Source organism: Lacerta agilis, chromosome 14, assembly GCF_009819535.1.
Source record: "Lacerta agilis isolate rLacAgi1 chromosome 14, rLacAgi1.pri, whole genome shotgun sequence".
Taxonomy (NCBI): domain Eukaryota; kingdom Metazoa; phylum Chordata; class Lepidosauria; order Squamata; family Lacertidae; genus Lacerta; species Lacerta agilis.
Genome location: NC_046325.1, coordinates 23,585,456 through 23,653,840, shown reverse-complemented (window position 1 = coordinate 23,653,840; position 68,385 = coordinate 23,585,456). Strand labels below are relative to the sequence as shown.

The following is a 68,385-nucleotide window of genomic DNA, read 5'->3' as shown; positions in this document are numbered from 1 at the left end:
ATATCTGGTCCTGTAATACCCAATAAAAAAGATTCTCATGGGGGGGGGGGAGGATGCATTTAACATTATTTGAAGCTGAGTATGTATGTCATTCCAGAGGGTTTTGATCTTTTTACAAACCCACCACATATGGAGCATGGTTCCATCTGGTTCTCTGCATCTCCAACATATATTAGGGACACCTTTGTACATGTTGGAGAGTTTAGAAGGGGTTAGATACCAGCAGTATAACATCTTTTGAAGGTTCTCCCTTAACATATAGCATGCCGTAAAGTTCCAATTTACTTTCCGTAGGTGTTCCCATTGGCTCATTGTAACCAAAGTCTTGGGCCCATGTGATCATTGAGGACTTAACGTCCTCTGCCTTGACTTCCCATTCAAGGAGGAGTCGGTATGTTTGGGAGAGGGTTTTAATTTTAGAATTTACTAGATCTGATTCAAATCATATTTATCACAATTGAAGGTTTCCAATAATTGATAATATTGGAACCAGTCCTTGGCTAATTTTGATAGACTTCTTACAAACTATAGAATCCAATATGGTCACAGTGCTGTTTATCCAACACCTGACACCACACATTTATCAAATTATCAGTTTAGCCCTCCAAATAATCAAAGTTTTGAGGAGGAATTATTCCTATCTCACTGCCACACTTTCACAGCACCCACTAACACATTCTGTTAAGTATAATTGGTTTAATTGACATTAAAAAAGGAAAATTCCTGTGTATTAATGAAGCTTTTAAATTAAAAAAGAGGCTAGATGTGTATTGGTAACACAGGGTTTTACCACTGTAGTTTTTTTAAGCTCCTAAATGGGTTAATGATTGCCTGTACATTGTTTTCTGTTACTCTAAACTAAAGTAACCTTTGATCATGTGATGAGGCTATTGAGTTTCAAATTCACCATCTGGAAAGGGTGATGGCTTATAGTCTTTCTCTGAACACTACAGAGAACAAAGGCATGTAAACTGGCTCTCCAAGAGCTGCATAGTTGGAATAATATTTTTTTTAATGGTCTGGACAATGATTTCATCCAAAATGAGTGAAATATTTAGGAATATGGTTAACAGCAAGGAATATAAATATTTATAAATATAATTATGAAGAAATGTGGAAAGAAATAAAAAAGAAATGTAGAAATATAGGGAAGGATGAACTTAGAATCATAGAATCATAGAGTTGGAAGAGACCACAAGGGCCATCCAGTCCAACCCCCTGCCAAGCAGGAAACACCATCAAAGCATTCCTGACAGATGGCTGTCAAGCCTCTGCTTAAAGACCTCCAAAGAAGTAGACTCCACCACATTCCTTGGCAGCAAATTCCACTGTCAAACCGTTGGCAAGCGCTGATTGCCGCCTCTAAGCTTGCAGCTCTCGTGGTTTTTGGAATTTAATCAACAAAAGATCGAGGAAATACCCATTGACGGTTATACCAGCCCCGACATGGGAACAATTTCTAAGAAAATATTTCTCCCAGACAGATAGCTCTAACATTCATTCTAATACTCTTTCAAGTCACTTGCCCATCTGGCCAGATACTGACCCGGAGGAAATAGTTGATTTAATTGCTAAACTGAAAACTGATAAAGCCCCAGGAACTGATCTGATCCCGGCGGAAGCTATTAAACAACATCCAGCATGGTGGGCCAAAATTCTTGCAAAAATCTTTGATGCAATCAATGCCACGGGCCAGATACCTAGATCATGGAAGGAGTCCATCATAATTCCTATATATAAAAAAGGACCACCAGAGGACCCAGGAAACTATCGTAATATTAGTTTATTATCGATCATCGGGAAAATCTATACACGCTTCCTGCTAACCAGACTAACCCAATGGGCCGAAGATTCCAATCTGATAGGCCATGAACAGGCCGGGTTTAGACCAAATCGCACTTCTATTGACCATGCAATAATTCTATATCATTTGGCGCGGAAGTATTCTTCCCCCACTCATGGTCTTCTATGTGCCGCTTTTATAGACCTGAAGGCAGCCTTTGACAGTATCTCTAGAGAGCTGTTATGGGAAAAACTGGCTCAGTGGGGCATAGATAAAAGGCTGTTGTGGCTTCTGACTAAATTACATGAAGGGACAGCCGCTAGGGTGAGATTAACACCTGAGGGCGATCTCACTAACTCTGTACCAATAAATAAGGGGGTACGACAAGGGTGCATTCTTGCCCCCTATCTCTTTAATCTCTATATCAGTGACATGAGAACTCCCCTAGCTGAGGCCCAAACCACCATTCATGCACCCAGGCTTGCAGACTATCGCTGCCCCTTATTACTGTACGCTGACGATGCTGTGATCCTTTCATATTCAAGGATCGGTTTGAGAAGGGCTCTTAAGATTTTTGTGTCATATTGCCAAACAAATTTACTTACTATTAACCATTCCAAATCTAAAGTCTTAATTTTTTCCAGGAGTCGAAAACTGTATAGGTGGGAACTCAAGGGGAAGTCAATTGAACAAGTCTACAAATTTCAATATCTAGGAATTTACTTTCAGTATAATATGGGATGGAAAGCGCATATCACATATCTACAAAATAAGGTTAAAGCCCTTATCTATGCTCTATTACGCTTCTTCTTTACTGAGGGGGCTATGCATGTTCCTTCTGTCTTAAAAGTTTATAGTGCAAAAGTGGTTGCAACTATGACCTATGCGGTCCCTTTATGGGGCGCCTTTGTAAACTTCACGCCTCTGGTGACATTGCAAAATCTTTTTCTCAGACGCCTTTTGAAATTACCCTCCTGTGTAAGCAACTCTGCCATTCGCTTGGAACTTAAGATCCCCTCCTTAGAGATTCTGATGTGGAGACATGCCTTTAATTATTGGCTGTCCCTTTGGCATAAATTGCCAAATTACCATCTTATTCAGTGCCTGTGGAGAGATGAATTCACCAGCCCATGGGCAACAAAAATCCATTCCAAACTGTTGTCCTATGGAATCTCTCCTTCCGATATACTAAATTTAGATCTAATTACAGCTAAAAAGGTCATCAAACAAAGATTGGAGGAGGTTGATTTGCAACAAAATCTTACTACAGGTGGAGGTACATGTTCTCCGATAAATATGGGCATTACACCTATGTCCCAGATACCTCGATATCTGTCTACCTTATCGGTTGCGTCGCACAGATTTGCATTTGTTAGAGCCAGATTTAATGTGTTCCCCTCAAATGTTCTGAGCAATAGATTTTCTAACGGTAAAACCTCTGTTTTATGCGCATGTGATAACAAATCAATAGAATCCCTATACCATATCTTGTTTAATTGCCCACTATACAGTGTTCCCCGATCAAGGATTCTGAGTTCAATCATTCTGGAAATTGTTGCTAAACCACCTGAATTACATCTAGCTTATCTACTCCAGGACATAGACTCTTATAGAACATTACAAGTTGCCAGATTCCTGGTTTCAGTTCTTTCATATAAAAGACTTCATGGAATGCTGCATGACTATTAAAAATCTAGTAAACTCTATGCACCATCTTTATCTTCAAGGCCATAATATGGTACATCTAGAGATTGTAAGTAATGCGAAGGAGATTATGCGTTGAAATATTTTAGTTGATATTTTAGAATGTAAAATGCTGTTTTATTTATTGATTTGTTTTACTTTGTGGGCTTATAGCCGAATAAAGAATATCTATCTATCCACTGTCAAACAGCTCTTACTGTCAGGAAGTTCTTCCTAATGTTTAGGTGGAATCTTCTTTCTTGTAGTTTGAATCCATTGCCCCGTGTCCGCTTCTCTGGAGCAGCAGAAAACAACCTTTCTCCCTCCTCTATATGACATCCTTTTATATATTTGAACATGGCTATCATATCACCCCTTAACCTTCTCTTCTCCAAGTTAAACACACCCAGCTCCCTAAGCCGTTCCTCATAAGGCATCGTTTCCAGGCCTTTGACCATTTTGGTTGCCCTCCACTGGACATGTTCCAGCTTGTCAGTATCCTTCTTGAACTGTGGTGCCCAGAACTGGACACAGTATTCCAGGTGAGGTCTGACCAGTGCGGAATACAGTGGTACTATTACTTCCCTTGATCTAGATGCTATACTCCTATTGATGCAGCCCAGAATTGCATTGGCTTTTTTAGCTGCTGCATCACACTGTTGACTCATGTCAAGTTTATGGTCTACCAAGACTCCTAGATCCTTTTCACATGTACTGCTCTCAAGCCAGGTGTCACCCATCCTGTATTTGTGCCTTTCATTTTTTTTTTTTATTTTTTTTTGCCCAAGTGTAGTACTTTACATTTCTCCCTGTTAAAATTCATCTTGTTTGCTTGGGCCCAGTTCTCTAATCTGTTAAGGTCATTTTGAAGTGTGATCCTGTCCTCTGGGGTATTAGCCACCCCTCCCAATTTGGTGTCATCTGCAAACTTGATCAGGATGCCCTCAAGCCCATCATCCAAGTCATTGATAAAGATGTTGAATAAGACTGGGCCCAAGACAGAACCCTGTGGCACCCCACTAGTCACTTCTCTCCAGGATGAAGAGGAGCCATTGCTGAGCACCCTTTGGGTTCGGTCAGTCAGCCAGTTACAAATCCACTGAATGGTAGCATTGTCTAGCCCACATTTTACCAGCTTCTTTACAATAATATCATGGGGCACCTTGTCAAAGGCCTTGCTGAAATCAAGATAGGCTACATCCACAGCATTCCCTTCAACTACCAGGCTTGTAATTCTATCAAAAAATGAGATCAGATTGGTCTGACATGACTTATTTTTCAGAAACAAGAAAACTTATCACTTTTAGGAAGATTTTCAGTAATCAAAAATCGGTTATGCAGAAAATGTATATGTTCAATGAACCGGAAAAGGATATTGAGGGAAGTCAGGAGGTTAAAGAGAACCTCCAAAAAAGGAAAGAGATGATGTTTATATATTGAAAAAAGTGTTGATGTCTTATGTTTATGTTATATATTTTTGTTGTTTCTGTTTTTGTTGTTTCTCTTTTGTGTTTTTGCTTTTGTTTTCTTTTTTTACAAAGAATAATTATTGAAGTTAAAACTGTAAAATCAATAAAAAAATTATTTACAGAAAAACACACACAAAAAGGAATGCGTTATTATGTTTCCAGTCACTTCAAACTGCACAATATTGATATCTACAATACATTCTTCATTAAAGTAGCACCATCATTTTGCAAAGGGAAGAGCAATTTAAGTGCAGCTCGTCTTGGAAAACTCAAGAGGTTGTTCTTCATACTGATCCCTTGTGACCATTTCCAACTTCTTATATAATCCCTCTTCTTGCAAAACATGCTAGCATGAGATGTTGTCATGTGAAGTGGCTGGACAAGTTGTGATCGTCACAGCTGAGGAAATGAATCACTAAGCTGTTCTGCCTTGGTTCCATCTGATGCTCAAGAGGAATGGTAACATTATTATTATTCTCCTCACACCCAATCACTTATTTTCACTAGATGTCTGCCTATTTTAAAATTTCACATTGCGCAGACAGGTGGAGACTCCCTCTCCAACCCCGGACAACACCCAGGTGGAGTAATGACTCAAGACAATGTGTTATGGGATTAAAATTTTGGCCACAGCTTTATTAATACTTCAGATGTAGGGAGACCTTGGCTTAGGCATTGGGCATTTATCCCACCTAGTCCTTGGCCGGAGATCTGGGGAGCATCGGGGTTATCCAGAATGTGTGGGGATTGGGCTGGCTCTGGAGAATGTCTATTCAAGCAGAGAGCCTGCCCCCCCATTTCGCCGCCATCGCAGGGGAGAGCAATGACGCCTATTGGCATATGGCCAATGCCTCCCCTCCAAACAGCCCCTTTAAAGGGGAACCCTGGGATCGCAGCCACAGGGGGGTGTGGGTCACCACTTCATGGCCCCCTCCCCATTTAGGGAAGATAGACTAAAGGATTCTGCCCAAGGCCTGAAACTGCCAAAGTTGTGACATTTTGCTATGGGGAAGGCAAAACCTGCCAATGCAGGAAATTGTCTGCCTATTTTAAAAGTTCATATTCCTTACAGATCATTGCTGGCAAAGCAAATGACATAAAGAGAAAGTTCTCTCTCTCTCTCTCTCTCTCTCTCTCTCTCTCTCTCTGTGTGTGTGTGTGTGTGTGCTCTAATTGTCTTTACATGCATAGACAGAACTAAGTCTCATCAAGTTGAATGGCACTTTCAGGAAAGTTGGTGCATAGTTTCAATCTTTGGCAAGACACAACTGGTCATTAATTTCAATTAGTTTAGCATGACTGTGTTGAGTTGTAGCCCATGGAACATGAGTACAACAGATATATTTTCTGAATGGCATTCTTGTGGATCTCAAATGACACTCCCTAAAGATTTTGTTAACCTTTTTTGATTTCCACTTGAAATTCATCATACCTTTTTGTTTGGGAAAAACACCCAAATTGGCCTCAAGTATCACAGTGCATACCATTTTCATGAAAATTGTATTGGACACTGATGAATGAAATACAAATGCATTCAAGAAGCCGCGATTATCCAGGAATCCATCCCAGAAGGAATATTTATTTAATAATAATAATAATAATAATAATAATAATAATAATAATAATATGCTGTTATTTGATACTTCTTACATTTGTTCTCCTTTCAATTACTGTACTTATCTAGCATTTATCTTGCTTAGCTTCAAACATCTGCAGGAACTGATGTTCTTCTGCTTCCTTAGATCTTACTCTTTGGTGTGTGTCCCTCTTTACAATCTGTTATTCAATTGAGAGAGAGGGTGCCAGTAAAGAGGAAAGAACCTCTGTGGCAATGTTTAGTCATATTTTCTCCCTACACAAAGCGTGGCCAGAATCATAATCTACTTAAAACAAGAACTAAAGAATATACCAACCACAGTTAGTTTTAAATGTGTACAGATATAATGAAGGAACAAGTCTAAGCTGTTTTCATTACCAGAAATTAAATGAGTTTGCGGTCCATTCATATAAAAGTATACTTCAGGTTATCTCAAGTTTTCTCTCTCTCAGCAGGTGAATTTAATGTTGATGCCACTGCTAAACAATTGGGAATCAAAAGCCATTACCTTCAACTCACCCCTGCTTTGCTGTGTAGCAGCACATCACTGGGAAGTTATTCCATGTTGTGGAAAGTGAATATGAATGAAGCCTCAGGGGGTACCTTTGAGATGGATTCAGGCTAAGTTAGTTGAATTTAGTCCCAGTGAAATCAATGAGACATGCTAGTCATGACTGAAATCTCTCATTTATTTCCAAGGGAGCTAAAGGTAGCTATCATAGTCTGTATCCAACCTTTTGAGTAAAATGGGCAGTGCACTGAAAACTGTTCCTTTCATTGTAGTGAATGAAGATGTATTAGAAGCACCGCAGTTCATATTTTGCATAGTCTTGCTTGATTGGAGTCAGAGAACCAGACACACCACCAACAGTTTGTTGCACTATATTTTTACTGTACGGTTTAAACTGTAAAGGTTTTTTATAGTATATATAGCGCGCCATCAATAAACATTCTTTGGTCTGCAGAATACTGATAATGAGATGTCAACTGTGACACAAGGACCCGCACAACTGAGTTGTAATTTTAAGCTGATCTCCAGTCCAAACTATATCCATGATTCATCAATTATATAGATGTATCACTTCATGATAACTAACTACAGGGAAAATTCTTCCAAATTTCATTTGAATGATTGCAATCATTGAAATCTGGAATATTAAAATTCTGGGGAAACAACAATTTTAGCAATTAACCTCCAGTGGACCTATGGAGAATTTTGAAATAAGCAATGGAACAGCAATGACCACATTTATCCTTCTGGGATTTGGGGATGACCCCAAATTACAAATTCCATTCTTCATGATGTTCCTAATCATCTACACTGTGACCATGACTGGAAACATCACCATCATTGCACTGGTAATCTCTGATCGTCACCTTCATACTCCTATGTACTACTTCCTTGGAAACTTGTCCTGCTTGGAGACCTGCTACACCTCAACTCTCCTTCCCCGGATGCTAGCCAGCTTCCTGACAGGGGATAGAACTATATCTGTTAGTGGCTGCTTCACTCAGCTTTATTGTTTTGGATTCCTAGTTGTTGCTGAATGCTACCTGTTGGCTGCTATGTCCTATGACCGCTATTTAGCCATATGTAAGCCCCTCCACTATGCCACTCTTATGGATGGGAAACTCTGCTTTCTCTTGTCGGCTGGGTCCTGGCTATGTGGGATTACAGTTCTGACAATAGTAATGAGTTTAATGTCTCAACTACATTACTGTGGCCCCAGAGAAATTGATCATTTCTTTTGTGAATTCACACCGGTGATTAATCTGTCTTGCAGTGACACCACTTTGGTGACATTGGTGGGTCTGATAGTCTCAGCCATAGACACTATTCCTTCTTGTCTCTTGACACTGATGTCTTATGTGTATATAATAGCCACCATCTTACAGATCCCATCTTCAACAGGGAGGAAAAAGGCCTTTTCTACCTGTTCTTCCCACCTTATTGTGGTTTCTATATTTTATGGATCCTTAATATTTGTATATGCTCTTCCAAAAAGGAAAGCTCTGCAGGAAGTGGACAAAATGTTATCAGTCTTCTACACAGTCTTAACCCCTCTAATCAATCCTCTTATCTACAACCTGAGGAACAAAGAGGTGAAGGAATCTTTGCGGAGGGTCATAAGCAAGTGCAGAGTTTTAGAATAATTTGCAGAGGTTTTGTCCACACATCCGTGGAAGCCAAAATATTCTTTACCATGACATTGTGAATATGCAGGTTTTCGGGTTGAAGTTCACATCTTCTCTGTTCCTTCTGAGTATTTTAACCACAGCAAAGCATGACAGATGTGCTAAGGCATGTCTTAGTGATTCATCTATGCTAGGGATCATGGTTAATGTTACTAATCATAGCCTATTGGGTATACATCATGGTTAAGGAGAGACTTTAACTACAGTTCCCAGTTTGGATGATAAACTGAAGCACAATCCTTAGGTTAACTGCCATGCCAAACTGTTGTTAAACAGCAGGTATGAATTCCTCTCTGGGAGCCAGCTTGGGCTTGGGTATGGGCTTCTCTGTTGCCATGGCCGCTGCCAGCCTGAGCCGGGGAAAGAGGTGCATGGACATGGCAGTGGTGGCCCCACACACCTGCACACCTCTTTCCCCTACTCCTCCTGGTAGCAGCATGGGCTGTCCTCTTTTTTGCTCTTCAATATATGGCAAACCTACCTCTTCAATATATGGCAACCTACCAAATGTTTTTCATTAAAGGCATGCTTAGGTAATTGCTGCTGCTATAGCAACAGCTGCTTAAGGGGACTTTTTATTGATGGAGTGGCATGCTAATATTTGCTGGTCCTTTATTTCTGTGATGACTGGGATGGCACCAAACAGATTAAATAAGAACATCAAATAATTGCTGGAAGTACAAAATTCCTGTGATTGACATATTTCAGATCAAGTGGTCATGGAAGAAAATTCAGATATATCTGAGTTTACTTCTGAGTGAAACAAAGGATATTTTGGGTTATGATCTTCCCAATGACCCACTAGTGATATTGTTTCAATATCTTAAGGATAGAGTTTAGAAGGATAATATTGGAAATTGTTAACTGCAGGAAGAAGGATTGAATGCCAAAATCTCATTAGACTGTTGGTTAACTAATATATACAGGATGCAGGTGGCGCTGTGGGTTAAACCACAGACCCTAGGGCTTGCCGATCAGAAGGTCAGCGGTTTGAATCCCTGCGACAGGGTGAGCACCCATTGCTTGCTCCCTGCTCCTGCTAACCTAGCAGTTCAAAAGCACAAAGTGCAAGTAGATAAATAGGTACCACTCTGGCGGGAAGGTAAACAGCATTTCCGTGTGCTGCTCTGGTTCCCCAGCAGTGGCTTAGTCATGCTGGCCACATGACCCAGATGCTGTACGCCAGCTCCCATGGCCAGTAAAGTGAAATGAGCGCCACAACCCCAGAGTCGTCTGTGACTGGACCTAATGGTCAGGGGTCCCTTTACCTTTACCTTTAACTAATATATATGGTTAATCTATTGAATTTAATCAGAACCAGAGATGGACAACAATGTGAAGACAAATATGTGGAGAAACAGATTGGAGAAATAATAAAAAGCAGGATTTAGTGAATCCGCATTTGGGATATATTAAAGTATATAAAATAAAAAGGATGGAGGCAATCTTATGGCAAGATCCACTGGGATGAGTGAATTAGGATGTGGTGGATCTTCAGCTCAGCCAGTTGATTCTGAACTCAGCTGCGCTGAGACCAGTGTAATTCCCACCAAAAGGGGCATTCTGGGGGCACGGCGGTGACAGAGCTGGGCAGTAGCATGACATGGAAAGTTGGGTAATGCAAATCAAGTTATTTTTAAAGTCTTGTTTTCCTTCTGACAGGCTTGGGTTGGCAGCTGCCATGCCCCTGAACAGAGTATGGCTCTGACATAACTTTACACTGGGTTAACTTATGTTGGCTTGCTTTATACCACCTTCTTGTGTATAATATTGCTCTCACAGTGGATATGAGTACTTTATTATCTGTTGTTTATCATTTTATTGTAAAATGCAATATATAGTCAATGCAGTGTACAATTCAAAAGGCAATGGATGTAACAGAAGGCTTTGTAGCAGGAATTTTATAAGGTGATTTGTATTGTGATATTATGAGTATATTATGCATATCATGCAGGAATCTGGCATTCCTGTTCCATATTCCCTTTTACTACAGTCATCCACTATGTACTTTGCCTTCTTCCTACAATTATGCTATCTCCGAGCTTTCTTCTTTTAATTTTCCCACCATTGAGGACCATGTCTAACAAAATATCCTTGTTTATTTTTTTCTCATTTCCTCCCCCCCCATCCTGTCCAATCTATCTCTGTATATATCATTTATTGTTCCTTGCTTTTGTCTTATCAGCTTATACTATTTGTGATGCTTTCATGAAAAGGAAATTATTTTCTTTTCCTGGCTTGTAATGAAATCTAAAAAGATTGTTATGGTAGTAAAATAAATAGAAGATACCTATCATTCTTTTTTGTTATTATTTTATAAACTGATTTTATTTTTCCCCAAGGAAGGACTAGGAGAGTCCAAAATGCTTATTAAATAATTTGCTGTTCACTCCACCGCTTTTGCATCCAGTTCCTCTTATTTTGGAGTGGGGTCACATTTTTGTGCGACATTATCTCCTAAAAGGCAGGTTGACCATCATCATTTGTCTTATTCCAATGGTAGATAACAATTCAGTGACACTTATATGAAACACATAGAGAAGCTTCTAAATTCATGCAACAGATTAAGCAAAAATATTTTCTTCACATTGGTTAAACTTCAGCTGGGTCAGAAGGAAATAATGAAGTTAGCTGGATACCATTTGAGATGGCCAGAAATATTTATTCACTCACTCAACACAGAGGGGTGATTCCAAGAAGTCTGATGGAGGAATGTCTTCTATTCAAAACAAGGTGTTTTTGTCAGAAGTGCCTTACTCTGTCAAACAATTCATTGGATCTAACCCAAACATTATCCTATATCACTTCATAATCAGTAATTCTTTTTTTCATTCTACCCAAAGCTGCTGTGGAAAGATGTCCTTCTCCTTACAAAATTAAACAACTGACAGATAAGATTACTCATAGCGTCCTTTATCTCTCTGTTTCTCAGGCAATATACAATGGGATTGACAATGGGGGTTAGAACTGTATAAAAGATGGAGAAGACTTTGTTCAGGTCTTTCAATGTGTTTGTTTTGGGAAACATGTAGACAATGACAAGGGTTCCGTAGAAAACTATAACCACCATAAGATGGGATGAACAAGTGGAAAAGGCCTTTCGTCTCCCTGTGTTTGATGGAATTCTTAGGATAGTGGAGATGATCAAACCATAGGACACCAAAATCAAAAGAAATGGGGCTAGAGCTATTAGGGAAGAGAGGAAGAAAGCCATTAATTCCATCTGTTGGGTATCACCACAGGCAAGCTTTATAACTGGGGTGAAATCACAGAAGAAATGATCAAGAATAAGAGGACTACAAAATGATAGCTGAGACATCAAATATGTTGTTATAGTGTTAAGTAGAAAACAGCTTGCACATGATCCCATCATAAACTGTATGCACAATGTATGATTCATTAAGGCTGAATAGTGAAGAGGTTTGCAAATTGCTAAATACCGATCGTAAGACATAGCAGCCAGCAGATAACATTCTGAACCCACAAGAGAGCCGAAGAAATAATATTGTAAAAAACAGCCCCACATGGGAATTGTCCTCTCTCCAGTCAAGAAGCTTGCTAGCATCCTTGGTACTATGGTTGAGCTGTAGAAGGTCTCCAGGCATGAAAGGTTTCCCAGAAAGAAGTACATGGGGGTATGAAGATGCTGGTCACACATGATAAGAACAACAATCAGAAGGTTTCCAGTCATGGTCACAGTGTAGATCAGAAGAAACATCAAAAAGAAAATTAACTGCAGTTCAGGAACATCACTAAATCCCAAGAGAATGAATTCTGCAAAGTCTGTTTGGTTCCTCCAGTTCTGGGTTCCCATTGCATTTACTGTGCACAAATAACAGAAACAGAAGTACACTCATGAAGATAACCATATACACAGTTCTTTAAAAAATGAATCTGTTCATGGATCTTTTAATAGTTCAAAGGTGGATGAAATCTCTAAGAAACATGGCAAATTAAAAGGTTAGATGAAACAATTCCACAGGTGTTGCAAAACTAACTTTTGAATAAATGAGTGACCCACCAAAATGTTCTATTTGACATGGGTCTGTAATTTTGCCTCTACCTTTGTAGGAGAATGAGGTATGAAGCAGAGCATGGGCTATGTGTGCAACGTAAAGTCAGCCAGACATTGCAAAGTTCAAGAGCGAGAATGTCTTCTCAAAGACAGGATATACACCCATAAAATAAACATCATCAGTCTCATATAAAGGTTAATATTTCACATTTATATATATAGAATTTGGGCAAAATAATCAGTTGATCTGAGAAAGCAGACCTTTGCATGTTCATTTCTCGATGAACATGTTGAGATTGCCTTGGAAGTGTCTTCTAATGAAGGGTGGTTTTATCAATTAATCTTGTTTGCAAACTTAATTGATTGTGGGACCTTATTGGGTTCCTGCTACTTTGGTAACTCTGTATGAATAAAAAATAAATGCATTTTGCAGAATTTCCAAACCTATGAAGCTGCCTCATACTGACTGAGACCACTGATCCATCTAGATCAGTATGGTCCATTATAGCAGGTAGCAGCTCTCTGGGGTCTCAAAGATCTTTCACAACACATGTTGCTTATTCATAAAGTAATCACAGAATGGGTGGTATGCCAGGGGTTGAAACCAGGACTTTCTGCATGCTCTGCCACTGAGCTACGTCCATTTTTTGTGACAATGGTAGCCAATGTTTCTGTTGCATTCAGCCTGAAAATAACATCCACAGAGATTGTTATGTGGATTCCATCGGTGTACACAGGACTCAGCCCACATCATATTTATTCTGCTTTTCAACAAAGGTTGATCTCAAAGTGGCTCACAGTAACAAGAGTGTTAAAAAATGATCACTATGATCAAAAACAATAATTTAAACAAAACAATGCATCAAAACAATGTAATTCAATGCAATCTCATAGTGATTCAAAATATCAGGAACAGCTGCTGAACGCCAGCCCTGTACCGGTTGGCATGCTCTCTCTTAGAAAAGGCTTCCTCATTCATAGTTTTTCACCCTCAAAGAAAGAAACTGATTACTTCTATGTTGTGTTTGGAGTGCGGTGCAATAGGTTTCATAGAAGACCCACACTGTCTATTGTGTCTTCTACCATGTGGGATATTTAAAACAACTCCTTTCCACAGTCCCTTTGCAAGAGTGCCCTGGACTTTCTCTCTCCTCATAAGGGGGAACAAGCCTCACACAAAACGTGATAGGACAAAATCCCTTCAGTTCTTGCCCTTTGGCTCACATCACAAAAGCTTCTAGCAAACCTTTAGGATCACCCAGCAAGTCCTGCTTACAGTTAACCCTGCTAAAAGTCAATACTCATCAAGCTCTGTATGCGCCATGAGCCGCTACATGAATGACCCATTTACCCCATTGAGGGGTAAAAACAAGTGGCTGATTTTTCAACTTTAAGCATTTATTTCAATCTAGACATACAGAAGTTCTTCAGAACTAAGTGCTGAACCAGTTCTAGTGGCTTAGTAAGCAGAACAAACTCAACATGTGATGTAAAATACTCTCGAATCGTGATCTCTAGTGAGCTAGATATCACTCTGTTATTGAACCCATGGTTGCTGTTATGGTGAAGACCAAAATTCTAAATGTATTAAATATACAGGTTATTTAATAAGTTCCTCATTTCTGCATTAACATACCTTACTGGAAATAATGCTCCCTTCATGTCTAAGTGAGGACACAATTAGAGCTTCTATTGCATTTTTCATAATTTTGCCAAAGGATCAAAATTCATACTGCTTCTGAGGTGTTATTGGTGCATTTGAATGTTTTGACTGCAGCATCCTACTAGTCTTAGAAGAATGTGCAGTGTATCCCACAGAGCATGTGGCCTTATAGATTTCAAAAAATAAGGAAAAAAAAACACTCCCAGTTCATTGCTATATACTCAATTTAATTGGCGCCAGTTGTGCAGGCAACTTTAACTTGAGGTGCCTAAGGAATTCTTTACCTGCATTTTCACTAATGAAAGCTGCAGTAGTGAAAAATGGGTAGTCATGGGGGGGGGGGTGGAAATACAGTGGTACATCGGGTTACAGACGCTTCAGGTTACAGACTCCGGTAACCCAGAAATAGTACCTTGGGTTAAGAACTTTGCTTCAGGATGAGAACATTGCTTTTGCTTCAGGATGAGAACATTGCACTGCAGTGGCACAGTGGCAGCAGGAGGCCCCATTAGCTAAAGTGGTACCTCAGGTTAAGACATTTTCAGATTAAGAACAGAGCTCCGGAACAAATTAAGTTCTTAACCAGAGGTACCACTGTAACTATTTTTTGGTCAGTTGACAAAACTGAATTATATTGTATGGATTCATAAGAGACTCTAAATGTGTAGTTAAGTTGCAATCCTCTACACACACTTATTTTGAAGTAAGACCCACTGAGGTTAGTAGGGCTGACTTCTAAGTAAAAATATCTAAGATGTATATCATATCAATTAATTCCTTTATGACATAAAACCATTGTCTTGTTTGAAAGCAGAGATGGGGGAGAAATTTAATTCAGTTCACATTTCAAGGCAAACCTATCTAATTCACACATTCTGAAAAATATGTGAATCCAAACATTGGCATCCCTGGAAATTTGTATTTCTTCAAATTTTGCAATGAAGCTCCCGGCCAAGTAGTGTGCATAAAAATGCATATACTGGGGTAAAGTGTCCATAGAAATGCACACGTGAGTGAAAGTAACATACATCAGGCCTTTCTTTCCCTCCAGGTTCTCCTCCTTCCAGCACATGTGGAATTGGATCATTCTGCTTAATATCAGTTAAGTCAGAGGTTCTGATCCTGCATGGTGCTGTTTCTTCATGAGTGACTCATTCATGAACGAGCTACTCACAGGAAAGAAGCTACTACCGTGTTTCCCCTATTTTAAGACACCATCTTATATTTTTTCCACTCAAAAAAACACAGGGTGGCTTATTTTCAGGGGATGTCTTATTTTTATTACTGGCAATAAATATTGATTAAAAAGGAACAGGTGGGGCAGGACTCAGGCTGAGAGGCTCCCCCCCCCGGTGCCTCTCGCACCATGCCAGGAACAGGTAGGAGGGGCTGAGGAGGCGACGGGGACAATGGCGGCACTACGGCTTATTTTCGGGGTACGGCTTATTTTTCACAACTGTGAAAAACCCCCTGCTATGGCTTACTTTATGACTACATCTTAAAAAGGGGGAAACACGGTAGGTGGGAGAATCAGATCTGGCAACCATCCTGTCTAGGTTTTTTGTTTTTTTGTTTGTTTGTTTTTCATTTTAGCACTCCTCCATGAATTGCTTCAGGGATGAATCCAGGGTATGGTAGGTAGCACCGGGGTAGCATGAGGGATACAGATCAAGGCCACACAGGGCAGATTGTGGGGCCTATAAACAGGCCTACTTAGTAGTAAGTAGACATGTATAGGATTGCACAGTAAATGGTCTGAGAGCCTACTCTGGAATGACCCTCTGAATGTTTGAATTCTGTTTCGGTTTTATTCAAGTGAAGTAATTGTGTTGAACAAGTGGGTGGATATGATGGCTCATTGTAAGATAATTCACAGCATAAGACATATGCACTGCCTGCCCCCACCCCAGAATAAAGACTTGCACACAGGAACGTTGGATGAAAGGGTCAAACTTTATTAACAGAACAAAAGCATTTGCAGTGGGGTTCTAAACACGTGTGGGATGAATTTTGGCATACAGCAAGGAAATGCCAAAAGCCTTTGGACAACAGCATTCCAGTAAAAGCCAAACCCTAGCTTTAGAACTTGAAGAGGTTCCTATTGCCACCTCGCAAGTTGTGAGCTGACAGGAAACGTGTTTCCTCACCTTACACTGTCCAGCATTCAGCTGGGTGGACCTCCAAGTTCCAGGATCATCAGACCAAGCGGCAAGTCACTAACCAGCTGGCAATGTGAGGTGGTTGGTGCCTCAGGGAGCTTACATTATGGGCATGATCTATAACCATAGAACCACAGAATCATAGAATTGTAGAGTTGGAAGGGACCCTGAGGATCATCTAGTCCAACTCCCTGCAGTGCAGGAATCCTGCCCACAGCCATTCTTGGCTAGCTCAAACCACAGATGCACTGACCCATTGTGTCACATGACCTGCATCAGCTTCCTCGGAAGACCCAGGCATCCAAAGGAAAATATAGGAAACAGTGTTGTGGTCTCTTATGTAGTAAGGAATACATTTTTTTGCTGCTAGTCAGCAGTGTTTCAAATGTCAGGGGGCTACTAAATGTCAGGGGGTTACTAAATATTTCTGAATCGATTTGCGTTTAAAGCTGCTTGTGATAGGAAAAAACATCTTCCCCATTCACAAGTCTAGAGCATATGCATGAGGTTGCAAATAGGTGTGATTGCAATTTTGTCATAAGAACATACATATTAACTGAATGGATCAGACCAGGCTGTATATGCAATTTAGCATTCTAATTCAAACAAGGTATGACCATGGTAGCCATCTCATTGTAATAGTAGTGGCAGCTTTTTCATTTTTATTTAAATAAAAAAGGCCCTCCCGTTGTTGCTGAACTGCTTCTCCTATCAACGCTGACCATTATCTGGTAGCTGGAACTCATGGAAGTTGAAGTCCAACAAGTTCCCCATTCCTGGAGTATACAGAGGAAAGCCTGATGATGCTTATGATCTATCGTCAAAATATCTCACAGCTTTCCTTAATGCTTGTTTAATGTCTTTATTTCTCAGGCTGTAAACGAAAGGATTCACCAAGGGTGTTAAGACAGTGTAGAAGACAGAGCAGGCCTTGTTAAGGTCTCTAAGTGTTCTGGTTTTTGGCAACACATATACAATGACTATAGTGCCATAAAAGAGTGTAACCACAATGAGGTGTGATGAACAGGTGGAAAATGCTTTCTTCCTTCCTAAAGTGGATGGGATCCTCAGAATGGTTTTTATGATGCAGCTGTAGGAAGTAAGTGTTAAAAGAAATGGCACCAATCTAAACAGAGCTGACAGAACAAAAATCAGCAGCTGTATTTTCAGGGTATCGTTACAAGACAGTTGAAGTAATGGTGCAAAATCACAGAAGAAGTGGTCGATTTCGTTAGGTCCACAGAATGTTAAGTGCATCATTGAAGAGGTCGTTAAACTATTAACGAGGAATCCAATGACCCAAGAACCACTTGAAAGTCGCAAGGAGAACCTGGCATTCATAATGGTCACATAATGCAATGGTTTGCAGATTGCCAGGTACCGATCATAAGACATAGCAGCAAGCAGATAGCATTCTGCAGTAGCCAAGGCCCCAAAGAAATACAGTTGCATGAAACAAGAATTCACAGATATAGACTGGTTCCCAGTTATGAAACTGTTAAGCATTCTGGGCAAAATAGTTGAGATGTAACACGACTCTAAAGAAGACAAATTTGCTAGGAAGAAGTACATGGGAGTGTGTAGGTGTTGATCAGCTGCAACTAAGATAACAATCAAAAGGTTTCCCAACATGGTCACGAGGTAAATCACTAGAAACACCAGGAAAAGGAGCTGAAATGAATGGATATTCCCAAATCCAAGGAGGATGAATTCTTTGACTGCTGTTTGATTGTTCCATTGTTTATTATCCATGAAATGGTCCTCAGGGTATTTCAAGGAACTGCAAAATGCAATAGGTAGAAAGAGAGGTTTCATCATTCAAATCTGATACGTAACGTTTAATATATAGTCCAAGTATGACTACACTCTGTGTTTTTATGTGCATGTGCACATGTCAGGTTTAGCACTTCTCTCACACACTGGGAGTTTCACTAGTTGAGGTTTATTTAGCAATAACAGGCTTTCAGCAGTCTGAGCTTCCACAACTCATTCCTCACTGTCAGAGTCAGTTGACTCAACTAGCTTCCGGCCCCTCCCAAGGCCAGATATATGCCACGTCCTCTCCTGCTTCCTTCTGGTCTTCCTTTGTTCAAATCACTTGCTCCTCCTCCTACTTCTTGGAGACTCAGGTGCAGCCAATTCCTCCTCCTATGTAGCTGAATCCAACCCCCTCCTACCACCTGCCTGCTGCTCCTGCATCTCTGTGCTGCTCCAAAAACTTACAGGCAGCATTCCAGAGTGAGAAGGGCTTATCATCTCCCTTTCATCATGTGAAAGAATCAAGTTCCTGTTTTCCTCTGCCTCTTCCTTCCCCCTCTGCAGGGTCCTCTCTGCCGGCCATGTCTCTGATAGCACAAGTGTGTGAATGTGGAGATCATTCTTTTAATAAGCAAGTTTCTTGGTTCAGCAGTTGAAAGGAACAGATTATTTCTTGTTTTCTGATGAAGTTTGGTTTTTTTTCCCTATAAAACATTAATCTCTTCAGTTTTCTGGTATTCTTTGGATACTATGTACACACTAAATGTAGCCATATACATGACTCCTGAAAAGTCCTAAAGAGTCCAGAAAATATTTATAGAGCAGTATAATACCACACAGCTTCTAGAAAAGGAAACATACTTTTCTCTAATTATTTATAGATGAGACACGGATGACATCTTTCATTTTTCAAAATCAGTGTAGATTTTAAACAAATATTACTTTGAAACTTGCTTACAAAAAAGAAAAAAAAAACATTTTTATGAAATAAGCAAATATTTACTCAGAGGATATCCATTGAAATGAATAGACTTATTCATGTTCATTAATTTCAGCAGGACTATTCTGAGCAAAACTTAGTTTAATAAAACTCATTGTTCATGACTTCCATCTGCTGTTCCTTATTTGTCTCTATCAGAAGCAATTTGAACAATCCAGTTGCCTATGGAAATTGACGGTACTGCACTCAGATACTAACACAAGTGCAATAAGAATAAGTATAGCTTATTGGATCTTAAGTGCTACTGATTTTAAGTGCTACATGTAACCACATTTCTCTTCTATTTATGTTTTTCTCATATTACGCGAGTATGGTCTCTCAGGTCAAACCCATGTCAAATTGCAAAGACAAATGAGCAGTATCATATCATTATTTAAACATCTTCTATTTCAATTTGCTAAGTACGTTGCATTTGCACAATCATTTAAAATTGGCAAGTTCATTCGAGTTTAGCAACATATTTAAAAGGTAATGGTGATTTCATGATTATAATGAGATGGCATGTTTTGCTTTTAGGCCAAATTATCACAAGTATCTTATCTGAAGATGCTGTATCTTATCCCCCTTTCATGCCACATTAAGCCTTTTACTTTACATCCTCACAACCTACACTACAGTCTAACGAGCAGAGTCTACAACCTCTTAGAGTGAAATCAGCTGTCTTGAGATTCAAGTAGAATCCAATTGTTGGGCACCATCAAGCAGCCAGCTCTGCTCCTTGTAGATACTGCATGGGTAGCTAATCAAATGTGAACTTCAAATAAAACCACCTTATTTTTCCCCCTTCTGAATTTAGTCACAATGATCCAGATTACATTGTAACAATAGTACCCCAACAACCATGGTTACACTTCTTTCTTTCTAGAAACAAAAAAATGAATGATTTTACTGGACGAAAAATGAGCTGCACTCAACAGGCAACATCATATCCTTATGAAACTGTAATGCATGGAGGTTTGTGGACTACTCTACTGTGATGACAACCACAAATCTGTTTACATTCAACATTCTAGGGAATTAATTAAGGTAAGTGTATGAAGAGAGGGAATTATTAAGGTCTAGTTGCAGATATCTAGAAATCCCAAAGTGGAAGACCCAGAATTCCCAAAGCTAGCATCAGTATTTTTGTTTAAACATAGTAAATAAATTTACATCAGGCATAAGAGAGTCCCCATTGATTCTTTTAATAAGCAAGCAGGCTCTTATTGGATACATATGAGAACCAGTGTGGTGTGGTGGTTAAAGTATTGGACTAGGTCCTGGAAGACAGGGTTCAAATCCCAGCTCAGCAATGAAGTGGGTGACCTTGAGCCAGACACTTTCTGTTGACCTAACCTAGCTCAGGGTTGGTTTGACAGTAAAATGGGAAGAGGGAGTTCTATGTTTGCCACCTTGAACTTCTTAGAGGAAATGCGAAATTTAAATGTAATTAAAATAAAATAAAAATAAAAATATGAGTGAAGGTGGTCTTTCATGTATGCCTATCCTAAATATATATGGCTTTAAATGTCATAGCCAGTTCTTTTGTCCTGGAAGCCATTAAGAAGCAAGTTGAAATCTTTCTTCTTCTTCTCATAAGATTTTATTAAAGCTTTTTCATAATACAGTAAAATAAAAGAAACTAATCTAAATAAAACAAAGGAAGAGAGAGAGAAAACACAGAGACCTCTGCCAAAGGCAGCACTTAACCCTTGTCTTGCACAGAAGGTGGTGGACACTCCCAGCTCTCATCTGGGAACTCTTCTTCTCCTCCCAGTTTCTCACTCTGGGATATCTTCCCTTCCCCACCTCTCACTCAGGGTCCTTCCACCAAGCATCCACTGCTTTCATGTGTGTGCCATCATTGGACACTATGTTTTGGGGTATTGCCATCTGGATTTGGCATTACTAATATGGCCACCTTCCCAAAGAATTCAGTCTGAATTTGAAATCAGTCTGAAAACACTAATGAGGTAAAAAAATACTGTGGTGCAGAAGCTTTAGCCATCTGGGGCATGGCTGCAACTTCTAGGGTTCATGTAGTGGAGTATATTTCGAAACACATCTCACTAGGATTAACCATTTCAGTTAATTCTACAGTATATGTGCTAAACTAAGACCAATTTGCTACACAGAATGGTACCCAAAGTGTAAGATAGCTTCTACTACTCTGTTGTGTACTTATTCTTACTAACTTACTACATGCTGCCTCCTTTTGCATGTAGTTAAAAGTGTTGTTCTTTCAGGGCTAGCCCTATGTTAGGCAGACTGAGGCAGCTGCATCTTGTGGCAGATACTGAGAGACAGGAAGTGGTGTTCAAGGACAGAGTTGTGTGTGCTACTGAGCCCAAACTCTCCTGCTGCCTCTTAGAAGCTGCTAGCTTATCTCCATTATTAAATATTCAACTGTCTATGCAGTTTACTTCTTTACATGGAATGGTGTGTGTGGGTGTGGGTGTGCACATGCACAACTTGTTCTCTGCTGCAGGTAACTGAAAGAGTGGGACTGGAAAGACCACATTTCCGACAGCATCTTGGCATCAGTTTCCATCAGAGGAGAGAACACCGGAGACTTTTAGTTTATCTGTTAGGACCTCTTTATTTACACTCTTTATTTACACTTGTTGAGAAGGCTCTAGAATACAGAAGCAAATATTTAGGCACACATGTTGTAGCATGGCTGAGGAAACCCAGCCAGATGGGTGGGGTATAAATAAATAAATTATTATTATTATTATTATTATTATTATTATTATTATTATTATTATCATATTGACCTTTCTGGTTGCCGTACCAGGAACTACCTGTATCATCTCTCAGGCACTGTGTGCTTGTGTCAGTTGTTTCTCACTTCATAACAATTCGTATTAAAGTTGTTTTTATTATGCATCCTCTCTATGGACTTATCTTCATGATAGTTTTCACCAGAAATATTAGTCCGGCTTTTCATTTTGGCAAAGCACATTTCTGAGAAGCACACCTTTGTCATTAGATTAAGTGGTTTTTCATATTTTTCCCTTTGCTCAAAATTAAGAAGAAGCATTTGGGTGGTATGGGGCTGCACTCTACCACACTTCCGGATAGAAATGACTATTGGAGTGATGGCACATGTGGTGTCCCCCCCCTCCTTTGGGCATTCTAGGAAATGTAGGTGGAAGGCTATAGAGAGCTTCACCAATCATGATGCCTTTTAAACTATAAAGAGGCCTCCCACCCACATTTCCTGGGAAAGAATATCCATGGGAATTCTGGAACTGGAAACATGGTGGGGAGGGCGTGGAAGCCTCATACTAACTCAGAGTCACTACATGTGTAAAAACAAACAAACAAACAAAAAACCCTAAATATTCTCCCACCCTTGGACACTTTGTCTAATCCCCCACATTATTTTCCTCAAAAATGTCTCCCCTTTCTCAAAATTCTCCTACACATTTGCAGAGAAAATTGCCCCATGGAAGGGGATGGGTTTTTTTGGACCTGTTTTCCAAGAGCCCTTCCTTTCTTTGCTAGGAATTTAAGAGCAAAAGAGCCACTGTGGTGTAGTGCTTAAGAACGGCAGACTCGTTATCTGGGGAACCGGGTTCGCGTCTCCACTCCTCCACATGCAGCTGCTGGGTGACCTTGGGCTAGTCACACTTCTCTGAAGTCTCTCAGCCCCACTCACCTCACAGAGTGTTTGTTGTGGGGGAGGAAGGGAAAGGAGAATGTTAGCCGCTTTGAGACTCCTTCGGGTAGTGAAAAGCGGGATATCAAATCCAAACTCTTCTTCTTCTTCTTCTTCTTTTATTCTTATAACTCATTTGTTCCAGCATTTGATTTCTTTAGTAACTTCCTTTTGGTGTTCTGGTCAGGCCTCATGACAATAATGAAGACTTTGGGGAAGAAGATGCACCCCAGCAAGCCTGCACTGGAGGTTAAAATGGAGAAGACCTCTACAGCCACCATAAACTTCCCTTTAGTGCTGAAATATGTGGGAATAAATGAGATCCAGATGCTACAAAAAATCAGCATGCTGAAGGTGATGAACTTGGCTTCATTGAAAATGTCTGGTAGCTTCCTGGCTAGAAAAGCTACAGAGAAGCTTACAATAGCAAGAAAGGCCATGTAACCAAGGACAGTGTAGAACAGAGGGGCAGCTCCTTCATTACACTGGATTACTATGTGATTAGCCTCAGATTCAAAGTCAAAATCAGGGAATGGAGGAGAGGATTTAAGCCAGGCAATGCAGATGATAACTTGAGTAAGGGTACAGAAAAGAGTGATGGAGTTTGTCAATTTTGTTCCATTCCATTTCCTAATCTTATTTCCAGGCTTAGTGGCCATGAAAGCCAGAACCACAGTGACAGTCTTTGCCAGGACACAAGAAATAGAGGCAGAAAATATAATCCCAAAAGTAGTTTGTCGGAGAAGGCAAGTCACTTTTCCAGGCTGACCAATAAACAGCAAGGAACAAAGAAAGCAGAGCATCAGGGTAACGAGAAGGGTGTAGGTAAGATTCTGATTGTTGGCTTTTACAATGGGAGTATCCTGGTTCTTAATAAAAACCCCTAGCACCAAAATCGTGATAAGAAAAAGGGAACCAGCTATCCCAGCCAAACCAATCCCCAAAGGCTCATGAAATGACAAAAATGTGACTGACTTTGGAATGCAGTTTGTCTTATCTGGATTTGGGTACTGATCTTCTGGGCATTTCTCACAACGATCTGCATCTGAATGAAAGGAAGAAACATTAAAATTAAGGGGGACAACAGGAAAAAAGATGGCGCCGAGGTAAGACGCTCTTATCGGAGCTCAAAGAAATCTTCAACTATAAGCCTTTGTTGGTGGTCCTCCCCTTCTGTTACTTTTAGCCTTTTTACCCCTCTAAATCAAAGGTTGAAGCTGTTGTATTTTTGAATACTTTGAATACTTTGACTGCCCTGGTGCCGTGATTTAATCTTAATGAAGTTAAGTAACCTACCTGGCATTCCCGCCTGGGCTTCCTGTTGACTCCTCGCGTCAACTCATCCAAGAATTTTTAAGGACTTTAACCTTAACTACTTTTAACTCTAACTTTTAAAAACTCAAGGCTTTTAACTCCCAAAGCTATCAATCCACAAACTCCTTCACTACTTCTAAGTCCTTCGACCCCCCCAACCTCCAAATTATTTTCAACAAACCGAGGGAGAAGGAGAGGAAGGAGTGCCCTAATTGGACTCAGCCTTAAATTCCTCCTGACTTTCATGTATCTCTTATTATCTCACAACTTAAAACCTCTGCTGCAAACCACTCAAGACCGATTGAGATTGTGACTTGGAACCCTAATATTCTTCTCAGAACTTTGGCCTCACTGATCTAAGAAGAATCTAGTAATGAGAGGAACTAAAAGACCCAGATGTCCTGATATGGACACTGACATAGGGTCTCCAGGTCTCAAACAGAGTAATTTAGACAATTATCTGCTGCCTCAAAAACAGCCCATATCTCTTCCAAAAAAACTCTCCAACTCTTTGCACGAAGAAACAGTGGAAGAGATATTTACAGCAATAAATGAGAAGGATAAAGCTATTACCCCCTTAATCGAGGCACAAAGATTGATTGATAGAAAGATGGATCTGCTGGAGGAATGCTGTTTATTGTCCGCTCAAACAGCTCAAAAAATCTTTGAACAATTACAAATCATTTCCAAGAAGTTGGATAACTTAGACGATAAGAGGCAATCTATCCCCTTTTTGCCTCCCTTAACAAGCCCTAGAGACAAGCAGAACAAACACAAACGTACATCTGTAAACCTGCCAAAAACCAGAGAAAATCTCCTTCACCCAGTCAACCTGGTACTGAAACCATGTGAGATAGTTCTGCATATTTTTCCATATAGAGGGTCTCTACCTTACTGGGAATCAACTACCTGGGCCAGGCATCATCTGAATCTGCTTCTAGGCCTTGATGGTGGAAGCATCGATTTAAAAGCAACCAAGAGGCTTGTCAACGATGGATATTCTAAAAAAATACTTCTAAGATTTGGCAGTCATAGAATCCCAACCAAAATTCTAGAGGGGAAAGCTTATTTAGCCCAGAAAGGAATTATCCCACATCGACATTTCGAAGACATTTCACTCAGACCATTGACTGCATTTAAGAGACTGAACAGGTTCAACAAAACTACGTCATCTGAAGTTGATACCTGTCCTACTCCTGTGGAAAAACTCAGTCGATGGGAAAAACTGCAGTCAGTGACTCGGGAGACTACACAAGAAAAACCTAAGTTACCGAACTATGCATCCGTAACATTAAAAGACAGCTCTGCTCTCGATCCAGCAGATTGGACAGCCCCAGAAGAAGAAGATTTGCTGAGTAATTTCCTCAATCTACCAGATAAAGAACAAATAAGTATACTTAGCAAACTGACGAAACTACAGTCCAAGCTGACCAAAATACATCAACACGGTCAACAAAATGCAGGAGAAACAACATACAATCAAACCCTGCATCTACCAGCTCTCTCCCCAAAATGCATAGTTAAAAAGAGTACTACCAGTGGAAATTTCAAATACATAGATGCAGAGCTACAAACTCAGCCCCCTATGGAATATATCACGGAGAGGAAGAATCCAAATAACGTGACCACAAATTCCTGGCTGAGCTATCAAGTACTAGCTCCAAATGAAATAGGTAGCCCTTCCTTAGGAACTACAAACAATACTGACACTGTCGAACAACAGATGATCATCGGCAGAGCTGATGGTCTGAGTTTAACATCAAATGAGGCCAAAGAAATGGAAGAAGAGACTGATAATAGATCCAACGCCCACAACTGTCTGCCAACTATAGAAATCCCTCAGGAACAAGGAACACCAAAGGAAGAAGCCCAAGAAAGGGAGGGAGTTCCAACTTCTTGCACCTCAAAAAAGAAATTAGAGGATCCGCCGACATGTTCCCCACCGAAAGCAGTGGCAAATGGCTGTATCTGTGCAGGACAAAACCTCTCTCTGAGTTTAATAACTGAATTAGACTGACTAAACTCTACAAATCAGCCGCAAACTCAAAAGCAGACTTTACGCCTGCTGTCCTGGAACATCGCAGGGTGGGGAAATAAAGGCGGTGACCCAGATCTAATGAACTTTTTCAAAGACTTTGAACTAATACTTCTACAAGAAACATGGTCAACCGGAAAGATCAAAATCAGAGGATTCACCTCCTATATGATACCTGCATGGAAAATAAATACGAGGGGTCGGCCGAAGGCAGGTTTCTGCTGCCTGATTAAAGACAACTTAGGGTTTGAAATCAAACAGCTAAAAGAATGCTCTCCACTTGCACAAGCTTTACTTTTAACCCCAAAAAACAATACTTTGCTACTTGTAAATGTCTATGTTCCCCCTACCAAAAGTAACATCTGCAGTGAGAACTGGTCACAATTAACCCTTTATATAGAAAACCTGATTGATAAATACCCAAACGCCCCACTAATAATAGCAGGCGATTTCAATGCCAGAGTGGGAGCCAATAATGAACAACTATGTAGCAAATTAAATTGGAATACTGATAACGATACTGCTTACGCCCTGAAAATAGGACGACTCTCCAGAGATAGGGTTGTAAATAGGGAAGGCCTATATCTACTTGAGTTTTGTAACAACTTTAACCTGCAGATTGTGAATGGTTCAACAAAAGGGGATGGAAGTGGGGAGTTTACATATTTTTCCCCCAGAGGATGCAGTGTTATCGATTATATCCTTGTCCCTTATAGTATTGTAAACTTGATTATGGACTTCAAAATTGGAATGCGTACTGAAAGCGATCACCAACCACTATTGCTGTCTATCAATTTAAAGTTTGAAAATGAAATAACCAATTGTAACATTACAGGACCTTGTCAACATAAACAAATGACCCAACTAAAATGGTCCCAAGAAATGAGTGCAGTAGTGGGGCAAAAACTTACAACCAATTTGAGAAAACAAATATTACTAAATTTAAAGAACATCAATTCCCATAGGGATATTCTGAAAACCTATGATGAGATTTTTCAAATGTTCGTAGATCTTAATACTCCACCTAAAATTTGGGCACTTAAACACAGCGCTAGCCCTTGGTTTGATGAAGAATGTTTCCAACTTAAAAGAAAACTGCGCCAATCCTTCAAAAATAACCATACCAAACTAGAACCCGCCTATTTAGATGAAAAAAGAAAATATCACTATATTCTGGCCGAAAAGAAACAAAAATATGCCATCCAACAATGGTTACAGTTATTCGACTCAATTCAGAGTAAAAACAACAAAGCTTTCTGGATGCTAGTGTATGGAGGCCAGAAAGCCAACCATCAATTAACTCCTTCACCAATCACAGAATCTAAATGGTCCCAATATTTCACATCCGTATTCAACGATCTATATAACGAACTCAAAGGAAACGAGGACATAAACAATAAAATAGACAAATTGAAGGAGTGGCCAAGGGTAGAAGAGGAGGAAATTAGAGAGATAGTCAAAAATTTCAAATCAGGGAAATCACCCGGGCCAGACGGTTTACCGATAGAACTATTCAAGACATACATAGACTGGTGGGCTGAACCCTTAGCTCAATTATTTACTCTCATTGATAAACACGGGATCATACCTGAGATATGGCTAAGATCAATAATTATCCCAATCTTTAAAAACGGCGACCCAAACCAACCAAAGAATTATAGACCGATAAGCCTGATATCAGTGGTAGGGAAAATCTATGCCAAGCATCTTTTATCTAAACTTCTTACCTGGATGAAAAATCTAAATTTACCAGGGAAAGAACAAATAGGCTTCTCTAAAGGCTGCTCTACTTTAGACCACTGCCTTGTACTTATGCATTTGGTCGAAAAATATAGGTCGCAAAAGCAATCTAAGATTTATGCAGCTTTTGTAGACTTTCGTGGTGCCTTTGACTCAATTGACCGTGAAAAATTGTGGAAGAAACTTGTTGAGCTAAAAATTGATCAACGCCTACTGATTCTAATACAAAACCTATATTCTTTTAATATTTGTCAAGTCAAACTTAATATTAAAGGTCATCTTTCGTCTGATATCCCAAACACGAAAGGGGTAAAACAAGGATGTATTCTTGCCCCCTTTCTATTTAATTTATTTCTATCAGATCTGCCAGACCACTTTCAAAAAATAGAATCACACGCCCCCAAACTTAATCAGAAACATGTTCCTCTTTTATTATACGCCGATGACGCTGTCTTGCTATCATTAACAAGTTTGGGTTTGAAACGTCTTATACTTTCCCTGACCCTCTACTGTGAAATTAACAAACTCTCTATAAATTATGAGAAGACAAAAATTTTGGTCTTCTCTAACAGCTGGAAATTAGAGAAATGGAAAATAAGAGAGCAAGAAATCCAACAAGTGAAGATCTATAGATATCTGGGAATTCTATTTCAGAGCAATTTAGGGTGGTCTATTCATCGCACAAATGCTATAAAACAGGCAAAGTGTACCTCATCAGTAGTTACTCGTTTTTATTATCAAAAGGGAAATCAATTCATCCCTGCGGCCAACCAGATATTCCAAGCAAAAGTGCTATCCCAGATATTTTATGGGATTCCACTATGGGTACAAGCACTTAACAGTGACTTAGAAAAGATTCACTCTAGTTTCTTGAGACGTATCCTGGGACTCCCAAATGTCATTAAATATGAAACAATGTGTGCAGAATTAGGCATACACACAATGGAATACTGGGCCTGGACCACCGCTATAAAATACTGGCTGCGCTGCCATTTCCGCTGTCCACCATCAAGTTTGCTCTCTGACCTGCTTAAGGACTCCTATAAATCTAGATGGTACCAACTCCTAGAAAATAAAATCAGATCGATAGGCATCGAGCTGGAGCCCTTGTACAACTCAAGTGAGCAACATATCTATCATAATGTCTTAATTAGACTAAAGGATGTTGAGAGACAAAATATTGCGGCAGCAGTAAACAAAATTTGCTCTCCTATATTCTATGATTTAAATATCCTCGATAGGGTCAACTACGTTACTAAACTAATAATACCAGCCCAACGTAGGGCATTTATGTTGGCCCGACTGAATATCTTTCCCTCGGCATTTGTCAGGGGTAGATATCAGAATGTTCCCAGAAACAAGAGATACTGCAGATGTCCCCTGAATGTCCCGGACACTGTGGAGCATATTCTCTTTTATTGTCCACTGCACAGTACGCTGCGTGAACGTGTGTTATCCCCCCGTTTGGACGGTTTGGAACCGCAGCAGGGTGGAAGTGTTGGATTCTGTCTCTCTGACATCGACCAAGGGGTGACTGCGGGGGTAGCTGAATTTTTGGCAGCAGTGCTTCAAGGAGCACTTTAACAGGAGGAAATTTTAGATTTTTACTAACACACACCATACATCAGCCTATGAGTTTAAATGTTGTTTCTTTGTGTATATATATTTTAAAGTTTTTGTACGTGACTCTTGATCTTGCAATTTTATATGTAAATGCCTAATAAAGGTTTGAAGTAAAAAAAAAAAAAATAAGGGGGGGGAATGCTTTGCAGCCAGAAAGTCCAGCTGAAGTGATGCAAAGACAATCCATTTTAGTATCAGCAGCTAACATGGCATGCAGTGCGAGCTCCTGATACAGTGGTACCTCGGGTTAAGAACTTAATTCGTTTTGGAGGTCCGTTCTTAACCTGAAACTGTTCTTAACCTGAAGCACCACTTTAGCTAATGGGACCTCCTGCTGCCACTGCACCACCAGAACACGATTTCTGTTCTTATCCTGAACAAAGTTCTTAACCTGAAGCATTATTTCTGTGTTAGCAGAGTCTGTAACCTGAAGCATCTGCAACCTGAAGCGTCTGTAACCTAAGGTACCACTGTAGTTTGATAATATTTTCTAAAGGTGCATGTGTCTCCCTCCTATAGTTACAAACTGTTTGCCTAGTTTGGGGATTCACACGAAAAACTGAGCTGAATCTCCCTTAGGGTGGAAAGCAAACTCATCTGTTCAGATAAGGGGAATCTGCTTGTCTTAGTAGCAGCAATGGCATTGGTGCTAGCATCCTCTTTGAAAAAAAATGTCATCGCGTGTGAGTTTGGCAGCATGGGGCTTCTTCTTATCTCTCCTGCACCCACAAGTCCCCTCTGGGGTTCAGTGGGCAGAGCTCTTGTTCCAGCCACCCCCATGTTTCTGCAGTAGAAGCATGCTGGGTCATGAATTGGTCTTCGGTTGGCCCTCCCTGCATTAGAGAATGAACCACAAGCCAACTAAACTCTGTAGGGCTTAAATTTAAGATAAGCCAGTATATTGATTCCACTGAGATCAATACAGCTAAATATATGCACTTGTAGTATTAAAAAAAATCCCAATGCAGTTTGTACCACACTCGTTTCACTGTCACATCAAGTAAACAGTTTTGCTTCAAAAACAGAAACAGTGAGTCAAAATAAATGATTTTATGCCTCACATGAAACTAGTCTCTAACTCACTTTCAACTATTTTAAGGCCTACACTCACTAACTAGATCACCCTTCCCCAACCTCATGTCCTCCTGATGTTTTGGATCATGCTGGCTGGGAGTGATGGGTGCTGTAGTTTAGAACATCTGGAGGGCAAGAGGTTGGGGAAAGCTGAGATAGATAAAATTCTGAGACCACTTCATTTTAATCAAATAGGTTATGATGACGCCTTCTGATAAAATGAATGAATTGTAAAAAAACAAACGAACACAAAAACATCCTTCTTTACATGTAATAGAGTATTTGCATACAGAGCATTTGCAAAGAACGAAGTCCTGATTTTTCAGAGCTATATATGTGGGTCTGAAATTCACAGGACATTGAATATATTCCAGGTTTTTGCAAGAAATGATCTCTCCATAGCTCTTACTTGTGTAGTTAGAAAATGTTCCTTCTGGGCATGGAGAACAGGCAAAGCAACAGACAGGATTCCCTTCAATGGCTATCTTATGCTGACCTTCAAGGCAGCTCTTGGTGCAGATAGATTGTGGAACCTAAAACAGCAGGAAAACCAAGTTCACCACAGCCAATCCCAAAAATCAACCACACCCTAGGCCAACCCCAGCCTCTCTCATCACCAAAGGAACACAAGTGAATAGTAAAGAGAACCCACACAAGCGACGGTGACACAAAACCCCACACAAAGTTTAAGTACAATAGAAACATTGCCACCCAACCCCAACCCCACTCACCATGTCCCCCTCCATCTCTTACCCCCTTTTCTTCCTAAGGTAACACTAATGTCTCAACAAATGAAACTGATCTGTAGAAAATGTAACTTGAAAAAAAGACATTGCACATACTTCTGTAAACCAAGAAATCTTTAATAAAAATATGTTGTTTTTTGTTTTAAAAAAATAGAATAGAGATTCACAAAAAATGATGGGGGAAAGCAATGGTTCATGTCAGTATGTGAAAGATATTACTGAAAGACCATAAGCTTTTTGTGAATATAAGGAAACTTTATATATCTGAAAAAAAAAACAAAATAAATGGCTCAAATGAAGGCTTCAGATGCATTTTTTATTCTTGTGTACTTTACTGGGAATCTGTATATTTGTGGACATTTCCATGGGTCAAATGCAATGTGTATTTATTGAAGCTCCACACAAGACTCCCATTCTGATTTGGGGGCTGATCCGGGGCTTCCTATCAGCCCTGATTTATCCTGGAACCAAGCCCCCAAGTGAAACAGGGGGAGCCCTAATGCTTAAATAGGCTTGAAAACGTAATTAAACATGTGGTTGAGAGGGAGAAAAGGAGAGGCAGTGTCTCCTTCTCCCATCTTCCTGACTCCATGTTCAGTCAGAGTTTAAAAACCACTGCATTCCTGCATTGCAGGCAGTTGGACAAGATGACCCATGGGATCACTTCCAACTCTATGATTCTATATCAAGCTCTGCTGATGCACATCAGTCAATACAGAAAGTATGTAGCAGGTATATATATTTTTTCCATATTTAAGTACATATTTTGAGTTAATTTATTTTAAAGAAATGCAAAAGTATGATGGACCTGAAATAGACAGATTTTCTGATTCTCATCTACAATTGCATTCAATTTAAAAGAAGTAAAGATATATGAAATTACTACTTAGTGTAGTAGGGAAAGAAATTGCTAGTGAATATTAGTATATTATATTAATCATCAGTGATTAAACAAAAAAACCCCATAGCATTTCTTACTTTCTTGAAATTCTTTTGCCAAACAATTCTTGTTGAATTTATAAAGAAAAATGGCTCAATTGATGGATGGTGCATGTAGACTCTGCCAACTTTCCTGTTAATTAAGGTCTTGTTTGGTAGGGTAAACCAATTGAGAATGTCATATCCAGTTGATGATTCCCCCCTCTCATCAAAAAAGACATCATCTGTTGAAGTAATATGATATCTGACTTCCTTCAGAAAAGGATGCAGCTGCATAGCATGATAAATTAAAACAAGGAAACGAACAATGGTCAATATTTTTGCTCAAATGCAAGCAACATTTTTTAATATACTACAATAGCATTTTTTGCATTCATATCCCAAATAATAATAAAAAAAACATTAGACCTTCGCAGACATCCTGTATATACATGCTTGGAGTAATAAAGTTATGAACTATGCTGGAGAAGCCTTACTCTGGGCACTTTCTTTTTTACACATGGATTCTTCTTGTGCTCAGAGCAGGGCTTTCACAGTGATGGATCTGCAGCTGTTGAGCCAAGTTACCTGGCAAGCCAAAGTAATTGTTTGGTTAATTTCAAATGTGCAATACAAATATTGGATTACACCCAAACTTGAGTCAATATGAAATCAATGCGAGATTTTAATCATGACTAATGTTCAATCCTATTGATTTCTGTGGGAACTAAGTACAACTAACTTAGTTTGGATGCAAGCTATTGTTATTTTAAAAGTCATTTTTTTAGGACAATGTGGTTCTTTTGGTGTGTGTTTTTGCAACTGGAAGTAAGGGTAATACCGGTAGTTTTATTTTTATGTATTATTTGCTTCCAGTTGGGAACAATGTAATTAAAAACATTGTCACAAAGCATTAATAGCACCATGAAGACTCTAAAAACACAAACTTAGAAAAAGTTTTCAAGCATTTTCAACTACTGGGTCTTAAAGGCCCAAGTGAATAGATAAGACTTTAACTGGCTTCTAAATGCCACCAATGATATTTTCTCAATGATGGAATACCAGAGTCTGAGGGCTACCACTGGAAAGGCCTTGTCTTTTGTAATCACTCGATGAGTCACCTCCAGATGTGTGACCATGAGCACGATCTCTCCAGTTAATTGAAATACATGGACTGAGTAGTATTATTTGGGATGTTTTATGTCCCATTAACCCCCATCTGGGGCTAATCATCAAAACTTTTCTCATGGACCCCTTTACCAGAAGATCCAACCCAATGCCTTTTCTGCCAAAAGTTGTGCCTGTAGCTATGAGGTAGGCAAATACTCCAGATAGGCTTAATTTGTTTGCAGGCAAATTCCTCCCTGGCCCTTAAAATGGCAACTGATTAATTCCACAGCAAGGCTGTGCTGGAACACTCACTACTAGCCTTTGGGCAGGGCCAAAAAATACAGAGTGAGTGTGTTGACTGTGCTGGCCACTCAAAGCACAGCAAGAATTTTTGCAATGGAGATGGATCTGAGTGGAGACTAGCTCCCTCAGGTTCCTCTCCCAAACCATGCTCACTATTGGCTGATCTGAAGTTCGGAGTGATGTCCCAGAAGTCCCTGCTACTGGTCAAAGCTGTTACTGCTGGTGGTGGTCATGCAGCTGAGAACCCCTGGTTTTCCCATGGCCACACAGAGCCACAATTGCTGCCATTGGAAAAACAAAATAAAAAAAATTCTTTCCAGTAGCATCTTAGAGACCAACTGAGTTTGTTCTTGTGCATGCACACGAAAGCTCATACCAAGAACAAACTCAGTTGGTCTCTAAGGTGCTACTGGAAAGAATTTTTTTTATTTTGTTTCGACTATGGCAGACCAACACGGCTACCCACCTGTAATTGGAAAAACAGTTTGAAGAACAATAGTAATCTGACTAACAAGAACACACTAAAGCAAGTAGTAGAAAGTGGTAGCAATAACTGCAACTGAAATGTTTCATTGGTGGGAACAGACGGGTTCCTGGAAAGCTGAACATTTGGTTGCCCCTTCTTTAAGCTGGAGACCATCATTGCTGTCATTCATCTTTCAATTACTCAGGAAATGGAAACCTTAAATAATAATATTCCTTTGTTAACATAGATCCATCCCGAGACATACTTTTCTTTAGTGGAAACAGAAGCTAGCAGCAATTGCTCATAACCTCAAATAAGTAGAAAGTAAATATTCTTACTACCTCCCATGGTTTAATTTTATGCATCTTTGGTCTTGATCTGTTCTCCAGCTTTGTTGAGATGTATCTGGATGAATGCATTTCATGTAAAGATTTTGCAATAGCATAAACAGCTTTGTATATATTGTAGCTCAAGTCCAATGTTTGCAAATCAAATTTGTACTTAGGCAAATCCTTAATCCTTTCATTTCCAGTACATAGTTGCCAAAACATGCTGCCTGAATCTAGTGATGGAATGAAACAGCTGAATGCAGCCCCCCAAAAATGTGGCAGAAAGACATCATCTGGGTATTTGCTGAGGGTTATGTTCTGAAGAAAATGGTGAAATCCCACAATTTCATGTTTATGGAGAGAAAACGACAAGCTGCCACTGAAGGAAGAGAATCCCATATGCAAATAAGAGACACTCGATAGGAAGTCCCATTGGGATGAGATGATTAAAACCTTCCCTGAAACTGCAGAACTTTCAAAAGTTATCTTTACCCAGATGAGGAAATCTGTATCTCCATAAACCACAATGATACTGGAGGATGACTTAATTATTTTATTTTTTATATGCATAGTCTTATCAAGCATTTTGGGAAGCATTTCTGTAAATTCAATGCATACACCCCTTTGGACAAATTCCTTCTTCAAGTTCAGGACAAAGGTTTCACCTTGCTCATTATAAGATGCTATGAGGCCAACCCAGGTCCAACCAAAATGCAAAACCAATTTGGTTATTCCTAAGGTCTGAAGACCTTCATTTGGGACAGTCCGGTAGAAAAATGGGAAAAGCATTTTACTTCTCAATACTTCATCAGATGATCCATAGCTGATCTAAAATGGGGAGTAGGGAAAGAAGACGAGTACCCATTTCACTGGGAGTCACAAAGAAAGCATCACACATTTCCATATTAATCCACATCCCAACATCCTTCCTATTGATGGTGAAAGCGTACTCACATATAAACTGTCTAATATCGCTAGAGATAAATAATATGCCAAAAGAAGATCTGGATGTCTGAATGTTCTATCATGAAAGTCTCTCCCAATATACACACCTGTGGCATCTTGTATAAACCTAAGATAGTTGACATCTGAATGGATGACATGGACTTTAGCCCTCCAATAACAGCTATTAAGTTGTTCTGTTTCCTGCAGGTGTAGTTCGGAACTGTTCTGCCTCTTCCTGAAATGATACTTAATGAACATTCATATGTTTTCCTCGCATTGAAATAGTTTTCATGGGTATGAAATCCCAGAGTCAAGTTGGGTAGCAGATTGGGGTTCTTGTTTATCTCCTCTACTGCATAGACCAAGGCAAGAACATGTTGATAATTGCGAGTCAAGGGACTGCAATGAGAATTAATTCAGTAAATACACAGAAGATGCAGTATTCAATTACCACCACACATGCACACAAACTGCAAAATTTAATTTCAAGAGTAATTGCAAGAAACCACTTATAAAAAATGCAGTAATCATAACAAAATGCATAGAACTGGATCATAGGTAAACCCCATGGAAATCACCACTGTTGGCAGCTGTTGAGTAAACATTCACAGGCAAACCAAGGTTTACTTCTGCTTAATGTGTGGAATGGACAGAAATACCAGCTTGGTTTGGAGTGATCATTGAGTAGTTTGGGGAAAATATATGTGATTGCTGAAGAGTTAAAAAAATTCTTCCCAGTTTAGCCCTTATTTAAATATTTTTGTATATGTATTCAGGTATATGTGAAGAATATGAAGAACTATGTCTATATACCCCCCCCCCCCACAAAAACTTACAGGGACCCATCTTTATTTAAATAAATGAACTTTGTTTATTTTATAAGAAGAAGCATTTCACAACATATTTGAAACAGCTTTAACATTTTAAAGGAAGAAGAAGTGACTTACTATGGATCTAATGAGTAAGCAAGAGGAGGTGGAATATTAAATCCCTCTAGCTTATCCCATGTAAGGAACTGAGATACAAGTGCACCAATAATGAAGTCCCCATCTTTATGGTATCTCTTTGGGTAGTGGTGTTCAAGTATACACTTAAAGTTGGTTTCCTTCCCTACCACATTTGGAAACAGCAGTGAAAGGAATACCAGAGAGAGCATCATGAACATTTCAGAACAAGGTCTGCCAGAGCATGTTTCCTTCACATGTATCCGAGAGCTATGATAAGAAAGTGAGGCGTTTGAGGAAAGGATTAACTGAATAAGAGAGAGGAAGAACAAGAATTTTTGATGCATGTCTAGACTGAGGAAGTAAGTAATAGAAGAAAACCTCCAAATGAAGATACATTCCAATCTATCTCTCTATCTGCCCTCTGAATTGGACACAAATGGGAAAGGTGTTTAAGGTGAACTTGGTGTTTCCTGAAAAATATTCAAAGAATTTTGAAGAGGGTGGAGGGTTAAAATGATTGCAAATTTTTCAGAGGTGCCTCATAACCCTGTGCTGCCACCTGCTTCACCAAAAATAAAATTTCAAGAACAACTCAGAGGTCCAGATGGAACATGCAAAGAATTTTGTCAAGAAGTGATTTGACAAGGCTAGAAAAAACATATTCCACATATGAACTATATAATCTCAATATAAACCATATTGCTCATAAAACAATACAATATCACTTAGGAGCTACGTATCTGAGGTAGAAATGTCAGGCCAGGCCAAAGGGTGGTCTTATTTATAGCTTCGCTTAAGCACTCCTGACAGAGTTCTAGCCACTTTCACTGCAACATTTTTTCTTAATACATCCCTTCATTGCTATAATTCTGATGATCCTCAACTGAATATGAGGCATGAGGGAATTTACCCAGGTGCTTCAGTAATTGCAAGGTAGATAGAAAACTAATTTCACCCAGAAGAACTAGGTGAACTGTGGTAAATTATTATTTTTTAAGCTTGATACAGGCCAAACCAAACTAAAATAAGTGACAGATTGCCTCTACCCAGATGCACCCAACTGTTGTTTACATTCTCGAGTCCTTGTTCCATGTGTCAACATCATCTGAAGTTATGATATCATAATAATTCATTTCCACTCTTACTCTGTGGATGTGGAATCTCTCCGAACAGGTACAAAAATCTGCTCTATTTTTCTATCACTTCATGAAGGAAGCAAAACATATCTGTTTTCAGAGACCTCAGTCTGTACATTTCAGCCTTGTGTATTTTTTAAAGTTGCTAATTTTCCCCTGTTCAATGCCACCAATAGTCTCGATTAATACACAAAACGAACACACAATACTCAACAAAACACTAAATCCAAGATCGATATATACCACAACTGCAAAAAGGTAAACCATACATGCACACCCCACCAAAAATCAGCCTTAATCCCCACCAAAGGTGAACCTGTTGCAAAAATACAAATACAAACTGTGATCAAAACAAGATATATGTTCTACATCAATATTTTAATGACTGAGTGATTACTGTACTACTGTTATCATTGCCATCAACAACATTGTTACAATATGATTACATAGCTTTAAAAATGTACTTCATATACATAAAAAGCTCTGTGTCTTGTAGGAATATTGCAAAAGTTAGAGACCTCGAGTTCCTAGGACAGAAGAGGATTTAGGGTCAAGGGGAGAGAGAGAGAGAGAGGAGAAGACAATAATGAAAGGTAAAACAGGAGCATAAAAGGTAATCAAGAAAAGATTAGAAAAATCCCACATAACATTCAGATCTAACAGTGACCAAGTGAAAGCATCAAAGTTTAGTTGTGTGTGTGATGCATGATTCCCAGGAAGGAAAATGTGGTTTCTTATAAACTCATTCCTCTCTCCTGACTGAAAATATAGAGCAAGGCCTACCCAAGTATTTCTATGGTTCTCTAGCCAGATTCAGCCTGTGGAAGGAGGCTAGAAATTTGCTAAATTTGTGGTGGAACTAGTCCAGATTCTGGTATTCCACGTTCTCTCTCTCTCTCTGTGTGTGTGTGTGTGTGTGTGTGTGTGTGTGCTGTTCTAATGTGCACAAAAAGGAGCACATTTATCTATAAAAATGAAAGCATATATGTTTAGTGATGCTATCAAATTTGAAGTCACTTTTGAGAAAACAACGCCTTTAGCAAATCTTAAGTCTGTCTTTTCTTCTCATTTTGCACAACTAGGAATGAGATATGTCTTCTCAATGCTTCCTTTACTTCTTTATTTCTCAAACTGTATATGATGGGATTGATCATGGGAGTCAGGACAGTATAACAGATAGAGAAGACTTTGTGAAGGGCATTCAGTCTGTCAGTGTTCGGAATCACATAGACAGCCATCAGTGTGCCATAGAAAATTGTAACTACCAGGAGATGAGAGGAACAGGTAGAAAATGCTTTTTGTTTTCCAGTTGCAGAAGGGATTTTCATTATGGCTACAATTATGAAAGTGTATGATGTGAAGGTCAATATAGATGGGGGAAAGGTGAATATAGAACATAAAACATATATATACCACTTTAACGTGCTCATGTCACCACAAAATAGTTCTATGATGGGGAAGGTGTCACAAAAGAAATGGTCAATTTTATTGTCACCACAGAAAACTAACTTGGACATGATAATCGTTGTCATAGTAATTGACAGAAAACCACTAAACCAAGAGCTGACTATGAGTTGGAAACACAATTTGCCATTCATCATGGTGGCATAATGGAGAGGTTTACATATAGCTAAGTACCGGTCATAGGACATTGCTGATAATAAGTAGCATTCCACACCTCCAAAAAACCCGAAGAAGTAATGTTGCACAAAACATGCATTGACTGAAATCACTTTTCTTCCTGTAAGGAAACTGGATAACATTCTTGGCAAGATGTTTGAGCTGCAGCAGGTTTCCAAGCATGAGAGGTTTCCAAGGAAGAAGTACATTGGGGTGTGAAGGTGTCGGTCAGTGGCAACTAGTAAAATGATGAGGATGTTCCCAACCATCGTCACAATGTAGATGAAAAGGAACAACAGGAAAAGAGGAATCAGCAGTGCCTGGTGGTGATCACCAAATCCCAGAAGAATAAATTCAGTTACATGTATAAATTCAGTTATATTTATCTGTTCTTTATTTTCATATAACTGCACCTGTAAAATAGAAAAGGGTTCATGGCAAATTTGAATGGTTTTTATAGCTTGGATCCTAACACTTCAAAAGGAGCATATTTCCTTTGTTCCCCATATGATAATTGTTCAGATGCATCAACTTTTAACCTGGCTAGCTTTTGCAAGAGTTTATAGTTCCAACAACGATAATTTCATTTCTCAAATTGAATAAGGGTTTCCTGTTTCCACCTAATGGAACTACAATATCTGCATTAGAAATCCAACCTGCCAAATTTCCATTCCTCTGTCTAACTCACCCCTCCAGGACCCCTGCACCCTTGCAATTCTAAGCATTGCTAAGTACAGTGGTACCTCTGGTTAAGATCTTAATTCGTTCTGGATGTCCGCTCTTAACCTGAAACTGTTCTTAACCTGAGGTACCACTTTAGCTAATGGGGCCTCCCGCTGCCGCCGCGCCCACCGCCGCACGGTTTCTGTTCTCACCCTGAAGCAAAGTTCTTAACCTGAGGTACTATTTCTGGGTTAGCAGAGTCTGTAACCAGAAGCGTCTGTAACCCGAGGTACCACTGTACTATATTGCATGCATTTTTATATATTTTAAAAAAGATTAATGGGCTACCTACCTTTAATGGGGTAGTCATGACTGATTCACATAGGTTAATTTTGTCCAGCGTTTCAGCAACCAACACATAATTTCATTAGAAGTTCCTCATCTATAGAATTTGTTTTGTCATGTTGGATAGTCTTATTCAAACTATCTAACATTTCCTTTGTGATTCTTCTTTTGTTCTTTCATTTGATACATTGAAGTACTCAGTCAGAAAAGAAAATGCTGGTGACACTGAAAGTCAAAATATCAAGAAACGTGTTAACTGAAAGCTCCTAAATGTGGCCAGGTTCCTTTCCACTGTTATGTCTCTTTCCCTAAACAAAGGGATAAACCCCTATTTACCGGTAATCTGGATCGCAAGGTCCAAATATATGTTTCCAGTCAGATGCTCTAACAGAACCATGCCCATTATTACAATATTACTGGAGAAAATACAGAAAGGAAACCTATCACATCTGAAAGAATCCTTTGAATGTGAGTTGCCTTTTATACATTAAGATTAGCTTCTTCTTGGTATAGTGATTATTACAATATGCCCCTCCTTACTACTAGTGCATTCTGCACTCAAGGGGAATTTACAGGACAGGGAGCAATCAGCAATATATAAATTTATTTTCTTTAATGATGTCTGCTGAGCATCTTAATTCAGGAGTGGGCAATCTTCAGTTCTGGCAAACATGGAGGGGGCACGTGGGAGTGATAGGTAGAGTCAGAAGCAAAAAGTGGGTGGAGAGATGGATTTTTTGTTTATACAGTAGCCTAGTTGATACACACACTCTCACACCCATCTTCACCATCCATCCAAACAAGTAAGTGCCATTAGAGTGCAAGGACACATTCCAGCAAGGCAGGGGACATTCAAGGATATTGAAAAAATACACAAGGAGTGTGAGGAATGTGGCCTGGCAAAAGAGGAGTTGGCTGTGGTGGGTGCCAAATGCCAAACAGAGAGGCCTCAAAGGCAACATTTGGCTCCCAGACCTGAGTTCCCCCCACTCCTTCCTTAAATTAAATCCCTTCCCTGGCTTAATTTGTAGATGCCATTCCCTACCCCTATGTGAAATATAAAACCACTTGACCAAGAGGCTGATGAGCAAGGTTGGAATTTTGACTGAGACCAAACAGGCTTGTCTTAGGCCTGTGGTGGGATTAGAATAATTAGGATAAATTAGAATAAAGTTCTAAACTCAAACATTAAAAGCAACTGATCCCTGGCAGGGGCCTCCATATGGCTTAACTCTTCAAGGCACAGGGCAAGTGTTCCTGACTGCCCCCCATCTCTGCAGAGGCCTGGGGCCAAATATTCCAATGCCCAGTCATAATCTGGGTGGGGTGTGTGTGGATAAACTGCTCCTTGAATCAGCTAATCCCTATGATTCATACACATGGATAGATGTAGTTCCTCAAATCAGAGGAATTCCCAGAGCCCAATGGAGCCACATGGGCTAACCAGCATTTCTCAACCTAATACCTTCCAGGTGATTTGAACTACAACTCCTATCACCCCTGACCAATGGACATGCCGGCTGAAATTAATTGTTGGCCAGAGCAACTGGCGGTTACCAGGATGAGGAAGGCTAGGCTAACCATTTTTTTAAAAGCTGTCCTATGTTAGCTATATTTCTACTGCATGTTCTTTCTTAACATCATGTACTTAATGTTACAACAGCTATTTAGAATGATAGAATTGTAGAGTTGGAAGGGCCCTCAGGGGTCATCTAGTTCAACACCCTGCAATGTAGGAATCTCAACTAAATTGTACTTGACAGATAGCCATCCAACCTCTGCTTAAAAACTTCCTTAAATATGCTTCAAAGAGCAAAAAGGCCTGGCTTGGTGCAGAGTAGAATGAAATAATCCCATAGGTCCCACCATTTATAAGGGTCAAGATAGCGTACTGATGCACACAGAGTCCATTGAGCAGTGCTTCATGTTAAAAACAAGTTTATTGTGCATAAAATGTTGTGTTTGTATTCATTGTATTTGAAATGCTGTGCAGAGGTTTGCAGTAGGTAGGTGATGAAGCAAGGAGGAGTGGAGGTTTCTTTCCAGCCTAATTTAATTGATGACCTATCTCTTGGAATTGGAGATCACTTTATTTTCACAGCAGGAGAAGAGGCCAGTCAGCTCAGCGCTATGAACAAACAAGTTGCATGTATGGATCTCTCTCTGGGAGCAGCGAGAGGCTAGACCTTGGACCGTATTAAGGACTTAAAGAAGACTGGGCCGCATTGCTAGTTGTTGAAGAGCAATGTGTTAGTTTGTTTTTGCAAAGTTTATTTTGTAGCATTTGTATTCTGCACAAGGTCCAGATCAGGGATTCTGCTTGCAACAAGTCTTCTACTTCATATTTGAAATACACACACAGGGGCATAGCAAGGGGGGGGGGCGTAGGGGGCGGTCCTCCCCATGTTCCATAATGGAGGGAGTGACAAATTATCAAGGAACAATTACTGCCCTACTAGGGCAGTTCATAAAAAAACCTTTTCTTTTTTAAAATGCCTGCTCCAAAGGTCTTATCTTACTATACTAGGGATTATATAGCTATATATGAAATTTCATGCATATCGGTTAATATCTTGACCCCCCTCCACCAAAATAGCTGTTTACTTGGCTGTTTTCCTATGTCGTGAAGGCTGAAATTTCAGTTCAGTGGAGCACTTACTGTTCCCAACCCTAACCCTGTGGAAAGCCATCTAATTAGACTTTAATTTGATTTTGAGATGTTTTTAGGAGATAATTTAATTATTGTTTGATATTATACCAATGTTATGTATCTGATGTTAGCCACCCTGAACCCGACTTCGGCCAGGGAGGGCAGGATATAAATAAAAGGTTTTTATTATTATTATTACTACTTGTTATTATTACTTTGTAAGAAAATATGAAATAACGTAAAACCATTTTTTCAGGGGGGGGGGAATCAATGGGGTGGGTGACAAGAAATTTCCTGCACCGGGTACCACCTGACCTTCCTACGCCTCTGTACACACAAGAGTAACTCACGGGCTTTTGTGGTGGGTGGGAGAACATGCATGGTTTGCTTGGGTGCAGAATAAATTGAAATCTTACCAAAAAAAGTTTACATAATTATTGCTTAATGGGGGCTCCCATACAGTACAACTCTGAAATTCAGTACCATTTTTCATAAACTTATTAAAATGCAACTTAACCTATAGATATTATAGTTTCTGAAATACAAACACTGAATTAATCCTGCAATCAAATTCACCTTCATTTGCAGGTAACAAATTGGGGGTGGCCATTTCAGCGCTTTTTCCAGGACAGCAATTTTATCCATGGAATCTTTTTGGGTGGAGGACTTATCAGAGCAACCCCGAGAAAGAAAAAGTACAACAAACAAAGCTCTGCAGCTGATGCCATGACCTCAAAATTACTAGCAAATCCGTTGACTTTAAAACATGATGGGGGGGCGTGGGACAAATTTTGAAAAATAGAATCTGTTTGATAGTTTTTGGAATCTATCATTCCAAGATATTATCCAGCCCTTTATGCTGTAAATATAATAGCAGACAAGGTCACTGAATAAGTATTCACAATGTTATTTAAACCATATTTTATTGTCTCTGTATGAATATATGAGATTATTAATTTATATTGATATTTCATGTTTACATTCCTATATATTAAATATGACTACAAATACTAGAGGGAAGGAGGAAGAGGAAAAGGAGAGAGAGAGAAGAAAATGGGTATGTTGCTTCACACCCATTCCCTAAAAAGGAAACCCTTTTACAATGTTGCTTTTAGTCTCCTATTATTTCATTTCAGGTGTTTGGACCCAAATGCCACCTGCCCCAAATCAGACAAACCCCTGGAACCAAACAAAAGGAGACCAGCTACCTATATCTGCTACAATTACCATTGCATAGTCACCGCCACCTTCCACCCTTACTGGCACAAAACCAGTAGGATTTGGGAATTGGTGGTTCTTCTGCCCCAGATTCTACCTCCCCAACCCCATAGGCTTGATTTCCCCATTGTCCTATAATAGGTAAACATTTAGTTTTAATGGTTTTCATGAAAACTTCCCGTTTCCCTTCTTGTTATTTTCCTATTTGTTTGCTTACACATTCTGCAGAATCCTCCTTTATGATCCGTTACCTGAGTTCTGACCCATGCTACAACTGCAGACCTCTGAAGAGACTCCCTTACATCCTTGTTTCTTAGACTGTATATGAGAGGGTTGATCAGCGGTGTTATGATTGTGTAAAAGACAGAAAAGGCTTTGTTCACATCTCCCATGGTGGCAGAGTCTGGTAAGGCATATGCAGCTGCTATTGTGCCATAGAAAATGGTTACCACAGTGAGGTGTGAGGAGCAGGTGGAGAAGGCTTTTTGCCTCCCAGTAATGGATGGGATCTTTAGAATGGCAGCAATGATATAGACGTATGACATTAAGGTTAGTGTAAATGGAGGAAGGGTAAATATAGATACAAAAATTAAAATCAGTATTCTTAAAAGAACTGTGTTGCTACAAGACAACTTCATAACTGGGAAAGTGTCACAAAAGAAATGGTCAATCTCATTAGGACCACAGAAGACTAACCGTGACATCAATATGATTGTTGTAGTACTAGCAAGAAAGCCAGTCACCCAAGATCCAGCTGCCATTTGGAGGCACAACTTGCCATCCATTAGGGATGCATAATGGAGAGGTTTGCATATGGCTAAATAGCGATCATAGGACATAGCAGAAAGGAGATAACACTCCACAGCTGCCAGATATGCAAAAATATAATGTTGCACAAAGCAACCATTGACTGAAATAGTCCTGTCTCCAGTCAGGAAGCTAGCCAGCATTCTAGGCAATATAGCTGAAGTGTACAGGGACTCCAAGCAAGATAAGTTCCCCAAGAAGAAATACATGGGAGTATGAAGGTGTCGATCAGTCACAACCAGCACAACTATGAGGACATTCCCAGCCATAGTCATTATGTAGATCAGGGAAAAAACCAGTAGCAGAATAATCTTCATGTTTTGAAAATGCCTGAATCCCAACAGAATGAATTCCTTGATGGCTGTTTGATTTTTCAGTTCTGGGGTTTCATCAGCCTGCATCTGTACCAAGTAAATAATATTGTGGATCACTTTAATCACTATTGACATTGCACACACTTCCACTGTAGAAGTGTAAAATTTCTATTTAACACACATACTTGGGTTTTACTTACTGTCGTGTTTTTCTTCCATGTGGAAAGCCAGTTGCTTTCAAATTCATAGATCCAGTGCAATAACTCCCCCAAACAACTATATATCTGGAAATGACAGATATAAAACTACAACTGACTTGAAAGTGATTGTTTGTTGTAGAGAACAGCTCACTCCCTATTTTTAAACATACTCCTTTGTATAGCTCTTACTAAGGATAAGATGCTGATTTTAAAACAGTACTCAGCAACATCAACAGTCCCTTGGAACCACAAGGGGGAAATATGAAATCCCCAAAGGAAATTTACTGTGGATGGGAGAATCTGCATCTTCTAATTAATGTAACAAAGAGAACAGTGGATCAGAGGGACCCATTGTGGGATAGCAAGTGAGTAGAGTAAAGACAGGTAAAGACAGCTTGGAGTGTCAATGCTGTGAATCCCTCCATCATAGGCTCAGGCTACATATAAGTGTAAATGAACCATAAATGACACCACAGTCTCTGCTATGCCTCATTTTCCAAAAGAAAACACAAATCCTGGACAAGCCATTGGGAACCCCTCTGCAGTCTTGCATAGCTCAGAGATTGAGGTGGGGTGCAACAGTATGATTACTTAAAAAGATAAGGAGAGCCAAGGTCGATGAGACCAAAGTCCAGAATTCAAATTACCAGATTAATATGGGAAGCCTACAAGCAAGGCATGAGTGCAGTAGCATCCTTCTGCTCCTAAACCCAAGCAACTGATATTCCGAGGCAAACTAGCATATAGCCATCAAATCTAGAATTTTATTTATTCATTTATTGAATTTCTATACTGCCCTATACCCAGGGGTATATGAACAAATATTCCATGTTTTTGTGTGTGTGTCTAATCCCATTTTTGTCTAATCCCTCTTTCAATGTTTTGCTATGTTTTTATGTATTCCACGTGAGGGAATCCCAGCATATCTCATTTTGGCCCATCCAGGATACATGGACTTGTGGGTGGATGCTCAGGTGTTTGCCCCAGTGATTCATGGCTGCGTGGACACCTGTCAAAAGTAAGATACTGTGGCCAAGGATCCATACATGCTTGCTGGGCATACCTGGAAAGGAAGAGTCACAGGGAACTTGTAAGTGACTGCTGACTTGGTTGGATGTAACCCTTGTACGCTTTGGAATGCCATGGCCTTGATGCTTTCAAGATCCAAACCCCAAGCTGCTGCTGTTGAGAATGAAATGTTACCTTGCAGGCATTCTAACACAAAGAGGCAAAGGACTCGGATGATGCACTCGAATTTGGCTGACTGTTTGCCTACCTGGCTTAATTCATTAATTCTGCAACAGTCACTATGTTAATTACTAGTCAGTATTAAATGATATGTAAATTCATCATGAACGCTTCACCACTACATTATTAGTTGGTAGATTCATGCCGCTGGTTGCTTTGGTCCCCTTTTATACTAGCAGACCAGAGTGAAATTTCCCTTGGCACAGTCCGCTCCTGTTGCCCCAGCCCCCAGCCTCTGTGGATTGACTGAATTTGAATCTGGGTTTGGTGGGAACCCAGAGACCACCGTGACAGCTGTTGGGGATGTGGTAATGGGCAGGAAGAAAGAGGCATGGCTGTGGGATGATGGTAGAGCCTTGCACTGGGTCTCAAACATCACCCACTGCTGGATTGGTGAGTGGCCATTATAGTTAAACTGTATGAAATAGTGTATCCTTTTACTTGTCCTGAATCTCCAATACTTCAACTTCATTGGATGACCCCTGTTCCAACATTATGAGAGAGAGAGGGAGAGAGAGAGAGAGAGAGAGAATCTTATTTCTTTCCACTTTCTCCATGCTGGGTAGATCTGCATTCACATGAAAGATTGGGATAATGTTTCCCATGTGTCAAGATAAACTGGTTTTGAAATTGAGCAGTGCTTGCTTGCTTGCTTTATTTATTTATTTATTTATTTATTTATTTATGACACCGTCTGATAAAATCCAATTTCCTATTTGGTACATGAAGGCATATGTATTCATCTTGCTTGAGCTATGTATCTACAAGCAACCGATGGATCTGTCTCTTCAGTGCCTTCTTTACTTCTTTGTTTCTCAGGCTGTAGACAAGTGGATTTATCATGGGAGTCAGGACAGCATAGAAGACAGAGAATACTTTGTTAAGGTCTCTCAGTGTGACAGTGTTTGGTAACACATAGACAATGGCTATTGTGGAATAGAAAATTGTGACCACAATAAGATGAGATGAGCAAGTAGAAAAGGCCTTTTGTCTGCCACTGGTGGACTTGATTCTCAATATGGCAGTGATAATGGAAGCATACGATATCAACGTCAGCAAAAATGGAGGAACGGTGAATACAGAAGCAACAAGGAAAATCAAAATCCTCAAAAGACTAGTGTCACTGCAAGACAATTCTATGAGTGGAAAGACATCACAAAAGAAATGATTTATTTCATTGGGGCCACAGAAAGCTAACCTGGACACTAATATTATTGTTATGGAAATAGCCAGAAATCCACTGATGAAAGAGACACCAACTAACTTCACACAGAACTTACCATTCATACGGGTTGCATAATGCAAGGGTCGGCATATAGCTAAGTAGCGATCATAGGACATCACAGATAAGAGATAGCACTCAGCTGCCCCAAACGATGCAAAGAAATAGTGCTGAACAAAGCAGAGATTGAACTGAATAGATCTGTCACCAGTTAAAAGGCTGGCCAGAGTCTTGGGCAGAATAGTAGAACTATAGCAGGTCTCCAGGCCAGAAAAATTCCCAAGGAAGAAGTACATGGGGGTATGAAGATGTTTATCAGCTATAACAAGCATGACAATGAGAATGTTCCCAACCAAGGTAACCATGTAGAAAAGCAGAAAAAGCAAGAAGAGAAGAATTTGCAGCTCTCGGAGATTACTAAATCCTATAAGGACAAACTCGGTCACATTAGGTTGATTTTCCTTATCGGTGCTGCTTAGAAGTTGCATCTTTGGGTAAAACATATTCAGACATATAATCTGGTGCAAATAAGAGAGGAACACAATATTGCAAATATTATGGGTTGGCCTTCAATTTCACCATTCAGAAGAGCAATCAAAACAACAAGTCTTAAGCACAGTTAAATGCTTAAAACCGAATGATACAAATGGTACTGGTGCACATCATCATTCTCTGCAGTGTGAAAGTTGCTGCTGTTGCTGCTGCTGTGATATTCCACCCTTCCTTCTAAAGGCACCTAGGGAAACAAACACATAAGTGATAAAATAAAACAAACAAATAAATAAATAAATAAATAAATAAATAAATAAATAAATAAATGTATTTAAAACACGTTTAAAACAATTCCATTACAGATGCAGAATGGGAAAGATCTCTACTTGAAAGACACAAGGTATTATGGAGAAACATGTTAGCTCTCCAGACTCAGAAAAGAGCCACCACTCTTTTTTGAGAGAGGAGGCTAAACTATGCTTCTAAAAGCAAAGCAAAACAAAACAATCTCCACATATTACCATCACCTGAAGAAATAACAAAAAAATATTGTCCCTGCAAATGGGGCTACATAAATAGGTGCTTGAATGCAGGTCTCCCCAGTCTCTCCTGCTTTCTCCTACTCTGGATCTTAAGAGCAGGACTCATAAGCATCATCATACATTAGTTTAAAGTCCCCTTGATTTCTATGGGAAATTTAAGAAAGTAAGAATGTGCTTAATTCTCCCACTAGAAAAAGAACCAGTTGACTTTAAAGGTGTCCAATTTTTGCACCTTTCTTCCAACTATGATAAATCTTTTTATTTCTCCTGCTGCTTTCATCGCATGGCACAATTATAAAATCAGTACTGACCCAGTCCTGCATTTTCATCCATGCCAACATTTGTTAAAGAGAAATATGATTACAACAACAACAACAACAATAATAATTTATTATTTATACCCCGCCCATCTGGCCGGGTCTCCCCAGCCACTCTGGGCGGCCTCCAACAAATACCAAAATACAATACAAAGTCACAGTTTAAAAACTTCCCTAAACTGAAGCACCTACTACTGAAATTCATTTATAAAGGTTCAGAACATTGTCTCAGTTTTCTCTTTTCCTTCATTATTCATCCTACCTTATACTTTTCCCATAATCCAGGATTTTACAGTTGGAGAAGTTATTAAGTCTGTGGTTTGTTGACAAGACATCCAATTAGATTCCTCACAGCACTGCAGCACGTCACTTTAAAGCATTTAACCGAGTTTGTTACTAAAAAATAAATGTATTTTGGAATGATTTCAATTCTTTTAAATATCAACTGCCTCATGACCTGTTAATTTACAGACTATTAATTTCAGGAAGGATGAGTTTAAGCTGCAAGAGTCTCCGAGGAAGAAGGGAAATTAGGAGAAAAACCGCTGGGGCATCCTGTTAGACTTAAGGAAACCTCTAATCCCACAGGAAATATTAATGAGGAAGCAGAGGCTGATCAAAACATAACAATAATAATAAACAGTGCCATGATCTAGGGTTAAGTTGAACCTCACCTCTATTTGTTTGTCCCATTCATGAACAGTGAAATCAGGGTCACTGGGTTTTGGATTTGTTTTTTGTTTGTTTGTTTTTTTCTAGGATGGGTGGCTAACAGTACCGCTAACAGGGATATTTAGGGAGATAAAAATATTAGGCAATCAGGTCACCTCTAGGGGTGACCTTGCCACAGGATTCACCACCCACTCTCCCATTTGTATATAGCCTGTATGTAGTGTTGTCCAAAGGTGAGTGGGCAGGACAATGTGGACCTTGCTATGGTATATGTGGTCACCATATTCAGGGCCAGGGAGGATTTTCCTGAAGACAAATTGGCTGGTCTGTAGATTTTCGCCTACCTCATAGCAAACGTCACAACTTTGGCAGTTAAGGCATTGGGTTGTATCCTTAGCTGATCAGGAAAAGGAGCCAGGGAGGGGCTGTCTCTGGGAGTCCACACAGGGGCCATAGCACCCTTCCCAAAGGTGGCCCTGGCAGGTGACCCCCCCTCCTTTCTACACCTACTTATCAACCAGCTGTTTGGCTGCTTGATACCAGATGCATACCCAATGACTTTGGCCAAAGCCTATTCCATCTGCAATCAATAAAAGTTGTGGCCAATTTCCACCCAACGTCAATGTCTTACATCTTATTTCATACTGAGACTGTGCACCAGGTAGCAGACATCATGTGCCTGGATATGCAAACAACATCTGCTTTCTGCTAATAATCTTGTGTGGTAACTGGAGTCCAGGGATTGAAAGCTGTGGCCTTCCAGATATTGTTGGGTTCCAACTTTTGTCAGATCTAATAAGCATAGGTCAGGGGATATTGGAGCTGTCATGCAGACACACCTGGAGGGCCATAGATTTCCCTTCTCTGCTGTAAGCATCCAACACCCACACCAGAACCAGAATGTTTGTTGGGCTACAAGTCAGCTACAGAAAAACCTGTTTGGTAATATAAAATTATCGGGAAATAGCTATACAACAGAATTTACCAGTATTCTCATGACCTATTTATGGGGGGGGGGGTTGGTTGTACTCTCAGCCAGATCACATAATTTGTTGTACTCTCAGCCAGATCACATAATTTTCTTATTCATGTCTAAATAATTCAATGATAAGAAAGAAAAGGGGGAAACAATATGCCATTTTAAGATGAGAGTTAAGACTATGGCAGGTTGGCTCAAGTGCCACAGAATTGTGAAATCAGAAGCTAGGCTGGATGCCTAAATGAATGAATCCCATGACCATGCAATGGCACAAATATCGCTTGCTTACAACCAGCAAAGATCACTGTTGCTGTCTTGGTCCTACATTACTAACCACCTGAGCTTCACTCAATTGCTAGTGGATTCCTCATGTGAGTTGAGGCATTGCTTTTTACTGACCCCATTCCTTTTTGTTGACCTTTTTATTCCCTCTTACCCCTTCAAGGAAAGCTATCAGGGTGAATTACATGATACTCCGCATCAGTGCTCCCCCCTTCTCTCATTTTATAGTTCAAATCAGGGAAAATAAATGCAGTAAATGGATAAAAGTACAAAGCTTCACAAAATGTTTAGGGGGTATGCATCACCTTGTGTCCCCCAAGACTCATCTCTTTCTTTCATTTATATGCCCTTCACTCACCCCAAGCATACATAGTACAGCAATACATTTTTCCTCATTATCTTAGGTGCACTTGTTGCTCTCTCTCCCTTGAGTGTCTTCTATTTTTTCTTGCCTTTATTGATTCTCGATTGTTAGGAATTTTTACTTATTAATTTCCCTTATGGCTTTAGTGTTTTCTTCTTCTTTTACATTTCTTACTGAATTTTTTCAGGTTGATTAATTGGTTTGGATATATATATATATATATATATATATATATATATATATATATATATATATATATATATATAACACCTACAGATTAATTGCACAGAGACACACAAGCCCTTGTAGCTGTTCATTCATTAAATGGATGCAAAGAGAAAATGTAATCAGAAATGCTCCCTTTCAAGATGCAGAAACATCATGAAAAACTCTGACATTGGTTTCTACTGTTTTCAACTGGTTTTGCAGTTTGACAGAAAATGGAGTAATACACCAACATGTGGGATGAACTAATTATTAACAAGAAATCAAGGTGAACATTCATTGTTTTATTACAGCCTTACAAACAAATGAGAACAAATGCTCAATAAATCCAACCCTGCATAAACTATGTGCATACAAATTAGGATGGATACTCAACAAATAGGTCATCTGAAGGTGTTCCAAGTATTTTTTTGAGTTTGTTGGTGAACAAGTATGTATTTTCAATCATTTAGGTTCTTTTATAATTCTTAAGTGAGCACTCACACTTTGCATTGTGGGTGCCCTTTGCAGGATCACACACGGTGCTACAGTTCCCAGGGAGCTTACTGGCAAACAGGGAGTGGCTTCCCTCTCAGTGTTAATTTTTGGAGGTTCATGCCCAGCCTCAATAGTCAAGTTTCATTGCTGGGAAGTGGGGCCAGTCCCATATATATAATGGGGTGGAGCCGACAATATCCAGGCAATCTGCTTAGGAGATTCACCCTCCCTACCCTCTCTTAGTTTAATGTTTTCTTGTTTGCAGGTTAACTTTTTCTTCCTATTTAGCGGCTGCTGTTATGGTCTATGACTGGTTGCTGTTGAAGGACCGGGAAGAATTTTTCCTGCATTGGCAGGTTTTGTCTTCCCTGTAGCAATTCGTCACAACTTTGGCAGTTATGAGAGCGATTCTGCATGATATTAGAAATTAAGAAGCCTCCAATGTGCATATGCATTTGTGTTTCTAGATACTGGTGAGTTCTTGCATGCTACTGTATTGTTTAAAACAGAACTTGCACAGATGAGCTATGTAAGCTCCTTTATTGAAATTATCCATACAAACATACTATTTACTCCAGTTGCTGCCAGCATAGAAAGTGAAGCAGCTGATGCATAGCATTCACATAAGTTTTGCCTCACCACGAACTTGAAAGCAGCTCTTTATCCGTACTGCTGACTAATGTATGTGAGCTAATGTATGTGAGAAATATCCCTGAGAAACCAATGAGTTACATAATTTATTGGTGAAACTAACACTGAAAGCATAGAACATTATGAATTTCCCACAAATTCCACCTTCAAATGTAAGCATCAATTTATTTGGATTGTTGTCTTTGGGCTTTAACTGCACATAATGTTAAAGGACTGAATGCAATTAAAACGCAGTGTTTCTTTTGTAAAATAAATGAAATGAAATCACCCTCAATAGGTGCTGAGTAGAAACAGGGGGCCTTTTCTCTTCTACTGTGATCCCACCTGCAAAGTTTCTATGCATTGGCAGGAATACAATCTTAGCAAATAATTACATGTTGTGCTCATTTGAATGTCAAATTCATAATATAGAAGAATGGTTTATTTAACCTATGTATAATGTGGTGTGCTCAGCCTACCATCCCTGCCCATGTGCTGAGTTAAAGAAACTCCTGCATCAGTTCTACAAATGCAAAGCTTTATTAACACTGCCTGCTGTTATTTAGATACACCTCAACATGAAACGAGAAGAAGGAAATCAGACAGCCCCTGTGGCATTTATTCTCCTGGACTTCAATAGTGACGATGTACCAATACTACTTTTCATACTGTTTCTACCAATCTACCTTGCAACCATGGCTGGAAACATCCTCATTATTATTCTAGTGATTCTTGATCAGCATCTTCACACACCCATGTATTTCTTTCTGGGAAACCTGTCCTGCCTGGAGACTTGTTACAGCTCAACTGTCATGCCGAGGATGCTAGTCAGTTTTCTGACTGGAGACAGAACCATTTCTATCAATGGATGCTTTGCGCAGCTATATTTCTTTGGGCTTCTTGCAACTACAGAATGCTACTTTCTAGCAGTGATGTCTTATGATCGCTACTTAGCAATATGTAAGCCGTTGCATTATGCAATACTCATGAATGGAAGAATTTGCTTTCTGCTAATTGCTGGATCATGGTTCAGTGGGTCACTGCCTATCAATGTCATGATATTCTTGGTATCTCACCTGAGGTTTTGTGGGCCCAACAAAATAAATCATTTCCTCTGTGATTTCACCCCAGTGATAAGACTTTCCTGCAATGACACCAAAGTGGCTGAAATGACAGCCTTCATTTTCTCCTCCATAGGCACTCTGCCCCCTCTTTTAATAACTGTGGCATCTTATGTTTGTATTATCAAGAGCATTTTAAGGATCCCATCCACCACTGGGAAACAAAAAGCATTTTCTACATGTTCCTCTCACCTGACCGTGGTTGCTTGCTTCTATGGCTCCCTGATGATAGTTTATGTATTACCAAACATGAGTTATCTGAGTGAGTTGAAGAAAGTATTCTCTCTGTTCTATACTCTGCTCACCCCACTGGTCAACCCCCTTGTATACAGTTTGAGGAACAAAGAAGTGAAGGAAGCAATAAAGAATAGTTTATTTAAGATGATTCGTAGAATACATTAAGATTGAGGATAATGTGGGGGACAATGACGATGCTTCATTAAAATAAATTTAATTATTTGAATATTTTTCATTGTCTTCTATTATATCCACATGATGTATTTAGTTGAAATCTTAATCAGGTAAGCATCTTTTGCATTTGCTTTTTCTCATTGAAACTGCACTGCAAAATCTAGAGAAGCATGTGAGTTGCATTCTTATCCACAATCACATTTTGAAACACAAAATATTTTCATTGTGAAGAGCAGAGCAGACCAATCAATTTTTTTCATCCTTCCCTATTCTGAATTTTGACATAAGCCTCAACTGACAGTAGGACTCAAATCCTCTCACATGCCAGCCACTTGTATGACTCTCACAATCTCTCCTTCAAGCCCACTCCTTACTGAGGAGACAATAAAGCCATTTCTGGACTATGCCAACCTAAACAGCAGTAGCATTAGCAAATGACATAATGTTCAATAATACAATATAAATTCCCTGCACACAGAAAACTGGGCTGTCAAGCAGAATAGTGAGATGTTAACCAATACTGAGATTAATTTGCACTAGACTGAAAGTTCAAATCATTCTTTTTCTGAGTTCGGATGAATAAAAGGGAGTGAAAATTGCTCTGAAACTTCAATGCAAACACTTGCCTTGGTTGTTTTTGCCAACGCTTGTTTCATGATACCAGATGCCCTCCCACTAGGAGTCCCCTCAAAGCAATGCCCATCATTAAACAGCATCATTCTATGGGAAAGCACCAGTCATTAGTTCTGTGAGGAAAAACATCACCCCAAAAATATATGAAATGGGTGTTCCAGTTTTGCCATGTACAAATGTGGAAATTAATTGGGGTGGATATGTTTTGGCTCTTAATTATATGTTTCTACTTGACATACTAAATTTCTGTGATCAGAGGATGTATTTCTGTAGATAAACTTATTTATTAATAATGTTTATATCCAACCCTTCATGAATATAGAAAGCAGGTGGGATCTGGAATGCCTTCATGTGAGCCCAGACTTGAAGTTTGGGGTGATACAGTCTAAAAATAGCTTTACCATTTCATTTTATATTTCTGTGAGAACTAGGTATAAGTTATATTATGATAAGATCTGTTCTCCTGGCTGGAGGACTGCCATTTTAAACATGTGAGAGAAATAATAAGATGATATCTGTTCATTCTTTCATTCTCTATGTTTATGCTCTGCCTCTCTCTCCCACCTGACCAGTGGTCTCCCTTGGGTAGAAACTTCATTTGCAGTCAACAATGGTTCTTGGGGGCTTTTGTGTTCTGCTTAAGTTTTCCCACTGAGAATAAAAGAATGATGTAATTAACCTGAAATATAAGAGAGAAGTTGTCTGTGAGACTGTGCAGATACAAATATAAATACAAATGAATATATTCACTGTTTCAGAGCCTTCTTCTTAATAGTATAGAGACAGATCTGTGATGTTACCTGGCCTTACAAACATCATGAAACAAAGAACTTTCTAGAAATGGATGTGAAAACATGTTGCCCTCAGCAGCAGGTACACTGGGATTTTGGGTAAAATTGCTTTAGGTACCCCCCCTCAAATTTACATTCATTCCAGGGACTCATTTAGGGCCTTATTGATGATTCCTCAATGGGAACAATTCTTAATGAGAAGAGAAGCAAGTTTTCCTGATAGGCAGCTCCCCATTATTACAGATTACCTTGCAATGCACCTAGTTCTCTCCTATTATTCACAGGATTTCATAATTTATAATGTTATTCAATTAGGTTTTCCACTGCTCATAATAGGGAGATTTTTGCAAATTTTATACCATACAACATTGTTGAAAATATGGATATCAGACATGAGCATTTATTTTTTTGGAATAATTTTTAAGGATCTCTGACTCAGTATGTTATCTTTTACTTATAGAAAACATGACTATAGTGGCAGTTTGACAGTGCCCTTCTTCCAAGTCAATGATTTTTTGCAGCTCATGAGAAGTGAAAAAACAGAGTGCATAGCAGCTTGTTAAGAGATGCAGCAAAAACCAATGCAAGCACTGCTGTATGTTTGTTGAGTAATGGTTGCTTACTTTTTGTATTGGGATGGGGGTGGAAACCTTTTTTTTTTTTTAATTACTCAGTATATGACTTCCTATCTATAGATGCAGCATTTGAAAAACTCAGAATGGCAAAACGTCACAGGTATCACCGAATTCCTTCTCCTTGGATTTAGGAATGTTGAGAACTTGAATATACTCCTCTTTTTGTTATTTCTAGTTATCTATATTGTGACTCTGTCTGGTAATTTCCTCATTGTTGCACTTGTCATGGCTGAGCAGCACCTTCACACTCCCATGTATTTCTTTCTGTCAAATTTGTCCTTCGTGGAGATATGCTACACCTCAAATATCTTACCCAGAATGCTGAACAGTTTTCTTACAGGGGACAAAACCATTTCTTTTGTGGGCTGCATCCTACAGATGCATTTATTTTCCACCCTAGCAGCTACTGAATGTTACCTCTTGGCAGTGATGTCATATGATCGCTACCTAGCTATATGTAGGCCATTGCATTATGTTACGCTTATGGACAACAGAACATGCATCTTGCTGGTTTCAGTATCCTGGTTAATTGGGTCGCTGCTTATAACCATCTTAACATCTTTGTTGACCCAGCTCACGTTCTGCAGCCAATATCAAATTGACCATTTCTTTTGTGATTTTACACCTGTAGTAAGACTGTCTTGCAGTGACACCCGGGTTATTGAAACTGCAGCTTTCATAACATCATCCATCGGAATTCTACCCACATTTCTCATAACTGTAACATCTTACATTTTTATCATCACCACAATCCTAAAAATCCCATCTATGACTGGGAGGCAAAAGGCCTTTTCCACCTGCTCTTCTCATCTCACTGTAGTTTCAGTTTTCTATGGATCTTTAGCGTTTGTCTACATCTTACCAACAAATGGTAAATTCAAAGAACTAAATAAGGTTTTCTCCTTTTTGTACACAATCCTAACTCCAATGGCTAATCCCTTCATTTACAGCCTAAGGAACAAAGATGTAAAGGACACCCTTAGAAAAGCATTGTGCCAATTTGGTTGTTGTTTTTCTTGTATTCATTGATATCGGAGAATACCAGAAATAAGGACTGGCATAACTGCTGTTCAAGGTCACTGAGGTCTGTTCTTTAAGCATGTATGTTTAATTTCATGAATGGGTTTGAATCCAACTAAGTCATAGACACATTGAAATCCATGGACAAGACTAATTAAATCCATCAATTTTAATGGGTCTGCTATGAATGTGACTAAGCACAGTCCCATTCAGAGAATGTATCTCTATAGATGAACAATTCTATTAATAATGTTTATATCCCACCTGTCATGAATATAGATAGCAGGTGATATTTGACATGAACAGTCATGTGAGCCCTCACCTGAAGTCTGAGGACATACAGTCCAGAAATAGGTCTACCATGTTATTTTATATTTCTGTGAAAATTAGGCATACCGGTAGTTATATTATGATAACATTGGTTGTCCTGGCTGGAGGGCTGCCATTTTAAACATGTGAGAGAAATAATAAGATGATATCTGTTCATTCTTTCATCCTCAGTGTTTATGCTCTGCCTCTCTCTCCCACCTGACCAATAGTCTCCCTTGAATAAAAACTTTGTTTTCAGTCAACGATGGCTCTTGGGGGCTTTTGTGTTCTGCTTGGCTTTTCCCACTGAGAATAAAAGAATAATGCAATTGACCTGGAACATGAGAGAGAATGTGTCTGTGAGACTGTACAGATACAAATATAAATACAAATGAATATATTCAGTGTTTTGTAGCCTTCCTCTTAATAGCTTAGACACATCAATGAGAAAGCCAGAAAGACATCACCTGGACTTACAAACATCATGGAAGAAAGAACCTTCTAGAAATGGATGTGAAAAAGCAGGTACAATCAGATTTTAGGTAAAATTGCTTAAAGAATATGTTTTAAAATTCTACTCCTTCCAGGGATTTTTGACTCATTTAGGATCTTATTGAAGATTCCTCAATGGGAACAATCTTTAATGAGAATAGCAGCAATGTTGGGCAAGTTTTCCTGAAATCCAGCTGCCCCCATTATTACTGCTCTTCCCTGCGATGCACCCCATTTTCTGCCATGAATATAATGGTTTCATAATTCTTATTTTGATTCAATTATGTTTTCCACTGCTTATGAGAAGGGATCTCAATTATGCAATTTTTTAAATACCATACAACATTGTTCAAAAGATGGATACAGTATCTGACATGAACATTTATGTTTCGGATTGCTGTTGATTAATTCCTTAAGAGTCCCTGACTCAGTATATTATTTGTTAGTTGTAGAAGACATGACTCCCTTTCTGTAGCCAATATAAAACCATTTGTTTTGCAGTTTTGCACCCATGGTTAAACTTACTTGCCATTACACCTGGGTAATTGAAACTCCAGCACCAACCACAGGATTTCTGTCTTTTTTTTTCTTGAAACAGTGATACCTTTTATTTTTGATAGCAGCACAGACCTGAAAATCCCATCCATGGATGGGAGGCAAAAGCTACTATCTACCTGCTCTTTTCACTTCACTGCAGGTTAGATTTCTAGTTTAAAGGAACCGAGACTATGATTTATTTATTTTTAAGGAGGGGATAATAATCAGCAGCCAAAAAATTTAGACTAACATTGGCTATAAACTGCTATCATGAATCTTCCTTACGTTGCACACACCTACTTTTTCTTTTACACCAGGCATAGGCAAACTCCAGCCCTCCAGATGTTTTGAGACTACAATTCCCATCATCCCTGACCACTGGTCCTGTTAGCTAGGGATGATGGGAACTGTAGTTCCAAAACATGTGGGGGGCCGGAGTTTGTCTATGCCTGTCTTACACCCATCCAACTTATCTATATTTGCTATGAAATGCACACCTGTTTTCACATGTCTTAAGTTGCTTCTCTATGACTTGGAATCAAGAGTCATCTTGATTGCTTTGTACAAAGTTTGCAGGGAGGATAGACAACACCAGGGAAGTTATACAATGTTGCAATTGTTATTCCACACATTTAATAGCAGTTTGCCTTATTGTGGATTTGTGGGGAACCAGATATGTTGCACAACAGCACAAGCCATTTCTTTCTTTTTTTACTTCTGCACCCTGAATTTGCCAGTCAGTGACTGAATCCAACACCCAAACACTGGCAGTTTGAAAGTGCCCTTCTTCTGAGTCAAGGATTTTCTGCAGCTCATGAGAAGGGAACAAACACATTACATAGCAACTTGTCAAAAGATGCAGCAAAACCAATGCAAGTGCTGATTTAAAATGTCCATGCTCAAAAAGATGTGTATTTGCGTGTTTAGACCTTTAACCCTCCCCAAATAAATTCACACAAGAGACAGATATTTGGTTTGGTTTTTGGCAGAATTTAGTCCACAACTCTTATTGATTACAACCAAGTGAATGGTTGCATAGGTTCTGGTTTGACTATCTCCCTGCATGCTTGCAGGCAGAACTGTCCCAGAGCCACTTTCGTAGGACAAACAAGGATGAACAACAGGGACAGCTGCTGGTAGGGGTACCTATGAGCTGTCCTGATGTCCCTGGGACTCGGCCACTGGCCGGACCCATTTTGAGGACCGACAAACCAATGAGTCCCTGGATTCCTGTGCCGGAATATCCTGCATTTGCATAGGTGTGGCCACATCACCTGCCACGCCTATCACCTGAACCAGAGCCTATCCGCAACTTATAAGTTGTGACTAATTGCTACGGGGCAGGCGAAAACCCAAATGGCACCAGCCAATCAGCCAAGTGGGGGAAATTCCTACCACACCCCTGCCCCAACGACAGATGACACACGGCTGCATAGCAAGGTCAAGCGCAAGCCCTAAATATAGGGTGACGTGGGTGGGTGTTCCGATGCAAAAGGCTCCAAAGAGAAAACTCAGCAGCCTCGCATAGGCTTAAATAGGTCCCGCGTTGCTGCCTTTTGATGACGCCCCATTGGTCAGTTTTCACCCAGCAACACGGGACCGACCTACCAGGGGTGGTGGCCATGATTTCCAATTACTCCCACAACACTGAATCGGGTTGCCGGTCGCACCCCAACACATGCCCTCTTTTAATGGAGGACCTGATATAGCAAAATGGTGTATGTGTGTTGAGTAATGGTTGCTTACTTCTTGTGTTGGGATGGGGGTGGAAACCTTTTTTTTTTTAATTACTCAGTATATGACTTCCTATCTGTAGATGCAGCATTTGAACAACTCAGAATGGCAAAACGTCACAGGTATCACCGAATTCCTTCTCCTTGGATTTAGGAATGTTGAGAACTTGAATATACTCCTCTTTTTGTTATTTCTAGTCATCTATATTGTGACTCTGTCTGGTAATCTCCTCATTGTTGCACTTGTCATGGCTGAGCAGCACCTTCACACTCCCATGTATTTCTTTCTGTCAAATTTGTCCTTCGTGGAGATATGCTACACCTCAACTATCTTACCCAGAATGCTGAACAGTTTTCTTACAGGGGACAAAACCATTTCTTTTGTGGGCTGCATCCTACAGATGCATTTATTTTCCACCTTGGGAGCTACTGAATGTTACCTCTTGGCAGTGATGTCATATGATCGCTACCTAGCCATATGTAGGCCATTGCATTATGTCACACTTATGGACAACAGAACATGCATCCTGCTGGTTTCAATATCCTGGTTAATTGGGTCGCTGCTTATAACCATCTTAACATCTTTGTTGACCCAGCTCACATTCTGCAGCCAATATCAAATTGACCATTTCTTTTGTGATTTTACACCTGTAGTGAGACTGTCTTGCAGTGACACCCAGGTTATTGAAACTGCAGCTTTCATAACATCATCCATCGGAATTCTACCCACATTTCTCATAACTGTAACATCTTACATTTTTATCATCACCACAATTCTAAAAATCCCATCTATGACTGGGAGGCAAAAGGCCTTTTCTACCTGCTCTTCTCATCTCACTGTAGTTTCAGTTTTCTATGGATCTTTAACGTTTGTCTACATCTTACCAACAAATGGTAAATTCAAAGATCTAAATAAGGTTTTCTCCTTCTTGTACACAATTCTAACTCCAATGGCCAATCCCTTCATTTACAGCCTAAGGAACAAAGATGTAAAGGATATTCTTGGAAAAGCATTGTGCCAATTGGGTTTTTGTTCTTGTATTCATTGAGATTGGAGAATACCAGAAACAAACACTGGTGCAACTGCTGTTTGGACACTGTGGGTGCCAATCCCCGCACTCCATCACCCTGATTCAATACTGTTGCTTGTTTTTGTAAAGTTGCTGTTGACTTGATTTCTCAGAAGATCATTCAATTGGTTGATCTGCAACCAATCCAAGTCTGAGGGGTTTTTTATATTTCCTCTCAGTTTTTAATATGCTACTATATTGCCATCATTGTGAAATGGTTTAAGGTGTAAGTTAAATATGCAAAAAATGCATTTTTGTAGGCATTGAGTTTGAAAACATTTTACAAGAAAGGTTTGCATTAGGCACAAGTGGCTAAGCTCTGATGCTGATGGAAGCAAGTTGCTTAGGATCTATCTGGCACTATAAAAAGGAAAGTTTTTGGAACTGTATGAAGGACTTAAAAGAAGATGGGACCACATTGCTTGCTGTTAAAGAGCTATGTGTTACTTTGTATTTTGTTATGTTTCTTTGTAAATATTATAAGGCTGTTTGCAATAAAGCTTTGAAGCCCATTCTTTTGGTGGAGAGCTATTCATTTCTATTGTTTGTTTGTTTGTTTGTTTGTTTGTTTGTTTGTTTGTTTATATCCCATCTTTTTCCCTGACAGGACTCGGTGAAATACTCAGTATATACTTTTATAGTGTTAAAAGTATAAAAGCATATTTTTGTATGTTTCTTTAAAATGGGTCATATGCAAACCACAATCATTTGATATGTTCTTGATATTACCCTCTAAAGTGACTTCAGCATCTATTTTTTTTCTTGAAACTGATTTATTTAGCTGCAACTGAAAAGCAATGAGAAACAACAAAATCAAACAGAGCCTATAACTTTCATCCTCTTATACTTGAATAATGAAGATATTTGGGTTTTGTTTTCTATATTGTTTCTACATATCTAACTTGCAACCATGATGGGAAACATCTTCATTATTATTCTAGTAATTCTTGATCAGTATTTTCACACACCCATGTATTTCTTCCTAGGAAACATATCCTAGCTGGATACTTGCTACACCTCAACCATCAAGCCAACGATGGCAGTCAGTTTTCTTTAAGAATCAAGCAGGAGTAATATGAAACAAAACTGTCCCTCCTACTCTGCCTCTGTACTGTTTTGTGCTGAGTCACTTCTTGATAACTGTTCCATTTGTCTGCCATATAGGTCACTGAGTTTCTCTCACTTTCTGCTCTCCTAACTCACTTATTTAGCTCTTCCTCATCCATCCAGTCCCTGACACAAAGACTCAGATGGAACAAGGTTGTATGTCCTTATTTAGCCAGCCAATGACCATGTGACTTTACGATGTAGTATTTCATCCATCCTCCAGTTTGGCACTTTTCTTTTTGCCATGGCAAAGACCAAACATGGAAATAAAATCAATAAGACTACAAAGAAAATCCAACACTACTAGACATAAACAATTCCTAATGGATAGAGAATGAAATTTCTAATTGGCATGCTGAATAGTGGTCCTGTATGAACATGGTGCAACCTTGGAATTCTCACTATGCTAGCCCAGAAGGATCATTCATGTCATATAAACCAGTATTCCAATTTATATTATGTAGAATGAAATGGGCAGGTATCACATAACCAGAATCCAGAATCTCAGCTTTGGATAACCCAAAAAGGGTTTTATAAATTATGATTTCTAACAGATTTTTTTTTTGTATGTAGCATGTTTATTTATGAATTTCTAAACTGTCCTTGAGCTTAAGATATAACAAGGTTCCATTGAGTTAAAAAAAATCCATTAGGGATTTGCCAGGAAGGAGGTTATGGATATAGTGTTAGGAGAACCACTAATTTCCCTTATGATTTAGGCATTGGCTTTTCTGTGTCGATTTCCCATTGAGATTTTGCAAGCAGATTAATAGATTTGGATGCTTACATAAACTATAGAATGGTTACATCCTGCAAGAGTCGACACATATCAAGAAGAGATGCATCAAAATTTTCAGTGCAGCACCAGATTTTCAAGACTTCAGGGAAATCCTCCACATGTATACTTGAAACTACTAGATGCAGGGCAGTTGCTAACAAGACATACCGGTACATTCAAGATCTGACATGTGTTGAAGTCGTGCAGAAATGATGCTATTGCAATTATTTCCATGAGTCACATTTTGGTGTAATGCAGAGGGAAAAACCATAATTCATCAATAATCTGCTTTGTTCTGGATTTAAGGTAAGAGTACAGTCAACTATTTAAGCGCAATCCTGTAATGTGTCTCATCAGTAGTAAATTCAACTAATTTCACTGGCGCTTTCTCCCAGTTAAGCCAATATAGGATTTAAGCTTCCCTCCCTTCAAAATAGCTCTGAGAAATGAAAGCAAACAAATACCTGGGAGTATTTACCATGTGGCTCTAATATTTGGCCCCTGGGAGGCATAGTTAAAATATTTTAATATTATACCATATTTTAACATACAAGACACTTAGAGTTTAAATATATGTTTGGAAAAGGGTGTACCAGAACTGTGCAGGATCAGATCCCCCCACTTACCAGTTTTTAAGCAAGGGGATCCAATTCTGCTCCTTCGTGAGCAGATTCCCTGTATGGAAGGGAAACTGCTCACAAAATAAAAGCAACCAGTACTGAACAGCTTCCAGATTTCCTGGTTGAGAGTTGGTAAATGGGAAGATCCAGTTCTGTGCAGTGCTGTTTCAAGGGTCAGCAAGAAGTAGAGGCCTGGCCGGAAAAGTGAGAGGTTGGGAAGGAAAGGCATCCACCTGCACCCATACCTTGTCCCTTGAAGGTGCAGATGCCCAGTAGGTCCCTCCATTTTGTGCTTCCTCCTCCTCCTTTCTCATGCCTGCCTCTCCTTCCTGCCTGAATTCTCACTCCCTGCTGTTCAGGTTTTAATTTAAGAAGCACAGGAAACTCTTTCACCATGAACATATGTTCATGGTCCAATCAGTTGCAATTTTTGGCTCCCAGATAGAGCTGATTTGCCTTGGGTCAACCTGTAGACTATCCACCCCCCCTGTTGCATTTAACAAAGAGTCAACATACAGCTTAAAAATACAGTTGTGAATGAAAGCACCAGCACCGTGAAGGATCAGATTCTCCCACTTCCCCGCTATTAAGCAGGAGAAGCCAATCATGTATGGTGCTTTTCCTTCACAAGCAGCTTCCCTACAAGCAAGGCAAGCCTCTCACAAAAAAACCCAGTGATCAGCACTGTGCGAAGCTAAAAATTTCCTGGTTAAGAGCTCATAACAGAGAGAGCTTTTGATCCTGTGCTATGCCACTTTAGGGGGCAGGAAGGAGGAGAGGCCTGGTAGGAAGAAGGAGAAAGCCATCAACCTGCCCACCTCACACAGATACATTCTCTGTCAAAAAATGTAGCTGCCAAATGGGTCTGGGTTTTTGTTTTGTTTTTTTTGCTTCCTCTCTCTCTCTACCTCATGGCAGTCTCTCTTTCCTGCCTGAAACTCCACTCCCTGACAGCCCAGGACAAAGGGATCCACAGTTGTCCCAACCCAACACAGCTGAAGCTTGGTTCTCTCCAAATAGGTCATATTTAGCTCTGGATTTAAATCTCAGTCCAATCCTCTGCACAACCCTAGTCATTACCATTGTAATTCAATTTGTGTTTCACTTGATGTGAGCCCTCTGTCATATACAGTGCTTTTTTTCTAGAAAAAGAGGTTCCAGAACTCACCATGAAAGCCTCCCTTGTTCTCTTATAATGGCAATGGTGCCCAGCTGAGAGGGGCCGGAACAGAGTTCCAGTGACTTCTGGTTGACAAAAACCCCTGGTCATATATACATGTCAATGTTTTTCTCAATATTGTATGATTTTTTTTTTCAGATGCCAATGAAGAGCAATGAAGAAAATGGAAATCAAACAGAGCCCATAACATTCATCCTCTTGGACTTTAATAATGAAAACCTGCAGGTTTTATTTTCTGTGCTGTTTCTACCTATCTACCTTGTGACCATGGCTGGGAACATCCTCATTATTCTGTTAGTGGTGAATAATCAGCACCTCCACACGCCAATGTATTTCTTCCTGGGAAATCTCTCCTGCTTGGAGACTTGCTATAGCTCAGCCATCATGCCGAGGATGCTGGTTAGTTTTCTGACTGGAGACAGAACCATTTCTGTTCATGGATGCTTTGCACAGCTGTATTTCTTTGGATGTCTTGCAGGAACAGAATGTTACTTCCTAGCAGTGATGTCATATGATCGCTATTTAGCAATTTGCAAGCCACTGCATTATGCGATGCTCATGAATGGAAGAATTTGCATCATGCTTATTGTTGGATCATGGGTCAGTGGATCATTGGGTATTAGTGTCCTAATATATTTGGTATCTCAGCTAAGATTCTGTGGGCCCAACAAAATCAATCATTTTTTCTGTGACTTCACCCCCATGGTAAGACTTTCCTGCAATGAGACTGGTTTGGTTGAAACGACAGCCTTCATTGTCTCCTCTTTAGCCACACTACCTCCACTTATAATAACTGTGTCATCTTATGTGTGTATTATCAAAAGCATTTTAAGAATCCCATCCACCATTGGTAAACAAAAGGCATTCTCCACATGCTCCTCTCACCTGACTGTGGTTGCCTGCTTCTATGGCTCCCTGATGATAGTCTATGTCTTACCAAATATGAGTTCCTTGATTGACCTGAAGAAACTATTATCTTTGTTATACACTATGCTCACCCCTCTGGTCAATCCCCTTGTGTACAGTCTGAGGAACAAAGAAGTAAAAGATGCAGCAAAGAAAACTTTCAAGCTGTTTCAGAGAGCTCACTAAATTTCTGGTAAAAATGTGGAGGAGACCACTGGTGCTATTGGCTTTATGATGTGAATGTTTTACTGGGACTGATTATGAAGGTAATTAATTAACATATTTCGCCCCTGAATTCTTTATCAAAGCAGGAGTTCGACCTTGCATTAATTACCGGGTATATAGCTTAGCTTCATATTGGTATTGAGTCCAGCATCAAGAGAAAGGATTATAGAAGTGTGTCACACTGTGGTTGTGATTTACAACAACAAGAGAAACCTCACAGTGCATCATAAAACTACCTAAAAGGAAAAGAGGAAGCTGAATCATATGTCGTCAGCCCATTGTTCCACTTTCTTGCCAATACTGACTGATGGTAGCTCTGCAGAATTTCAAGCAGGACTCTCTGGGAGACTTACCAGCAGATGCCAGGAACTGAACTTGTGATTTCCTGCGTACAACCACTGAACTATGGTCCTCTGCAATATGCAACATATACACCTAACTGCAACATTTTAAAAAATAGATGTCTTTCAAAATTAGCACATCTCCAAATTTTGGAATGCAGGCCTTTCACCTAGTGATATGTACAGAAAGACATACATTAGTAAAAATAAGATGGAAATGTTTATTATATGAGAGAAAAGTGCTTTGCAAAAAATATGTTATGTCAAAGAAGACTGCATGCAAAAATGTGTTTAGAGTTACACTACAATTCTTAAGCATTTTCATAAGTACATAATATTTGTTCTGCTTTTATTTGTATACTGCTTTGGCCAGTGGAGTTAATGAGAAACAGAGAGAAACAAAAACTGAATGTTTTGTTCATTCCTAGTCACAGTGCTGAGGCAGGTGGATCTGTTAAAGATGAAAATCACTATCTCTCTGATCATCTCATCATTTTCTGAATGAAAAGGGAGAAGTAACAATCCTCCTTATGCTATCTGCATGGAATATCTGAAGAGAAGAACTTTTTGTGAGAGAGTCTGTGTATATGTGGCAAATATTTTCACTCCTGTACACATATTTGCACCCATTTTTGCTGGTTTCATAGACAATGGAAACCAATGAAAACCCTATAATTGGTCTTCCTTAGCCCAACATGGGAATAAATAGCATCTTTCTGTTTTTTTAACATCCTTCACTGAAAAGCCAGATGTACATATGAGACTGATCGCTACTCCCCATTTCCTGTCTAGAACCAATACCCTTATGCTTCCTGTTATATATAAATAAAACATTCATATTGTATGTTTTAATCAATCTTAAACAAAGCTTTAAAATGTTTGCTTAAACAAATTGTGTTCACAGCATAAGGTCCCACTGCCTTGGGCAGGCACTTTGGGAAATTCCCCAAGGGGAGAAGGCACAGAGGGAGCCCACTGCTGCTTGGTTTGCAAAGCGATTATGCTGCTCCTCATTACTAGATAAGTGGGTGTTTCTTATCTAGGAAGAAAGTTATGACAGTAGACAAAGGAGTGCCACTAATTTCCCTCATGAGTCTGGTCTCTTCTCCGTGTTCATTCTCCTATGAGATTTTATAAGCAGGTGGGTAGATGTGAATGTTAACATGAGCTATAGATTAATGGCATTCAGCAGTAGCTGACCCATATCCACATATCCATAATCCACATTTTCAGAGCAGCACTAGATGGTCACAAAATCTTCCAGATACACATTGAAACAATCTGGATGTAGGACTGTTACAAGCAGGACATACATTAAGTTGATGCCCTGTGGAAATGAATAATGATACTTGTGCAATTATTTCCATGATCTACAATTTTGGGTGATACAGAGGAAAACTCAGAATCCATCAAGAATCTGGTGTATTCTGCCTTTAAGGTAAGGAGTGCATGAAACTCCTCCATGCAAAATCCTTTATAAGTTTCTTCAATAGTACATTTCACTAACTGCAGTGAGACTTATCCCAAGTTGAGTGAGCATAGGATTTCAGCTTTTTA

At 39.5% G+C, this 68,385-nt stretch overlaps 11 protein-coding genes across 11 annotated transcripts; 5 read left to right on the top strand and 6 right to left on the bottom strand.

Moving 5' to 3' along the window:
- The first annotated feature begins 7,771 nt into the window (after window positions 1-7,771).
- On the top strand, window positions 7,772-8,686 carry LOC117057843 (olfactory receptor 6C3-like). The gene has a single exon (XM_033168685.1). It carries the CDS (start codon window positions 7,772-7,774, stop codon window positions 8,684-8,686), a length of 915 nt encoding a protein of 304 aa, XP_033024576.1.
- Window positions 8,687-11,561: 2,875 nt separating this feature from the next.
- On the bottom strand, window positions 11,562-12,542 carry LOC117057842 (olfactory receptor 6B1-like). The gene has a single exon (XM_033168683.1). The coding sequence runs from the start codon at window positions 12,540-12,542 to the stop codon at window positions 11,562-11,564; it is 981 nt and encodes a 326-aa protein (XP_033024574.1).
- Window positions 12,543-17,372: 4,830 nt separating this feature from the next.
- On the bottom strand, window positions 17,373-18,317 carry LOC117057841 (olfactory receptor 6B1-like). The gene has a single exon (XM_033168682.1). The coding sequence runs from the start codon at window positions 18,315-18,317 to the stop codon at window positions 17,373-17,375; it is 945 nt and encodes a 314-aa protein (XP_033024573.1).
- A 4,774-nt stretch (window positions 18,318-23,091) lies between these two features.
- On the bottom strand, window positions 23,092-31,498 carry LOC117057840 (vomeronasal type-2 receptor 26-like). Its single transcript, XM_033168681.1, has 3 exons — window positions 31,484-31,498; window positions 31,162-31,285; window positions 23,092-24,011 (listed from the first exon to the last, which is right to left on the bottom strand). The coding sequence occupies exons 1-3, from the start codon at window positions 31,496-31,498 to the stop codon at window positions 23,092-23,094; spliced, it is 1,059 nt and encodes a 352-aa protein (XP_033024572.1).
- Window positions 31,499-38,698: 7,200 nt separating this feature from the next.
- Window positions 38,699-39,538, bottom strand: LOC117057838 (olfactory receptor 10A7-like). Its single transcript, XM_033168680.1, has one exon. It carries the CDS (start codon window positions 39,479-39,481, stop codon window positions 38,699-38,701), a length of 783 nt encoding a protein of 260 aa, XP_033024571.1. The 5' UTR covers window positions 39,482-39,538.
- Window positions 39,539-44,303: 4,765 nt separating this feature from the next.
- LOC117057837 (olfactory receptor 6N1-like) lies at window positions 44,304-45,356 on the bottom strand. Its single transcript, XM_033168679.1, has one exon. It carries the CDS (start codon window positions 45,354-45,356, stop codon window positions 44,304-44,306), a length of 1,053 nt encoding a protein of 350 aa, XP_033024570.1.
- Window positions 45,357-47,470: 2,114 nt separating this feature from the next.
- On the bottom strand, window positions 47,471-48,427 carry LOC117057836 (olfactory receptor 5B21-like). Its single transcript, XM_033168678.1, has one exon. It carries the CDS (start codon window positions 48,425-48,427, stop codon window positions 47,471-47,473), a length of 957 nt encoding a protein of 318 aa, XP_033024569.1.
- Window positions 48,428-53,497: 5,070 nt separating this feature from the next.
- On the top strand, window positions 53,498-54,442 carry LOC117057835 (olfactory receptor 1020-like). Its single transcript, XM_033168677.1, has one exon. It carries the CDS (start codon window positions 53,498-53,500, stop codon window positions 54,440-54,442), a length of 945 nt encoding a protein of 314 aa, XP_033024568.1.
- Window positions 54,443-56,570: 2,128 nt separating this feature from the next.
- On the top strand, window positions 56,571-57,539 carry LOC117057834 (olfactory receptor 2AP1-like). Its single transcript, XM_033168676.1, has one exon. The coding sequence runs from the start codon at window positions 56,571-56,573 to the stop codon at window positions 57,537-57,539; it is 969 nt and encodes a 322-aa protein (XP_033024567.1).
- A 3,145-nt stretch (window positions 57,540-60,684) lies between these two features.
- Window positions 60,685-61,650, top strand: LOC117057833 (olfactory receptor 2AP1-like). The gene has a single exon (XM_033168675.1). The coding sequence runs from the start codon at window positions 60,685-60,687 to the stop codon at window positions 61,648-61,650; it is 966 nt and encodes a 321-aa protein (XP_033024566.1).
- A 3,900-nt stretch (window positions 61,651-65,550) lies between these two features.
- Window positions 65,551-66,535, top strand: LOC117058626 (olfactory receptor 6B1-like). Its single transcript, XM_033169912.1, has one exon. The coding sequence runs from the start codon at window positions 65,624-65,626 to the stop codon at window positions 66,446-66,448; it is 825 nt and encodes a 274-aa protein (XP_033025803.1). The 5' UTR covers window positions 65,551-65,623; the 3' UTR covers window positions 66,449-66,535.
- The last annotated feature ends 1,850 nt before the right edge of the window (window positions 66,536-68,385 follow it).

Bases quoted from the DNA above. Each gene is read 5' to 3' on its own strand.
- LOC117057838 (XM_033168680.1), bottom strand. From the start codon at position 39,481: ATGTACTTCTTCCTTGGAAACCTCTCATGCTTGGAAACCTGCTGCAGC.
- LOC117057840 (XM_033168681.1), bottom strand. The intron at 24,012-31,161 runs GTAAGAGCTATG...CCTTTCATTCAG, and splicing joins AACATTTTCTAACTACACAA to ATGCAGATCGTTGTGAGAAA.
- LOC117057841 (XM_033168682.1), bottom strand. From the start codon at position 18,317: ATGGATAATAAACAATGGAACAATCAAACAGCAGTCAAAGAATTCATC.
- LOC117057836 (XM_033168678.1), bottom strand. From the start codon at position 48,427: ATGCAACTTCTAAGCAGCACCGATAAGGAAAATCAACCTAATGTGACC.
- LOC117057833 (XM_033168675.1), top strand. From the start codon at position 60,685: ATGCAGCATTTGAACAACTCAGAATGGCAAAACGTCACAGGTATCACC.
- LOC117057842 (XM_033168683.1), bottom strand. From the start codon at position 12,542: ATGGGAACCCAGAACTGGAGGAACCAAACAGACTTTGCAGAATTCATT.
- LOC117057837 (XM_033168679.1), bottom strand. From the start codon at position 45,356: ATGCAGGCTGATGAAACCCCAGAACTGAAAAATCAAACAGCCATCAAG.
- LOC117057843 (XM_033168685.1), top strand. From the start codon at position 7,772: ATGACCACATTTATCCTTCTGGGATTTGGGGATGACCCCAAATTACAA.
- LOC117057835 (XM_033168677.1), top strand. From the start codon at position 53,498: ATGAAACGAGAAGAAGGAAATCAGACAGCCCCTGTGGCATTTATTCTC.
- LOC117058626 (XM_033169912.1), top strand. From the start codon at position 65,624: ATGGCTGGGAACATCCTCATTATTCTGTTAGTGGTGAATAATCAGCAC.
- LOC117057834 (XM_033168676.1), top strand. From the start codon at position 56,571: ATGCAGCATTTGAAAAACTCAGAATGGCAAAACGTCACAGGTATCACC.